Here is a 60948-nt window from a genome sequence, read left to right as displayed (position 1 = left end):
TTAAATAGGGGTAGACATACTTGCAGATGATTCATTCTTATGTTATAAATACACTATACTATACGGGGGTAAAATACTGATAGCGTTTGTATACTATTATTCTTCGTTGTCAATGTGCCGGGATTAATTTATTGCGTTTGCAGACATAGGAAATGTTTCAATGCAAAAAAAAAAAGAAATTGCCGATAGCAAATATCATATTATTATTGTTGTTGTTGAAGTTGTTGCTGTTTGTATATACAATCGTTATATCGCGTTGAATCCATGTACACGTATCGAATACATACTATATACAACTGGGCGATATTATATTATAAATACAAGCTTACAACCTACTATATGCGCGTTGGACGGAGGAAACGCCCTGCAACAACCCGCGCGTATTATGCGCGTTATATATTATATTATATTATATTATGCATACGTAATATTATTTACGGATCTGAGTGCAGTGCTCGAGGCGAGAACTGTATAATGTTATAAATAAAAAAAAAAAAAAAAACAAAAACAAAAAAATGAAAATAAAAATAAATATAATATACATAATATTAGTGTAGATTATAAATTATTACATAGGCCTCCTTCGTGGATGTACGCGTATACGGGACTGTGAACTCAACGGGTTTTGCATACCGACCGATTTGTATCGGAAATCACAATTATTATACAGAACAGATGATAGATACGAATCCGATTCGTGTCGCAGACCGTTCTAAATATGAAATGTTTTGCACGTTTACCAGACGCAATAATGCGTGCAGTGCGTTATATAAACGCATGTGCCCAACTGTTTTTATTATTATTATTAGTATTATCGTTGCATATTTTGTTAAAAAGTAATTTAGAAAAAGTTATTGAATTGTACCAACTACTTAGCGGGACACGCGCATATCGTATACCTTGTATTAGTTGTATTATGATATATTATGATATATTACAAGTGCGTACTATATGTATATAATAACATATTGATTGGATATCATAAACTTTAATTTTCTACGAATTGTGTTTTGTTTTATCATTATACTAAAAAAACGAAATAATATTATGCAGTACAAAAAATCTTATATTGCACATAATTTATCAATTTTCAATGCATGATAAGAATGTTTACACATTGGAAAATTTAATTAATTTACGTGCATATTGCGTATATACGAAATCTTTCAAATATTATATCACAAATAAATAATAATGCTTGTAATTGGGAAAATATTTTTTTAACATTTAGAACATTCTACTAGATATATTTTTTTTCGTTCAAATAAAAGAGAAAAATCTGGGGAAATCGTCCTGCTATATAAATTCTGTGAATTTCGAGAGTAGGTACCTAATTTGTTGTCATTAAACAGATTACTGTTGTAATAGATGTGATAAATTTTAATTTAATGATATATCATTGTATATCTAAAATGATTCTAATCTACCCACAACTACAAAAAAAAAAAAAACAATTTTGTCAAGAATTAGTTTTTCATTAGTTTTTATTTGCAAAATACACAAATACACATAATTGGAAAATCAATATATTCATTGCTTCACTAAAAATGTACAAAAAATAGTTACTAAATATATAAATGTTGAGTTTATTTGAGATTCCATTATCAAACTGATTTGTATTAATCAATAATTTGACAACTGTATTGAACGATTTTGAGTTTATTATGTAGGTATATAAATTTAATCAGATTCATGTATCTTATAGGTACTATATTATTATTTTTTTTATTTTGAGTTATGATTTATAGTTTTGTTCACAATTTACTTGCATCGAGTATTTGAGATAACGTTTATGTTAAAACATATAAAATTAATAATATCATAAGGCTTTGTGATTTATGCGGACTGTTTGTGATTTTATATTGTAAAACAATTTAATATCCTTTTTATTTCGATAATAAGTCACTTTGTAAACGGATTACGTACGTAAAGGATTTCTATTAAAGTATTTAATAGATGTGACTTATATTAGAGTTTTTAATGTTTCTTGATGTACAACACATAAAACTGTACAATTAACTAAAAAAAAAAATCACCAACGCAGCAGTGTGGACTTTTCAGTTTCCATGATTCGTTAACGAAATTTTACGCATAAAAACCCTTAAGAAGGAGAAAATCATATTCATCATACTTATCAATATTACCAGGAGGTATTCTGTACTAGAGAAATACATGTTTTTGTTTTTTTGTTGGTACGATTCGTTTATTATTAATTTGTATTTTTTAATACTTTTTGTTTAATAATATGTTTTGCGCAAACAATAATAATATAGTATATTACATATTACAGTGTTTGTGTTCGTAATTCATGGGATATAATTCACCGATTAGACTTACTGTATCTGCAGGTGGAGAGACTCCATTGTATAACTTTGCATTGTATAGTGTTATTGCACATTAATTAAAAAAACCACAATAATCGTGAAAATACATCTCACAGTTGTGTAATTTTCATAGCTGATTTCCCCGACTAGAAATAAATGTTTTTGAGATTAATTAAACAGCTGCGCGTTGAATGCGAATTCTTAGATTGGTATTCGTTACTTTGAATGCATTTTGATTAGAATGCTTAGATAAAAGTCTAAAAGAAAATGTGATAATCATGAAGCGTAATGTGGATTAACGTAATACATACTGTTAATTAATTAAAACGTTTTAAATATGATTTTACAAAAAACAAAAAAATCAACAATAATAATTAGTGATAGAGCTTTAAATATTATGTATCTTAAATACTTAATTTTTTATCTAGATAAACTCATTAAATGATGATGTATTCTGAGAAACTAAATCTAATTATTTAATTATGTTTCAAACTTTAATTATAATTTTATAAATAACCAATAAATTTTAGAATTGAAAAGCAACCTATTATTATTCATTTAATTTTTAAGTAAATAATTGAAATTAAAATAAATCATTTTGATACTAAAAAAAATTTAAATACTTGATGTTATAATATGAGTGATAACAAGAAGGGGGGAGGGTATTAAAGAGGTTTTATGCAATAATTGACACTACTTCAAAAATAGTTTATTTATATTGTACAAATACAGTTTTATTAGCTCTGAAAAACTATCATTCAAAAAACTTTTAGGATGCTTTCCAAAACTAAAAAAAAAAAAAAAATGTTTAAGTTCTTGTTCTATAGCAATATTTCACGTCAAATATACGAAGTATCAATAATCAATATTCAGTAAACCGAAAAATGTTTGCACTTGTCCAATATATTTTCTGTTGTTTGAACTGTTACACCATCAAAAGCTGTTTCGAAGCATTAAGGACAGCAAAAAAGCGTTGCCTTGTTTATAGTGTAGTGATATTTGTGAATATTTTTGGTTGATAATTGACAATGTACAGAAAAATGTCTCGCTTCATCACCATAAAATAAAATATAAAATTTATATATAATAACAGATCGACAAATTTGTCGGTTACGGAGAGTTTAACGAATGTCTAATGTATGTACCTATTATTCATTTTTTTTTTCCAGAATCGATTTACGATTAATGTATTCAAAACAATTGTCCTCTCCGCGTTTGTCCGTCGTTTGCCATGTCTGAAAGTTTTTCGTAGAAAGTAAATTATGTATCCTTCATTATTTGACCAATATACTTCATTTTATGTCTTTATCATCAGGTACCTTCTTTCAATTTATTATTCGATTATACGTCACCAAGTCCACGGATATCGTAATAAAATCTACCCATGTAAAGTCCATCAAACCGTATACACGGACGACGATTTAGTAACCCATAATCAATTGCAGTGACGAAATGTGTAATACCGCGGTTACTTGTAGGCCTATCTGATACCGAGCGTGCGCGGCAGACATACGGTCTGCGGCGAGAGGCCAGGTGAACCGGTGGCTTCACGGTGGGGGTCCGCCGTCGTGGTATCAAAGAGTTCGCCGCAATACTGCACGCAGTATTACCTGTGACGTTGCGCCCGTCGGACACGCGTGTTATATGGTTTTTTTTTTTTATTAATCTTATCTCCTCGTTACGACTACCCCGTCGGATGCATTTGATCTACGTTTAATCGGCCACTTCCGCCGCCGGCGGGTAATTTTTCCTGACAGTGCCGCGTATTGTAAAAATACAGGAAAACGAATAAATAATTTTTTTGTTTTGGATTTTTTGCAACGGTTTTGTTTAGTCGAGTTTTAATGGTACAGCAATTATTAATGATCCAGACTTGGCGGCCGACCGCGGGTTGTTGACGACCGCCGCCACCAATCCATATCATAACCGTGGGTGTGTATCACAGCTACATCAAATCGTATCACAGACTTATTGAGAATCGGCATCGCACAGGTAGGTTTTATTTTTTGCTCACAATTACGTGCATTTTGGGGGTACATAGTATGTAATATATAATATATTAGGTACTATATCATATAAACGCTCAATCAGAAATCCACCCTCGGCCATAGAACACACCTTCACATCAGTGGAGGACAGATTCCGGGTCTGCGCACAAATTGATATTATTTTTTTCATACTATCTTCCCGCAAGTTTTAAGTAATCGAATCAGGATGAATATAATTAAATATTATTTATACTAAAATCGAATCCTATGCACGTTTTTGTTACTTTGTTATTTAAAAGTTATTAAAAAAAAAAAAAAATATATCATGTTTTAAGAATATTATAATATTATAGACCGTATAGTGTTTTATTACATGTGTACGATATTTATTTTACCAATTTAAAATTGTATTGAGTTATTGGTTCTTCAATATTTTATAGTTTAAACGTATAAGTTAAAATAATAATAAAAAACAAATGTTTACTTTTCAAAAATATCGTTATCTTTATTTGGAGAAGATTGTATACTGTATACCTCCACACACCAAGGATTCAATGTGAGTTCTTTAAAAGACCTAAAACACACATTTTTATCTTTTTCAATGACAGTTTTAATTTAAGAATATTATTTAATTAGTAAAATAAAATGTTTTAACGTATTTTTAAACAAGTCTAATTTTGCTTATATAATTATAACATTTTCAAAATTATTGATTAGCGCCTAGAATAAAATTAGTATTTAAACTAGAAAGTATGAAAAAAAGTTACTAGGGAAAATAAAATTTTTATTTTGATTGAAATGTATTCTATACAAAGATATCAATTCATGATCAATCATTCATATAAAATTCAAACTTTTAATTTTGTGTAAAATTTGCACGTTTTTGTGCATGGTATTTTTATTAAATGAATCAATACAGTCCACATTAACCATAAGTATACTTCGATAAATATTGATACAGTTGTTATTTCCTGAGGGCTTTCGAATTATTTTCCACACGATAAAACGTGACGTTTTTTCGTCCGTTAATTTTAGTCGCGAACAAGTTACTGACCCCAAGAGAGTATATTATTAGGTTTTTTAAAGACACGAACGAATATTTATATGGATTAAGGTTCGAAAAATAGTTAGTAACAAATTATTTACACAAAAAAACATTAAATATGTGAATTTTTAAAATGTATAGTTTTAACTGAATACATTACAATATCTAAATATAATGTGTTATTCTTTGTACAACCACTAAACCTAATGTTTATTCGAATGTATTGTTTGTACATTATTTGAACAGTTTGAATACCTGGAACCTGGGTAATAATAATAATAATAATAATAAAAATATTATAATACTATTTTAATGTTACCATATTATATTTTATGAACAATATTTTTTTCTTAAAACACTAGTACACAGCAGTTAGATTTAAAAAAATTATAGATCTTACATAAATTAATGTTTTTAATACAATATGTTAAATAAAAAAATTAATTGATTTTTTTTAAATTGCCTTATTATGTGCACATTTAATGGACTACATATATTTTACGCAATAAAAAAACGTAGCTTCCTTACGAAAAATATAAACCCTTAGGTAGACAATTATACGTATCAATAATACGATCAAATATAACGAAACGATTTCAATAGCAATACGCACATTATTCTAGACAGTATAAGAAACATAAGTATAACTATTTATTTTATACCGAGAAGCTCATAAATCACAAGATAAACAATAATATAACATTTGGCGAGAAACGTGACACATACGAGTTGGGTGGGTCACTAAGCATGGCGCCTTCAAATAGTGAATGAATCGATGTTTGCGTTCTAAATTATGGTAACAAACGGATTTTGGTTAACAATAAACCTTTCGTTATAAAAACGGACGAGATTTAATCTTTTCTAATAGGTTTTGTGATTTTTTTTTAAGGATTTACCACTTTTAAGTCCGATACCGGCGCGATTTCAAAACAGTCACAGGATGACTGAACAAGACTATATGTTTTTTACTCACATACAACCAAAGACGTTTGTTTTTTTCGTTTTTGGAACTCTGCAGCGCGTATAGACTACCATATTATTATTATAATACATAATAATGGCATTTGGGTACGCAAAACGACCCGCAGTCCCTCGACTCAATCGAGACGTTTTCCGTCAAAGTCGGGTGACCGATGCTTTTCCCGTTCCCACGGTCAGGTCCGCATCGTGGGGGCGGTTACGACTACGATGTACCTGTACGGTCGACGCTGCAATTACTTAACGGCGGTGGCCATTTGCGTTTTACTTTATCGCATGTATATAATATTATATTGTCGCCAGAAGCCGCCTTGACGATCGTTATTATTGTTACCGGCAGTAGTACGGGTAGTGCGCAGCAATAGTAGTAATACTACAACTACCAAGTGGTATAATAGTTTTAACAATAATATTATTAGAGTAATAGTAATAATAATAATACGACAGAGTATATATAATAAAATTATAGTGTACGTACGGAGATGACGACGATGCGCGGGGTTACTCTGATGTGGTACTGTATGTACTTCATCATGAACTATGAAGCATATTCCGGCTGTTCGTTCGGGTCGTGTCTACCGTCTATTCAGAGGGGCGGCGGAATAGAGTAGAAAAAAAGATTATATAGGTACTGTCTGATAATAACGTAATAATAATAATAATAATAATAATAATAATAATAATAATAATAACACTGTCGTAACATGGCCAATATTACCGTGTGATAGACGGGGGAGGGTCAGTCGTTAGTAGAAAAAAACGTATAAAATAATAAAATAAATACGGGGTGCGGTCGAAATGGTAACGATCTGACACGCCGGGCGTGTGGTCTTCTTTGACTCTATCATTATATAAATACGGATATTATGATATAGCGGTACCCACGTGCATATATACTGATATATACAAATATCATATTTATAGATAGATATACTACATCTATTGTAAGATCAGTCAAATAATAATATAGAACTTAAAGATATAAGAAGTAAGAGCACTATTCATGTTTGTATTAATTTTTAAGTGTATTATGAATACATTATCATAAATTTATTTATTGCGATTTAATAACGTTCATAGTTCGTTTAAAAATTAAAATACCGTGAAAATCCTACATTCAAGCAAAGCTCAGATATCGTTAGTACCTCTGATATATTTAAGTTAACAAAAATTGGTTCTGTTCAATATAAATTTGCATGTTATATGTTTTTATTTAACTAGTACATAATAAAATAATTCGAATAAACGTGTAGACGTATGATTTCGTTGTATAAATCGTTAAGTATAAAATGCTTCGTTAATGTTGCACATTGGTGTAGAACTATAGTTGTGTACTAGTACTTGAGACGAAATTAAATAATATACACAATGATGTAAAGTAAGCGTATTTTGTTCCTTGAAATTTCAATAGAAGACACGTTAGCAGGTCTTCAACTCTCGAATGTAAAATACTGGATGAGTATAGTGTAGCAATTAGCAACTAGTGTGGTGGATTATTTGTAGCATACCCAATTATAAAAATATCACTTTGATAATTTAGATAATTTATGGTTAAAGAGTTCTTATTTTATAGTAATAAATTGAGGTATATTGAATAAAAAAATTATTAAATATGTGATGATTAGACAGAAGAGTTGGTTGGGAGAGATGAAAAGATTTATTGCGAAATACGTAACCATAAGATTATGACTAAATAAATATAAAGTTTTAGTCCTCCATATTTTTTTCATTGATATAATTTGTGACCAATGACTATACTCCGTCTTTAACAATCCAAATTATATTTTTTTCCATGGGTATTATGACAATAATTTAAAACAAATATGTTGTACAAAATGCTGACTAATACAACTTTACTATTAATGGGCAGTGGTCAGTGAGTCTTCATGACATTTTGTTTTTCTGCTTGATTACCGATCGAAATGTGTCACGTACAATAAGTAATTATTGAAATATTATGTTTACACTACACATAGGTAGTAACTGGTGAACAAGAATCGACCAACCAGAAGTGATATGCATAATACACGCAATTTATATTATTATTTTTTGATTTCCGTCGCCGTCTTTCTACAGCTGTGCGGATTTATTATAGTTTCAGTTTGTCGGACTGGACGGGAAATCTATGGGCGTGGCTGAAGGTCGGAATTGTAATATTGAAAAACCGTAGGTACCTATGGCTGTTATAGAGTTTTGCGTGTAATGTACATTATACATTATATTGTTACGTTAGCACCTAATTTCGTGCGAAATTGCAGGACGTGTGTTATATTATTATGGTTTTCGGGGTCTATCATGCTAAGTTTTTGTTACCACTGTGTGATACTTAATTCGAATCGGTGCGAAATTGCGTGCGTCGATCAACGATGTTGTTTTAATAATTTGATACAATAATTGTTAAATGGTATAGTAGTAGTGTGTAGAATTTTTTTTTTTTATATTACTGTTGAAAATTACGAGGCGCCGGAAGTGTATATACATATAATACGTTTTGACAAATAAAACTATAATTAAGATATACAGCGAGTAAAATCAAATGAGAAGTCGTATGTACCCGTGTCCAGCAATAAAGAAGCATCTTTAGAGGTCTATCAATTATTTTTGTATAATATTGTATAATGTTACGACCAATTGTTGTATTATTTCACGATTTCCGGATAATTCTGCCATTACGGTTTTTTATTTACTTGGAAAATATGTGATTTTCGCGTTTGGTTTTTTTCTTCGATTAATATGAAGGTCGCTGGACACACTAGCTATTGTGTATACGAAGTCTTCATTTCCGCAAAAAAAAAAAAAAACAATAAATAACACACTTTTTTGACATAATACCCATGTCCACTTCATTATGCAGTCTTAGATGTTTATTGTTTGACTTACTCATATGTATTTAATTATAATTGCATACGTCCTCGTTATTTTATTAATATTATAAAAAATGGTGGACACGCGATCGATTTATTTATTTGATTACCAAACAACGATACAATTTTACGTGATCTCTCTACTATGAACTATTATGTCCGCCGACAATTATATTATTATTATTCTTTCCATCAATGTCCGTAGGCACTTGTTTGACGACGACCTTGCCATCGTTGAGTCACTCGGACAACTATAACGATTATACTATATAGGTATATCATAATAAATTCACGCGTATAAAATTAGAACGAATTCGTAGAATTTGTTTTGTGATTCACAATAATATTATGTCTAAGCAACTGTTGTATACATTGAAGTTGAAACGTATAGACTCATCGATATTTCAATTTGACTTTTACGTGAACAGACGCATATTATTATACTGTTTATCTGCTCGTAGACGGTATAATAATAATACTTGTAGTTCAATACGAAAATCGTATATATTATTTTTTATTCTTGAGTAATAATAATAATAATAATAAAAATAAATAAATAAATGTTATCCGCGAACGATGAGTGCATAATTTTATTTTAAATCGGTTTTTTACTGGTATTACAAGAAGGCGTTGTCAGATGACGTCTTTTTGCTTTTCTCTTCCGTCCAGCAATATACCTTACATCAATAGAATAATAAAATATTATTTATGTTTATCGCACGATCACGCCCGAATTCAGTCGAAACGGGATGGCACGCGCGCATCTGAAAACGAGAATGAGGAATACAAATAAAAGAGCAATAATAAACTGAATTGTGTACATTTTTTTTTTTTTTGGTTCACCATACGGCTAAAAACAATATAACAACACAGAGCAGTGCGACTATGACGTTTTTATGCGTTTCTAAACTATTCTAAACAGGTGGCCTGTATATAATTTATAATCGTACCTACATACATAATATTATTATTATATACTGCAGTAGCTGGCGGTACATCTATATTATTATAATATACGACCAGCGCCGTGACGTTTTGTTTTCACTGCGGCACTGGTCACAATATCATAACTTTATGGTATATAATATATACGTGTTATACACACTTATATAACACAACAACAGGTGTGGTCCGGTTGACTGTGGTCACGGGCGACATACAAATGGGCAATAAGATATTAAATGTCGGACACGCGGCTGTACGCATCGCGTGATACTTCTGCAGAGATACGTCATCGACCGGTGACGTCAATCAAACGTAGTAGCTAAGTAACAATTTTTTTTTTTTAGTCCATCGTTGATTGTCCTGAATTCTATTTACCGGACGAATAAAGTTGGGGTTGGTTTGAGTTCTCGTAGTATGGGAGAGACATGAGACGGAACCTTTATAATGACGTGTGATCATGTCGGTACATATTTTATGTATACAATCGAATACGAATATACAAATATCATTTTTGTATTTCTATGTGACACAGAACTGGGGTTTGGGCTTAAAAATATTCATGATAAATATGCGATTCTATTAAAAAGTCTTGTCGAAAGGTTCGATATAGAAAAAAAAGTTGAAAACCATAATAATGTTATTATGTGATTTTGCACGTGTACGTCGTTTCCAACGTGTTTTCAGGACTTGTTACATTGACTGTAACGTGTTTGACTATCCTGCACCCTTTTTAACGGTCTGTACAGTGCATCTGTGTATCCATATTATATATGTTCGGTTCGATGATCGATTACTGTTCCACCACTGTATTGTCTTGAAAATGTACTCACACGTGAATAATACCATATGTACAATACACTAGTAGGTATATTTTTTCGGCTTAGTATATACGTTGACGAGTGAGGTACGATGCACCCAAAAATAATGGTGTACAACAGAATGGATACATTTGAAAAGTTGCCTAAAAATATCTGTTAGCTTGGGGGAAAAAATTGAAGTTACTAAGTTCCCATACTAACTTATTAAATGCGTTGCATATACGAGTGCAGATCAATAATTATTTATGCATTTACGTGAGATCGTATACTCTCACGTATAATATGTAAAGTGCATGGAATAAATTGATTAATTTTTTTCTCATATACGATCATGAACGGCGGTCGTATACCGAACATTGAGCAAGATATCTAAGATACATCGACATATTATTTTTCAGACGTTATTATATCATTATATTATACATCGATACTCGATATCACGCCTGTCTGGCGCTGGGGTGGTCGCTACACATGCATAATATTCATTTACCTAGTCACATATATCATGTATGATATATCCATCACGTATTCCTAGTATTATGTTACCGGCGTATCCTTTAAAGAGTAGGTATACGACGATGATGGTAATATTACTAATAAAATATATAATAATTATTATTTTTATTATTGTCTTTATTACCGTATCGGACTTTGTGAAACGTCGTATAGTTATACGGCAGCCGCGTACTAAATCCATGATAAAACGGCCACCATGTCGGGTCTACGAATAATTATAATAATATTACGTGCACATAGTATTATTATATTATGTAGATACCGACGACCTATGCTCGGGAAACGCGTTCTTGATCATTTTCCGATCGTCCGGACGATTAATTTACTATATAGGTATACGTATATAGGAGGTGCATCTGCTCGTATTGCGCTATCCTACACCAGGTAATTCGTTTATTACATTTTTTCGTCTAAAAAAAACAAAATAAAACCCAACGTCACGATCTCACGATTTTTGAGAGCTCCGGCCGGGAAGCGATACTGTTATTGATTATTATTATACGGTGTGATCCGACGAACCGGATTTTTTCCCGACCGCGACGGCTCCGACCATTCGACTTATGAAAATTCCGCGTTACCCTGTACATCGTTATTATACTTCGCGACGACGACGATGCGACGAAAGACTAAGGTATATTACAGTGTCGGTAATGAGCCGGAGGAGACGACGACCAGCATGATGTATACACAGTCCTGAAGTCCTGAAGTCGCCGCCGCACGTATATACTATAATGTTATATTATATATGAATGCGCGTATTGCAGGGCCGATGAACCGCGAGTTGGTTGAACTTTGATCTTTACCTCGGTATTGAAGCGGATCGTAGGGGGGATCTAAACCGCCGCAGTATTAATATTATTATAATATCGTCGTCGCATATAATACGATCGACGAGTGTATAATATAATATAATATATAATTATACGTATATGAAGTCACCATACTACGTATCATATAGTTATGTATGCACATATAGAAGATACCGCGTTGCGTATATTATATTATTATACTTATACGTTGTACACACACACACACACACACATAATATTTGAGCTGCACTATATTGTATCACGGAATGCTACGACGATGGCGACAGCTATTGCGCTCGGTCATACTATTTTATATATAAGGTACTCGATCGGGGCGACAGTGGTGACGGTGACCCGGGGGGGGGGGGGGGGGCGAAGAGATAAAAAAAAAATAAGGAGCACGTCGTAATAACATATTATACGTATCTCCTCCTTGGTGCACGGCGCGCAGCGGTCGAGCGGGAACATCGGGGCGTGTGTAAACTGAGATAAAATATCTGGTTAGATAATACGCTAAATCAACCAGTCCCGACCATGTTTGGTCATACCGAACTAGTCTCCTCCGGCCGCGTATTATACGCTCGCCGCAGTGTACTATAAAGGACAACCACTATAGGTACCTATAAGTATATATTTTTATGTGGGTTTTTGTTTGATATATTTTTTCGATCGCGCGCGTAGTACCAAATATGACCGTTTGGCTGACACACGACTGAAAACCTGTATGTTACTTAATTTCTTTATGTTTATGATTTTTTTTTTTTTTTTTTAATAGTGCATGGTGTTCATGTGCAATAAAAAACCATAAAGATAAATTCAAACAAAATGCATCACTCTGCCGTGAAATCCAATTATTCATACGTATCATAATATATACTACACTCGTTTACATGGTTGACACGATAATAATGTTTACTCTCGCGTCGCGTACTCGTATCCCGATTACCGCAGTGGTTAGCTTAAATAATAATATCGATTCGGATACTTATGCGTTGTTGTATTGATACGTCAAAATCTCCAAAGGCTTCGGTGCGGACGTGCCCATGTTATGTCAGTGCCAATTAAAGTTATTCCGCGCGAGGTTCGAGTGGTGGCCCACAACGTCAAACCCTCGACATTTAAATAATCAACTTTACTGTTATTAAACATTTTATAGGCCCTGAATATACTAGAAATAATATGATTATTCATGTATACGTTATTATATAGAGGTTAGTGATTATTTGATTCTTTTCTCTTTTTTAGTTTATGCTAATCAATTTTTTATTGTTATGCATTTAAATATACGACGAGAAATTAAGTGGTGAAGAGTTACCAAGTATCTGCAGTATGTCCTCAGTTCATATTTTGTATAATTAGTAAATTTGAGTTTATAATGATAAAAATACTATGCTATTGTATAGGTTAACTCAGCAGAGTGCTATATGGGTTATAAGTTATATATTATAGTAGTTGAGTTTTACACGTTAAGCCACATCTTACACTAATTATGTTTGATATATCTAATCAGATTAAACAGAAGTGTTTTTGAAGTTTACTAGCTTAACCTTTTCATTGATAGAGCTCAGACAGTCTAAACAAATTAACTATTAAAGATTCATTAAACTCGTATTCGTAATGTATTTGATAATATATATATATATTATACAATGAACATTTGTAGGATAAATAGAAATATTACGTATCAAGATAATTTGCAGTCATTTCTTAAAAAAATAATTCAATAATTAATGACTATAAAGAGTTATCTAATATTTGAAAAAGTCAATATTTTTGGAAATAATATAGTGTGCATATTTAAAAGTTTTGAATCGTATATTTGTTGCCTTATTGATAGTGCAATAATGGTCTCGCTTACTCACCAGTTCTTGGTAAATGGAATGACTCGAATATTACTGTGTTATGTACCAGCGCACCTATGTATAATATAGTCTATAGGTGTGTCTATACAGACGAGTCAAAATCGCACTTCGTATAATATAGACGACATTATATTCGTTAAATTGATCTTAGATGTACTCATCACGTATGATAAACTTGTAACAAACAATAAAAAAATAGTTTCAAATATTATAGTACATTATACTCGTCAAAATACGCTGCAAATGCATCTTTCGTAAAGTCTACTACGGTGCACCTGCTGTTTTATAAACGTTTAAGTTATGTATACATATTTTGTGATATAATATCGTATGATGATAATATATACGCATAAAGACTACGTAGAAGATTACGATTACTGTTTCAATATATTATTTTTACCATCAATCAGCATCATTGAGAGCTGCTCATCACCATCGCCATCGATTAGTATGCAGACTGCTCAGCAGTCGGCATCGCCGCACTCGAAATCCTCTGCACGACCTGCTCCTAAAAATACCTATATTTATTATCCATATGGTCTGTACGTGGAAGGTTTTATATTTTTAAATTGAAAATACACTGTCGTGTATACACCAAATAAACCACTCTGTATACGCATATATTATGCGCATGTTATTTTATGTAAGTCGATCGGTGTATTGTCGTCGGTGGCGCGCCAGGAGACGACCACGGGGGTCGTACCTATATACGGGCACGGCGAACGATACAAATGGATCTCATCTGTAGTCGGAGGATATCGCGGTGTACGGCGGCGCCCGAGTTAATCAGTCGGTTGTCATTATGCGTGGCATAAAATATGTAATTATTGCACGTTGCTGCTGGTGTAACGGTCGGGTCGGGTCGTGTTCGTGAAATGACTTGCGGGTCCGACGGAGATCGACGGCTGCAAGCGTGTTGTCAATTATTATTAAAAACGTAAATCACATTGTATTTAACACAACGACCGACCATATCGTCTTCCGGCAACGTATATCAAATACATCAAGTATAATATAGACGATAATAATTGCAGCTGTGTTAACGGCACGGTGTGACGCACAGGCGCGGTCGGGTTATTATAATAAATTAGCGTTATCACGTCGTATAATCTACGCGCGTGTACTGTATTAACGCGCTCGCATGTCTTATATAATATTATGATTTAATAAGCAAACTCTATTCATATACCTGTTGTCGGCGACGACTTCAAAAACGACACATTTCTCGACCTAAAAACTGGCGGCGTTCAATTAATTATACTTTACTGTTGTGGTTGTCATCTTTCGTGTAAAACGAGACTACGTAATATAATAATACTATAAAACTATATATTATATTACTGTTTCACAAAAATATCTAAAAAAAAAAACCAACCACAGAATTTTGAAAACACTGCAGACCAATCAACTGATCGCTCGATATTTTTTGCTACCCGCTGTATAATAGTTGGGTGTGGTTAAAAAAATATAGCAATTTTTTTTATAAATTTTTTTTGCCACCTTATAAAATGTTTACAATAACGCTATCGTTTTTACATTATCGGATCGATTTAATTGTATAGATAATATTTGATTGAGACTTAACGTAGACACCAGTAACCATGAAATTAAAGTATAAATGAGACTTAATTATGGTGGATATATATATATAATATAATTATACGACAACTGTTTCGGTCTCACTTCTATTTTGCTGGCGATTCAGCAGACTTTAAACGATTGTTTAATACATATTATTATGTAGTATTATAAGTATGATGCTGATATTTTATTGATACGTACGCCTACTATAATATAATCATCAAAAATAATCTAAACACAGTGGTAAACAATAATCGATATTATTTATATTTTTATTGTTATAACTCGCTATAAGTAAGTATAAGTATAAATAATACTCATAAGTTTTGTGACATTGGGGAAAAAAATGTTCAGAAGACTTTTTAATAACGAGGTAAAAATTAAATCACAAGTCAAGGTCGGTTAAATCGCTGTGCAGACTCAACAATATAATGCTGCATATTATACTGTAAATATAATATCTATATAGTTATATAGTTATTCCAGATCGTCGCGTGTAGCGTAAATAGCCACCGGTCTCATGGTCAACCCTTTTATGCGACGGCGCTAGTTGATTGTATAGACTATACCTATATATAAATATTTATATATGATTCTGGATTGTGTTCAGCTTTGACGAACAGATTGATTTTTTATTGGGCTTTTTTCTTCTTCGGGCGCAGTAATCCGTGCGAAATCTGTAGGAAGTCCGCAGTGATGTGTTGCGTATATACAAAACGCCAAGGATATAACTTACCTCGTCATCATCAACATCATCTTCGTCAGCCATTGTTCTGCCGCGATCAGGAGAAAATATCACATAGACACGTTTTTATAAAATAATAATAATAATAAAAATATAAAATATAGGAAGTGTTGGTGGTATAGTCATTGGTAGCTATATATATATAAATTACTATTGTTTGTATAATGTGTATGTAGTTGTTGCATTTTTAAACGCATGGCATGGAACAAGAGCAGAAGATTGAATTGAAAAAAAATAGTCTGTTCGGGTAAAAAAACAAAAATCTGATTACAATATTCAATCGCACTTGCCTAGGGTATAGGTAAATAATTATATTTATATTTTACGTATAATTGTAATAATATTAAATATGTTGTATGATTCATTGAACATACGAAACTCATTTAGTATGGCGTATAAATAAAAATTCGGCCACAATAAAAAAATCGAAATGGAAGACGTTTTTCTACTGACTATTCAATTATAAATTGTTAAAGTTCACAATTATTATTTAAATTGTATCTATAATTATTAATACATATATTTTTTTTTCGATGGATTAATTTTTATTGAATTAAATAGTAAATATGTATTTGTGTATGAAATCAAATTATCTATAAAAAACTAGAAGCTTTTCTAATAATATTATTTTTTTTATCATGTTTATTATTAATGTGGATAATGTTTAGTTGATGAATTGGTTTTTTAGAAATACTATTAGTTTAAAGTTTTCGACTTTGTAATTTCAGTCAATTGAGCTGTATGCATCATTCAATATTCAACGTATACTAATATGTTTGATAATAATATAAAAAAGAAAAGTGGCTAGTTTGTGTTAAATAAGTGTTAATAAACACCATCGAATACATGCCGAAAAAAACATAGGTATATTCGCGAGCACGCGCTACATATTTATGTACAATGAAGTGTTAAACGGACTTATGATATTATATAAGTACCAATATAATATTCTGTGAACGAACACCGTATAAGTCTTGGTAAGGGCTGGGAAGGTCGATTATTATTATTAATATTATCGATCTCATTAATCGACGGTCTATTGTTTCGGCACACAAAACCGAAATGAGAATATTATTATTGCGTTTCTCCGCCAACTCTTCCCCTTCTCTTCTGGCCGACCATAGGGGTGATTAGACGCTTGCGGCGACTAGTAGATACATTATAAGTGACACGGCTCATTGTGCTCGAGCGCGCGTGTATAATAATATTATTGTAATAATACGCTGTACTCACTCGTTATATACGACGAAGACGACTCGAGCCGTCGACCCATACGCCGCGTGCACGACCTGCGCCTGACACACGTGATTAGAAAGAAAAATTCTTTTATGTCCTTTTATAAGTACACTGAACAGCTCCAGGATGAACGAGTGTATGGTTTTTGTTTCGGGGTTCTTATTAGATTTCGCCGTCGCCGCACAACAACCTTTGATTGGAATACCGTAAACTACAACGGGCGCTCACAAGCGTTATTCCTCGCCGCGTGTGCCAGTTATTATTATTATTTTATTAAATTATTATCATACATTAGTCGGCCTGCAGGAGTACTTGGTGTCATTGTCGTAGTCAGACTTGAATAATAAAGGTTAGACGTTGAATGTTGATCCTATTTTATATCACACGACTCATTATTATGTTTTAGGTCTTGCAAATAATAGACAAATATTATACAATAATATATTATGGTGCCTATACTTTTTGAAATGCACGTTTTTGATTTGTACATAATAAGCGTCCCGCAGTTTTTGACGAGTTGGAATGCTGTCAATATCAGACGGATACAGTAATAATTTGGATTTAGAATACTCGGAATTATTCTGTAAACCGGCAAACTGTAGTAACATAATATAATAATATTAAATTGTATAATATGATATCTGCTTAATGAAACAAAGTGCCATCGTTGCCAGAACGTCAGTCTTTAGTTATCGGTACTATAAAAAAATATATACTCTGTACATGAAGTTTGCTCGATCGTCTTATAAGTATACGTATAGTTTCACTTTTTTTCAACAATGCATTTATTCAAAATATGATTTTTGGAATAATTTTTAAATATTCTTACTTACCATATTTTCCAATTCTTGAGATTAATTATTCTACTATATTTTAAGAACTGTTCTATAGAGACACAAATTTTCTGTTTTTTAAATTGAAACTATCAAATAAATAGTAATTTTTAACTCACTTTACTTTGTGTACCTACTAAGAATAATAGATCTACGATAACGGATTTTGTGATATGGTTATTTAAGCATTTTAATGATTAATAAAAACGATTCAAGTAGGTACTTATAAAACAGATACTAGATCTAATATTTCATTTATTATATATTTTTCTAAGATCATTTCTTAGATTTATTATTCTTAGCAAAAGTACTTTAATAATTCAGAAAAACTACATATTATAGGCAGTTAATACAGTCAAAAAAGTTATGGTTGTTGGTGGTTTTCTACGAATAGAATTCAATCATTTCGAGTAAATGTTCGATTTTCAGAGGGTCAACTACATTTTTTAAACGTTCACTTTTACCGAATGTGTGCCGTCGATTAGGAGCAATTCCTTGTAAGGACAAATCGTATTGTATTACTATACACTACTCGCAGATGGCGTCGCAACTAGTTGTCACATTAATAATTGGTCGACTGTTCAAAAATCCTCGAGATAAACGAATTTGCGCGAGTACACGAATTACGTATACCTATATTAAATAAACGTAAAAAAGTACACACAATGGAAAGACACCATGCGTTGCGATCGTATAAAAATAAACGCATTATTATGACTTAAAGTGTATTAAATTAAGGTGGTTAGTAATGTGTGTGTTACGAGATTGTTGTATATAGGTACAACCCGGTGTTCGGGTAATAATATCATTTAAAGTCGGTCAGAATAATTTATAGTAATGTGTTCTCGTTACCGTACACAAATTGGAGAGAGTGTACAGATTTTATCTCACATTTTTCATTAGGTATTGGATTTCGGTAAAATGGCTTTGGCTCTGTCGCTATAGGTTATAATTTATAATAGACAGTTTGCAGAGCTGCACGTATGTACCTATATAGTTGCGTAACTGGGCGAGAGAAGGAAAAACACAATTACATAAAAGGAAATCCACGAGTTTATTTGCAGTTCGATTTATTTTCCATCGGAAAGTAAAGAAAACATATTATGTATGTAATTCGTACAGACGAGTGTTTTATTGTCGTGAAACACGGCAGCGATGATTTTATATAAACATATACACGCATCACGGATCAGTACCTCGCGCGTTATTCAACTGCAGTTAGTATGTACGTGTATAATATATACAGATATACATTACATTAAACCTATACAGTGTAGACGATTAATGTTTTCACTGCTTTCTTAGTTGTGCCCATGAGGGAAATTTGCGGAAATCCGAAAATGTTTATTTCATCCTTTTATCTAACAACGAAGGCAGCGACGACGACACGACAGCAATGAGTACGCGCAAACAAACCAACACAAATTGTAGCTGTATAATATAAAATTGTTATTACATAAGACTATGTGTATGCTATTTTTTTATATTTGTCCTTTCGTCACTTGATCTGTTGCGACTACGAGTACAAAACGTGCTAATAAATTATCGCAGCGCCGTCGTCGATAGCGTTGATGTCTCAGGATTTATATCGATTGAAATCGGGGGGAAAAATAAAAACGATACATATAAACAAACGGGCACCAGACACGTCCAATTTGTATGCGTCTTGCACTCGGCTGCATGTTGCACGCACCCCCGACCGAAGCACCTGCAAGGTTGTTGTTATACACACACGCCCGGGTAAATATACGATGTTGTCCGAGAGACGTTGTATTATTATTATTATTATTATTATTATTATTTGTATTATTGCGTTGTACGTCGTAGGTACAGTATTGTCGTCTTCGTCCTCGTAAGTTATGCACCGTCTGATGCGATGGAATCTGAGAAAAATGGTACGTTATACATACACAGAATGAAATATAATAGGTACACCGAGCATGCGTTGTGAAGTTGGGAGAGATAAAAATATATAAAAAGAACGAAATAACAGTTTACGTCTGACATTACGACAGATTTAATATACAAGCACGTCACCATAATATTAAAATATATTATAGTAATTATAATATATTATTATGTGTGTCGTGTATCTAAGCGTTTCACGGAAACGTAGACCGTTGATTAGTGACGATTTAAACAAAATCCACCCTTGTTTTGTACTTTAAGATAAATTTAAAATTTACTTTTACCATTATTTAATTGATAATTAAAATAATAATTATTCAGTAAAATGCTACAGAGTTATTATAAGTTTAATAATTTTAGTGTGTATATATTACATAATATAGGTATAATAACATAAAAATTTAAAATTTAAAAATGAATAAAAATAGTGTGTTGTAACAATAAAATTAATATAAGGAATAAATGATGAGAAAAATAATGAATTTGTGCGCAATGTATTATGTATTACTCGTCGTCAATAAAAGTTGTCAGTGTCATTTGATAGGAGTTCGTTCCTATTTTGGCAACCGAGGTCATAATAGCATTTACATTTTTTGTTTTAATCCCTATAAAATGCAGTGCTAAGCTCTTTTATTTTAATGTAAAAATCTTGTTAATTAAGTTAAAAAAAAAAAAACAAAAAAAAACCATAAATACATTTTTCATACATATTTAAATATATAATTATAACATTCATAACTAGGGTTAAGATGTGTGTGACTGATACTTATTTTTTTTATTTTAGTTAAATACATTGTAAACCACACTGTTAAACTGTTGAGCACCTTTCGTAAGTAGTAGAAGTAATATTACATTTTTTGTTTTTAACCCTGAAGGTTACTTTTTTAAATTTTTTTTAAAAAAGGACATTTAAAAAAATACCTTTTTGATCGTTGGAGTCATAATTTACTCGAGCAATCAAAATTAAAGGTATAGATTTTATTAACAATCTATTTGTTTTGATTACATTTTTATATAACATATTAGTTATTATTGATTATAGTATGTTTTAAATTAATAATACATTTTTTAACATATGTTTGATTAATTTAAATTTTAAAAACATAATTTGATTTGATTAGAGCATATTTGCGGGAACTAGAATAAATATATTTAAGTTTAAATTTAAGTGGATTTTAGGTCATAAACTCATGATATATTATACTGGACGTTAACCATAAGTAATTGCAGTTTGGTTAGTATTATAGTTATTTGTCAGATAAATTATTAAAACATAAAAATAAAAAAGGCTCTGGAGGTTGATACCGTGATCTCTGCAACCTTGTAAATGCACTACTGCTACACCTGGCTTTTTTAAATGTCATTATTAAATATTATTACATTGATATAATATTAAATTGCTACAACTAAAATCTACAGTAGCAAATTAATAGTACAAGATACGATGCATAAAAAAGTTATTACGCTGGATAAGGTTATTTTATTTGTGCACTATGTGCTTTGTGAATTTTTTTAACACGCTTGTGCACTGACCCAACACTATTTTTTGTGTATTTACTTGCATAATGTTTCATACAAATTTTATCTTTCCGTCAATCACAAACAAACGCATATATTTAATATATCTTAATACGCCATATTATATACGTATCGTTTTATCTCTGGTATCTTCCTTCCTAGTTATATACTTTCGACACAGTAACGTATTTAATCTGTCGTATAATTATATAGTGTTTGCATTATGGTTTTTATTTTTCCAGCCAAAAAGATCTTTGAATTGATATGAACGTTCTGAAATTGGAGTTTCGGGACATGATTTGCATAGTCTGATAATTTAAAATGTAAAATATGTTAAGAATAACTATGATATGAAATTTTAAATTTTATTTATTTATACATATATTTCTATTTCGTGGATAGAACATTTTTTTCATCGATCCCGTATTGGCCGTATTATTTAAATTATTTAGATTCGCTATCCTACTAATTGTATATTATTTAGTTTTTTTTTTTTTTTTTTTGACAAGATGACAGCCCTTAATAATATATTTTTACACACGATATCATTATAGAGTGTACATGTTTCACAAAACGTTCATCAAGGACGAATTTGTGCATTTTTAAAATGAATAAGTTCTATATAGTTTTAGAATTACAGTGATCTTTGTATACAATCCATTTTAATTAATAACACAAAGGAAGGTCAATGATTATCAAACAGAACTGATTGTATATACACTATGCATCGAATCTTTATTAGTTCATACACCTATATAGATGTGTATTAACACGATTTACTATTATGTATAGATAAATCGGCCATCGGTGGTGTTCGGTGGCATTTAATAACGTGGAAGAATAATGAAGTTGCTGATTTGTAGATGAAATTACGGGTCGTTAAAAAAAAAAAAAATGTATACTTACCGAAGTAATCTTTAGTCATCAATTTCCTGTGAACTATTTCGTTTTAACTTTAAAATCTTTCGTTATATACATATAATTTAATGACGCATATAGTCGTCTAACGTTTGCCTATAGTCCAGTACATATAATAACCCGTTGGAATGTACCTATTTCACATCGTCTCATTACTTGTAGTAAACACCGTAGGTAGGCAATAGTCATACATAATAGGTTCGTTCTAATAGCCATTGTTACTCAACTACTTGTTTAGGAATCCTGATTTTACATCGCTAAGTTCAAACCTATGTGAATATCGTGTTAAAAGAGTTCATATTTATTTTGTTTATTGATAATTCGTATTCAAATAGTTTTCGATCGTCAATATAACTTTTCTTCAAGTAATCTCTTTCTTGGAAAAATCCATAATTATTATGTAGTTCATACATCTACCTGATGCAGAATAGAGAATTTAATTTAGATTCTCGTTTTTGTTAAACGAATCTAAATACGATTATATAGAATTTCTTAAACGCCAAAAATTGGATGTGTTTATTGTGCCGACATGAGTTTTGTCACCTAAACATTAAAATAAAAACCTATAAGGAAATCGTAAAAACATTTTTAATTCGACCGGGTCGTAATGCGTGGGCGTTCGTAATATTATTGAACGGTTTATTACCGTTGATTCGGGTGGGGTGAAGAAGACGAAAACTGAACTGCAACTGAATCATGATTACGATAATATGATAACATGCAACAAGGTTGATAATAAAAAAAAAAAAAAAAACATTACTATACGGTTGGTGAAAAATTTAAAGTAGAGAGTATATGAATGATCAAGCAAGCTGATGTGGTTACCGATTTGTACATGTATCGGTTTGCCTTGCTCCGAGTGTTATGTCGGTTTCTATATTGCAGACAATTCCTGTGCAAATCTCTCGAGATCTAAACGATTATAATAATTCAACAAAATAAAACAAATATTAAACATAATTTTATTTTCGTGCAAATTTACAAAGAACCAAAGTCGAAACGCGCACCTTCGTCGGCGTCTCCTGGGTTTGATGACCTCGTCGGTAACGCGATTTTACGGGCGTGGGCCGTCACCGGAGATCGGCAAGGATTTTTCGGCCTACGCTGCTGTTACACGCTGTTATATTCGTTTAATATAATGATAATGTGCATTTATACATCGAAATACCACACTACTCTTTTTTCACAATTATATATTATCTTGAGTGTCTTCGAGATGGTGTTTAGCATAAACGTTATTATAATTCTGTGTACTTATATTATTGCCCACGTACGATACTCACCGATGCCATTTGGTGGCGGGTATCCCCCACGTGCAGTAATAATATTATTATGACGGTTTTTGTTGGGTTTTGATTTTTTTTTTGTATAATTTTATTTATTTGCACGTGGGTCGTGACTGTTCTAATGATTATTGTTTTAATGTACGTGGCGAGGATCGAAACATATATTACATAGATATTATTTACCTGCAGGATAATGAAGGTACATACGGGCGAAACGGGTTTTTAATTTACTAAAAACCATGGACGATTGCCACTTGAAAATTGATCGCGTATATATATAAACATAATATTGCAAAAGTGTGTGTCGTACATTTATATTTCTAGTACCAATTGGAATCTATTCGTAAATTATATTAAAATATTATAATATGATTAGTGGTACGTGTACTGTATAATAAATAAGATTTCTATCCTATTTGGTAGGACATAAAGTGTACCTACACACAGCTTGAGAATAACACAGTATATTTTAATTACTGATAAGAGCAATACGTATGTCGTATAGTTTTATTTCAATTGATAATATCGTCATAAATTCATTGATGATTACTACTAAATAAATACATTTTTTTAGCATTATGATATTTTAGATATTTGAGATAAGTAGATAAATAAAGCTTTTAATGAATTAAAATAAATAATATGAAGTTCGTGTCTCGCTTCTGAGAATTTTGACATACAATATGTAGTTACATAATCCATAAACAAAAATTTTTAAATCAGTCTGCTATTAAAAATTAAAAAAGGGTATCTCGTATGTAAAATACAAACTTGTATTTATCTGAAAAAATCGTTTCTACTCAGGCATGATTGATAACTAGATTTTTCCCGTTGTTTTACATTTGCTGCACGCTCATAATTTATATGATGTGATAACTTGTTAATTTAATGCTGCGACGTTTACTTAGAATTGTGTTGATCTTTTAAAAAATATAACAAAATATTATTATCCAATGATTTTCTTTCAATAAATTTACATATTCCTGTGTATGGTCAGCTTTATTGCAGAATGTGATAAATGTCATTAATAAATAAGTTTTTACATATTTTAGTATTTTGTTATACGAACACTTTATGATTGACTCGTGTCTGTAGTATTTTTTTTCATGTATTATTGTAGAAGTGCTTACAATTTTATTATATAAACTCTATTATATTTTAAACTCGAACAATTTATAGTGAATTTCACTATAGAAATATGACGTTTTAGTTATTATTTATATTTCATACTAGACACAAACAATAAATAATAACTTGTGTATAAAGAAAATAGTTGGTAAAAAAAAAAATAAAAAAATACTAGCACGCTCGCAGAGTGTGCTTTTCTTTACACGTAAAGGCTTATCGACATTTAAAATCATTTTCAATGAAACACTTTGTTGCCGATTTCTCTATTTGTTTTTTTTTTTTTTACAATAGTTATAAACATGTCCTTTATATATATAACTTATTATGCAGAGAAACAATATTTCTATTTATATAATGTTTCTGATAATAATATATGCGGTTGTCAGTATTCAAAATGATGGATGGAGATTGTAATTTATGGAAAAACATTAGTTTTTTAGGCACGATTAAAAAAAAAAAAAAATAGAAAATGTCATTTGAAATTAAATGTTTAATATTGGTGGATTATGACGTAACATATAGAGGGACTATAGAAGAAAACATTAAAATCATAAATTTGGATCTACGTGGATGTTAGACATAATAAATATCACATTCATTTAACACATCACATTATATTTTATTAATTGGTACTCACGTTGTTGTCATAATGAAATATTGTTTTTGGAGTTTTGCTCAATATTATATTATTATTGTCTGTAATTGAGGTGAACGTTTTACGATTGTTGATAAATGTTGTACATGGATTTTTGTGTATTCTTACTATTATTTAATTATACAATTGTATCATTTGAGTTGAATTTTGTTATTCAAATGTCAAATAACAAAAATAGTAAGTATATTGGAATTTTATAAAAAGAAAAAAAATAAATAATACACGGTATAATAATATTTACTATTTAATATTAGCTAGGTTGGTACTAATGATATGTAGGTTTAACTATGCATTTATAATAATATAGTGTGAACGTTTCGGTGTTTAGCATATAATTGAATATCATATATTTTAGATATATATGCTGGTTTAGTTGTAATTTTTCAGATAAATTCCACGATGAAAAAACGCATATACATGTCGTATACTGTTATTAGATATTGGTTTCAGATTAATCGAAAAATATTTTTTAAAACGAATAAATAGTATATTATGATACTACAATAATATTATATTTTAAATATTATGATATCATATAGTCTACATGTTGAATTTTGATAAACTTTTTTTTTTTTATTTAAATAAATCGATGGCTTTTTTAATATTCTTACCACTGGCGTCGTCGATACATCATATCGTTTTATAAATTACAATATTACGATGTAGCCAATATGGGTACTTTAAATTGAGTTTTATTACATCAGGCATTAAATATTTCCAAGTAAAATAATTCTGCAAAATTGGTTTGATGTATATATCTTTCAACGTAGAAAAATGTGCACCATTATTTTAGAGTTTAAAACAATAACGTATGATAAATACTCACTCGTCTAGTTATGTGTAATATATTTATAATTCGTTTACTGCTATCATAATATTATACTGGTATATAGATACTACAACATTAATGGTCCATCGCCAATGTTCTTTTCATCACGTCTAGCATAATAATATCAAAATGTAAAACATAAAAATATTTGTAATATTATTATTATTATTATTATTATTATGGTAAAACGACGTGGTTTCGAAATAATACCATTGGGATCGAACAATAGCTATTAAATATCTGCATCATCCTGTTTGTATAACAACGATATTATTATAATAATTTACGTCTGTATCGTATCACTGTAACTCGTATAGAATATAATATCTACAGCAACAGGTATCCACCAAGGTGCACGTTCATATAATATTATAAACACTATCCGACTGTATATGTCTAATGCGTAAATATTATACATTTCTCGCGGGTATATCATATTATTAATATTGAGGAAGAACGGCGGCAGCGCCCGAGTTGCATAAGTAGGTCGCAGCAATTAGCAATAGAGGCGGCGGCGGCAACGTTGGTCGTAGGAAAAAAATAAAAAGTGAAAGTGAAACAAAAGGATGAAGATAATACAGACTTTACGAGTACACGGACGCGTATATCATGCATAGCATGTGTGTGTGTGTGTGTATGTAGGTTTTTACGATTTTTTTCATGACGCGTATGAATAGGTTTTATTATTATTATTTTTTTTAATTCTATTCGTCCTTGAACGGCTATTACAAATTTGCTTGTAATCTTTGCAAAACGAACCGTTTCCAATAAAAATAATGTCAGCCACACGAGCGTCATGTTAAACGATGATATAAATATATAATTAAAAGGTATTCAGGTATTATACATAGATCTACCAGTGTAAATATTATCGCACATTGAATTGCAGCAAAAAACTAAATAAATTCAAGTTTTTATTCTATAACGATTCAACATTTTGGAGTAGTTGATTTTTTTTTGTATTTCTATGAATAAATGTGTAATGAAAAATAGTGCCAACGAATGAATAGTTTACACGGAACAGCAAAATGTATTCGCACAGGTACACTGAAAGACAACCTGCATAATGCATAATTAATTTTTCAGATTATTATCATTGGGTACACGACTCGAATGGATTATAAAAGAGTTTTTCGATGATTCTTCTCTTAGTTGACTGCACTCATTATAACACCACTCATATTATGCAATATTATTACTAAAAATTCTCAGAATTAAATAACTGCTACAGTTTAACCCATTACATATCCGCGAGTAGAACTCTCGGCAGTCTTGACTCGTCGTTAAATATTTTGTTTTTCACTGTCACGTAACAATAATATTTAACATATTATGAACAGACGTACAGTCGCAGCAGTAAAATCCGATCAGTATACGTATGTTCAAGCTACCTACTCACATTTTTATAATAATATTATATTAAGTAATCGAATTTCCTCCAATGAGAGAATTCTTGATTCTAGGAAACAAGTATTTTTTCCCTCTCATTATAAAGTACCTATCACATTCACTTCTTATTGTTCTAAAATGCATTTTAACAACTACATCGCAAAGTCTAGCGTGTTTATCATCAGCAGTGTTTCGTAATAATAGGTAAACCTTAAACACGATATTGCATAATTTTTTTTTTTACTTTAAATTTTATTCATTTTTCATTATTATATATATATATATATATATATATTTATATATACAAATGAAACTTAACCCGCCGTTAGTCTATCCGCTTAAGGCAATGTTGACGCACGTGGGTAGTCGCATATTAATATAACATCGACGGTAGGTTCTCGTCAGAATATACGTTAGTAGGAGGTCGTCCTCGAACGAACTGAACAGATGGCCCGAGACGGTTGTCGTGCTTACGAAAACAACATCGTATTACACGTAGAGTGAACTTGTTGATATACACAGTATCGGCTGCTAAATTTAAGATCGTATATATTATTAGTTATTTTATACAGTCGGATACGCTTAAAAAGGTATTATATATTATGTTATTACAAATAGAAAATGATTTGTATTTCTATTAAGTACACCAACTTGCAGATTAATGAGCGTAAAATGTGGAAAATTAATTCCATCATCACGCGAAACGATTTAATCAATACTCGGTGTCCGTTTAGAGCATGATCAAAAGTCATAGATTAGTGCGTAAATAAAATATACAAGCCCCTCTTCCCACCATTCATGACCAAGCAATAGGTATATTATGCCATCCGTTTACAAGTTATTACGATATACGTTCGTCGTAGGTATATACGAAAGTACCTATACGGTGGCTGTATAGTGTTTACGTTATAATCATAATATAATATAATATTATTATGTAAGGCATGTCGGGTTCCAATGCGATATTACTACATAGCGAAAAACTTTGATAATTCCGATAATATTGCGGACCGCGGTTTTCGTAAGACCGTGCGTATCATATTATTATTATGAGGTTTTCACAAAAAAAAAACCAAAAATCGTAAATTACACCATACAAAAAATATGAAAGCCATATAAACGTGGAAAGCATACCAAGAGCATTTTTATATCACATAGTACATGTTTGTCATCGTCAATATTTTTTTTTCTTATAAATATTTTTAAAAATTATTTCTGGAAATTATAGCAACATTCACATTTTTTTTGTTTTTTGTTTTTGATTACCCAACTTTTCTATAACATTATTTTTTATTAAGTACTAAATCATAAGTCAGTTATATGTATACATTATTAAGTATTGGTTGGAGGTGAGGACAGAGTTGTGTGTTTATATGATAGGTACATGGTAGTTAGCTAGGCGGACAGATATTATGATCTATGTTAGAGACGGTGTGCCATGTGCAGTATAAAATTATTATAATAATCATGATAATTTTAACTCATTATATTAATAATCATACATGTAAACGTATTTGAGTTGTGCTATATATAGATATACTTTTAATACATATTTCATATCATAATTTGTAATGTATGGATAAGTGGTTTTGATTTTGCAAGAAATCAATAAATAATAATTAATGATTCAACCAATATATTGTATGTATAAGTAAAAGGTAGGTACACCTTTAATTTCGCCAAAAGGGTTCTCTATTAACATATGAAAATTATGATTATAACACTAATAAGAATAAATAGCGTACTTGTCTGGGTGTAAATTATTACACTCTTAGTGTATTAAAATAATCTATGACTGTATCGTATTATACATGCGTATATTATAAAATGTTTATCTCCAGTTAGTGATTATTTTATTGAATAGACGGACTCATAATACCAAATGCAAATTTCGCCGACCTCGTATTTAAGTTTTCTACGTCAGAACTGTATGAAATGTTACTTATAACTAAAATATAAGGAACATTGTGTGGTTATTATTATTATAATGTGCCTATAGTACATGGTAAAAGTTACGGGAACGCAATATTCATCGATCATCGTGGTCGATTAATATAAAGATTAAAAATATATTATATATTATTGATCTCTGTTCGCATATTATAACATTTTTTTTTTATCTCACTACGCCATTAATCGAAACCGTATTTGCCTTGATTTTTCGGTATCAATGCGTTTGTGTACCGCTCCAGTGTTTATACGATACAATGCGATCGCGTCTGCACGTCTTCTGTTAATGGTAATGTGTGATATTATTTTACATTTTGTATATGTCTCCGGTGATCATTGTTTTGGGTGCAGTGTTACGGTTTTTTATTTATTATTATTATTTTTTTTCGTACGATTTAAACTTGATATAATTTCCTTCCTCCTCCTTACCAACTATTCAAATAGCATCAATAATACCGTTATAACATAAAAACTCGTTTTAGCCGATTTTTTTTTCTTCTTATGTTCAATACCGGCAATATCGTACGTGCGAGATATTTTTCGAACAAATTGAAACATTTAAATCAAACGCACAAATACCAAGGCGTACAACTCGCGTGTTAAATGAAAATAATGCATATGTTTTTTATACTTGATAAGTGCTTCAATTACAGTTGGGAGTGGAAATATTCATTAGACCTAGTTTTTTTTTTTAGATAAAAAATAATTATGTTGGTAATTTCTTAGTTTTTCTCTGTATGAATTAAAAACAAAGAGTTATGAAATCGTTATTGTAATATTTAATACGATATTTATTCTCATCTTTCCGGAATTACGGAGTTAAACAATAAATGAATACCTGAAAAATGTATGTAGGTGTGGATCATATGCTTAATGTTTTTATTGTTATAATAATACGAAACATACAAATTAAAACATGAAATTGTATTTATAATTTATGGTTCGCTGACGCATCGCTTCGCCCAAACGTTCTTCTTCTTCTTTTTTCACCGTTTACTGATAAAATATTATTATCTATAACTTTAATTTAGGAATATTAATGCAGTTTTTATTGTTTGAAATACCGTAATAAAAATCATCTACTATCGTATCAGCTCGAATGTGAAGTGATAAATATTATTTTCAGTCAATAGGCGTAAACATTTTACAAATCGCACAATGAGTTTGTTAGATATGTAAACTTAAATAACTACACAATTCTTGATACATGATCAACTGTTTATGCTATAATATATTATGTAGTAATTTAAAGCGTGTTACGCATAAATGTATAATATCATAAATATTCTAACCATAATATCGTAATTAATTGATGCATAGAGAATAAACCTAGAGAAGATTATTATAATATGAATAGTAGCCACGTCTATCGAGAAAATTAATAACTTGTGTTTTCTATTATTAATGATGTATTTAATGTTTAATGTGTCTAGTGCCTTACCTATGAATTATACTATATATCATTATGTTAAATGTAAGTTGCCAAAAATCGAAAGTGGTTAAACTCGATTCCCTACGCTGATTGACATAACCACTTTCGCAGCGATCTGTGCAGTGTTGGCGTATACATAATCATACAGACTTCACGTCCAAAAAGCATGTGTAGGTACATGTGGATATTGGGCGGACAAAATGTTATAAATGCATTATTTTTGCTCACATGATTCATATGTTTTGAAGTATGTTCTTCCCTGATCGTGTTATGCGTATATAGGGTTGATGAGGGCCAGCGTGAGGACGTGAGCCAGGATAAATGATTCCTTAACAACAGATAAATAATAGTTGGATGGAAAAAAACCATTTATATAATATTATACATTATTACTATTATTATTATTGTCGCATTGGCACAAGCCGACTTTCTCACGGTCTACTGGTCGCGTTCATGTACTATCGTTGATGTCACGTATGTGTGTAACAAAGGCGAGTGGGGACATGACAGAGAAAGATTTTTTTTTTATACGACGCGAAGCGGCTATTTAAATTCTCAGTTAGGTTTTATTTTTTTTCAAATAATTTTTAGAGAAAAATGTAAAAAAAAAAATAATGAAACGCATGAGCGGACGGAATGCATCTCCGCATCATCAAGCATTCTATGTATATAATATAAACTACATACAAACGAGTATACCATCGGAACGGAATGTTTCGATAAAATAATAAGTATTAAATTAATAACCATCGAAGTTATATGTTTTATTCGCACCTAAATGTACAAGTGACGTCTTGAATATTATTTTACCGCCATTTATTGATATATAGTAAGTTCACAATTTTACTTGTAATGTATTTTATATACATATTTTTGCACGTGATATGAATATTTATTTATTTTTTCTATGAATGAAAAATAAAATTACAATTTTCTTACAATATATGAGCGGCAATTAAAATGATAATAGATTTTGAATAATTATAAAAAAAAAAAAAAAAAATACTAACGTATATAATTAATTCAAGCCGTACCTATGTGTCAAAATAGCGTTACCTGTAATATATTTCATCACGAAAATTTATTATCCTACACATTGCCGTATTTAGCTAAAATTTATTTTTGAAAGATATGTAAAATTATTCTTATATGTTTATATCCATGCGTTTATAATAGAGGTTCTCAACTAATAGTACACAGAAAGCTCTTAGGCGTACGGCTGATGCGAAGGAAAAGTATTAATTTTAAGTTTTCACAATCATTTAGTTTCTAATAAAAGTGTTTCAATTACTCATAACGGTATGTTTTAAGGAGTATTTTTTAAATGGTACGTTTGTTCGGGTGGTACAAATACCTATATAAGCGGCTGAGAACCATGGTTGGTCTAAATAATAATGCAATACGTCGTATTAAGGTGCTCAGTAACACAAACTTAAATACGAATTTAAATATAGTTATTTGTATAGCGATAATTGTCGTTAATCGTGATTCGTAATGATAAAATAGTAAATAATCTTATGTTTATATCTGGTTATTTTCATCTGCTTTATCTTGACCTGTAATTCTGCAAAATTTCAAAATACATTATACATTAACGAGTAATTACCATATCAGCAGCTACTGATTATAAAATCGTGAATAACTCGTTTTCGTTTAAAAAATAATACTATCTGGTGGCGTTAACAACTATAACAAGTGGTTGTTAAAGAGTAAAAAAACCACGTGCGTAACGCCCGAAAAGACTATTATAATACTCGTGTTATTAAAAAGCGCATAATATTATATACCTACTTCTCGCTCGTCGACGATGTCGATCTAAATACATAATATCATTATTATTATACACATATGTATATTATATACTATATACACGTATGGCGGCGCTGTACGCATTTCAAATTTATATCATTATTATTATTATATCGTATATTTTAACCGACCAGAACAAAAACATCGGTGGTCGCAGAGTTGCGGGAAAACACAACGTTCGGCGGCAAATCTCTATACGCCTACGGTTTTTGCATACACTCATACATACACACACATACACACACACATACAAATATACATATACTCATTTAAATACGTTAGATGAGGTGTGGCACAGATTCTCAATATAATGTCCGCGCAACGACAACAAGGTCGATAGACTTTTTACACGACACACACACACACACACAAGCACAATATTATTTTTTATAAGTATCACGGGTTCGCCGACTTCCTGGTGTCGAGACGACGGTGCAGCGGCATCTCGCGTTTATCATGCATCGATGTGTAGATACCTATATATTATTATACATTAATAATTGTAATACGCTCGACAGACGCGCACCTATATTATAAATCGTATTAAACGCGCTCGCGTTTATTATAATATTATTTATGCCCGCGCTGCAGGCGAAACATATTGTGTTATGTAAAAATAAGAAGCGCCGTTTTGCTCGGGTTCTCCCACAACGGCGCTAACGAACTTTCACCTACCCCGGTCCCCGCCACCGATAATTTTTGCCGTCACGCGCGTTTGTTGTGTTCTGTTTGTGGTGGTCCGTGACGATACCGCTGCTCCGTGTGTATGTGATAATAACCAACAATAGCAGTGCACTCTGTTATAATAATAATAATAACAATAATATTTATATCATTTTGAATACACATCTGATTATATAATGGCGCGTGTTTGTTTATGCCGATATGGTATGATTTACGAAAAACGGATTAAATAACGTGACAGTCTTTTAAAATATAGGTTTCAGCGGACTTTGGTCCTTTTGGTTTTTAGGGTATTTTCAACTATACATGTATTTCTTATTTTTTATTTCATCATTTTTCATATTTCTTCGAAAGTTTTCATATTATAGGTAACTTTTTGTAGTTTTTGTATTTTCTTAAATCTTAGATTTCAAAGAAAATGTTTATGGAAAATATTTGTACTATTTGTATTGAAGGTTTTTGTTGAGATTAGATTTAACGCGTGCTGATGCTCGTGTATACCGTATAGTATACATAATTTTATAGACGTATATGTACTTATCGAATATTATATTTATATATTATACCGTACAAATTCTATGAATAATTTTTTTTCAAATAATAATTTTAAAAACATTTTGTTATTTTTCTTTAGTTTGTAGTCTTGTATGTCATTAAAGTATTCTTTTTGTTGTTGTTATTTTTGGTACTATTTTAGGTCATCGACATACTGTCTCTAATTATATCCAATAGTCAGATATTAGGTAGCTTCAAGTCTCTAGTGTAACCGCAAAGACGACACCTTCACGAACGATGCTGCAGTAGCGGTTTTTTAGGAACGACGTCGAATGGCACGAAAGACAATAGCGACCGGAAAACACCGGGTTATCATTACATTAGATGATGGATGGAAGGGAGTGGACAGGGAGGGAAATCGCTACAAAACCGCAGTAGATATATATCGTACAAAGGTACGCGTGAATACTTCATAATACATATTATTATATATATAGGCCGATTATGCAAACGGTATAATATTATATAGCTAGTTCGGCTGCTGCAGCGGTTATGAGTACTTAAAGTCCTTCAACGAAACACAGCAACGATATCGTTATCATAATAATATCGTGAGCGCAAATCATTCCCATGTCGTATCGGGCTGTGGATAGCAATTAACAGTGTTTTCGCGTCTCGCATAATATTATGTATATACTCGTATTTTATAACATACGTTCGTATTCTACACGTCTTACTACGTAACTCGAATCCCACAGCAAGATAGTAATGGGTACCCAATTATATCTCACATTTGCAATATTATATTCATTTTATACGACGCATACATCGAGTAATATTTTGGATTCGAGTGACATCAAAGACAATGTCATGTTCATATGATATCAAGTTAAAGTTTTATTAAGGTACATCACGTTATTAAAACTGTTTTTTTTTCGAGAAGATTTTGATCTATGAAATTTATCAACCTTGTTATTGGAAGAACGATTAAGTTATGTTTATGATAATAATAATTGTATGTTTATAGTGTGAACATAACATGTGGCACGGAAGTACGGGCATCGTTCGTATATCGTATATAACGCAATCTCTGCAGATACATGAGGAGATTTTTTTTAATAGGTTTCCTTATAATAAGTCTGTTCGAATTTAAAAATTATAATTTAACTATTATTGAATGTGCTTATTTTTTAGTGCTGGGTCGGATTATCGTAAAATTAGGAACGAAGTTTGATATTCTGTATTTAGATCGACCGTGTAACAATAAAACAAATATTATATAACTGTCGAGATCGATCGATCAAAACGCGGTAAAAAATCATGAGGTCGATTCTGTTGAATAAAATATGTAAAAAAACAACGGAAAATACCTACCTACTTATAGGACGAGAAAAGAATGCGGTTTTTTCTTATTTTTGCCCCCCCCCTTCCACAACAAGTAGACGTTTCGTTCGTAATATGCAAGTCCGGAGGCGGCGCCGAGTTGACACTATTTATGGCGTGATTTTTCTCGGTACGCACCGCCGCCTCACAGTTGAGTAACTAAGTACATAATGTCATACCGTGCAGCCTATAATGTTTCGTCACAAAACGTTGTCAGAGAAGAATATAATTTTTCGGCGGGTGCGCGTTTTTGGGATGAGGTCATGTATAAATATATTATGTTATTATCGTCGAGCTCCGTCTATCGGCCTCAGTGTAAATATGGTGGACGACATTTGCATGACAATCACACATACACACACACACACAAGGGATATTATTATAATAATAGTTATCGCGCGCATAGTGTACACACACGCGCGGACGGAATGACTAATGAACTGTATAGTGCCCCGCTCAAAAATTGACTGCATTAAACCGAATGACTTGGCGACGTCATCGAAAGTCTTGTATCCCGTGGCTCCTAATGATCGGAGCCGAAATATTAATGTCTTCAGCTGTTTTGTTTTTCGTACAAGATACAGTAACACAACTACTAATACTAATTGTTCCGATGAGGTGATCTCGCGCTGGGTTATCCAGCGGTGATTGGAATTCGAACGATGTTATCGTTGACTTCAGTTCCGGTTTATAAAACGAAAAACTAAGGTTTTTTTAACGGTAATTTCGGTTAATACCGCCTGTGGTGGTATCTTAATTTATTATTTAACACTTGGAAAAAAATAAATATTATTAGGGGTATTTGAAATCATAATTTGATCGTTATAATATTATATTATGTCTATATTTATTTTTTATTATCTTTAGTGTAGTTGTATATCTATATAGAATGAAATCATGTGATTTATCAATCAATCTCGATTACTTAACGACGAGCAGTGGTCGAAGTAAACATAATATAGTGATTTTTAAAAGGTCTACTACACAATTTACAATACAGTATTATAGTGGCTATTAATTAAATTGGTAATATTATTATTATTTATAAGTGCTGCTCGCGCGTTACTACAGCGACGGGTATAGGTACAAAAATACTCCCCACTGGGACCATAACTATTTATATTGTTCGTAAAAATAATAACAAATCCATCTTATTATAATAATAATCGACGATTATCGTTTACAATTATTTATTGTATCGTTGAATAACGTCGAGCGTGGTACTACACCATCATTTGCCGCCACGATAACAGTATTATACTGCATTTATATTATGTCATATACCTATTAACTATTTAATTATATCTACACGATTTATTGTATACAGAATTCAGTAAAATATTGACGATCGTATGGCATAAATGGATCGATAATATAGGTACGTAAGGTCTCGATGGATTCATTTATGTACAAATAAAATGGAAAATATTGTAGCAAAACGGTGTCTTCATGATATCGTCATCATTCAAACAAGTGTAGGCCTTTTTTTTTTGAATCCAAAAAAACGTGTGCGTAGAAGTTAATCGGCAAAGGTTTAATAATTGGATATTATTATAATAATATCCGCCTGTGAAGTCACACCACACCCTTATAAGCTATTTGGTTTTTTTCAAACCTTCAATAATATTTCAGAATTTTAGCAACTTTTTTATTTGATCCAGTAAAATTTATTTTAAATTGCATTATTTTGCCGTATATCTTATCGTTTTTTTTTCTATTTGTGGACCCAACTTGTATGATATCACTCTGCGCACGTCGTTTATTGGATCGTTTAATTACCGATGATCGAATAAATCCCGTGTTTTTTTTTTTTTGTAACTACTTAAAAAATATTGTCTCATATATCTTGTCGTACAAACAAAATAAATTGATAGCGCAGACTATTTTTTTACACGGGTTCTTGAACAAAACGCATATAAAAATGCGTTTTTTTTTTTGATTAGTCATTTATAAAATAACAACTAAAAACTATATATTATAATGTAATAGGCAGAATATCGATGACCACAGACCCGCTTCTAACTGCAGATGCACTCTCGGTAATAATAGTATCTATATGTACACAGCTATGGGAGATTGGAAAAGAGTAACGATGAAAATATATTCTATACAGTTCACTGTACGTTGTTGTATCATTAATAATATTTAAAATATTTTTTTTTTCTGGTTACGACAATATTATAATGGTTCTAGTCTTTGTTGTTTATCCATTAATTTATCGAAAATTCCTATCTTCACATATTATATCAAAGAAAAAAAAAATAATAAAATAAAAAAAATAGAACTCAATTATAATTCGAAAGAATGCTTTCATGTCATAATAGTATACATGGGCGCATACGTTATAATATTATAATAAACTCATATATATAAGTTGTAATTTTATCATTATTATTATTATTATTATTATTTTTCGAAATCATAATTTTTTGATTAAGTAGGTACACTACATTATGTATATTATATTGCCTCAGTGACTCGTGAATGTCAAATGTATTTTATAGTCACGCATGTTATTTAGATGATGTTATACGTATGTAAGATCTATACTGAACATCTATAACATAACTTCAAATATAAACGGTAAATGTTACTATATTAATATTATAAGTATAGGTACTTATGAATCGTCCAACACAGCAGATAAATAACTTACATCGCATATTATAAAGAGATTCGTATAGTGGTACGATCAATTTTTGAAACAAATCTTTTTATCTTATTTTACTGTTTATCGCATGACACACGATTGATTTATCGAGAAAATTATTGTGTGACCGTATGTTTAAATGCATAATATTCGTTGAACAAATCGCGTTGTAAATATTGTATTCAAGAAAGCACTTCGAGGTTATTCGTTCGTATACAATCACATATAGTTGCAATATAGCAATAAATACGATGTATAAATTGTATGCGTTTGGAATTTAAATAAGAATGAATTGTAAATATAGAAACGATGTGCTGTATATTTTACATGCAGGTACGATGTCCGTACAGCAGTATTGTAATGTGTTAATTGCAGGTATAGGATATTTTTTATAGTGTTTAACAAAGAGAACTACACGTAATTGCAGCCGTGCTTAAAACTCGCGAAACGCTCAACCTCCGAGTGGTCGCGAGTAGGCAAACAGTTTTGGAGGGAAACGTCTAAAGTAGCTGTAGTAAAACGATTGGTATTTTAATACAACGTTATGTGAAATCGGATTTCGTAACGACTAAAGGTTCGTATAATATATTAAAATAATATACATAATTATGCGATTATTATTATATGATTCAACGCACCACGACGATCGAATTGATTTAATTTACGCGATAAAATAATATAATTACAACACGTGTAGCCTAAAACTCTGATAAATTAAAATAATATATCATGTATACTAGCTCGCATCGTATTGATCTCGCATAGAGAAAGATATATACAATTCCGACCGATGATCGATTACGCGAGCACACCCGCCGCGGGATGCACCTATCTGCACTGCGTTTACTGTAAACATGGCGCGTCGTAAGCGTAGGTCGCGGCCGGACGATCTTTGAACCGCCTGACTGTGCCGAGTGGCCGGCGGAGACCTTAACGCACGCCGCGATGCTGTAATATTGTCGTGTATAGGTATATAGTCGAATAAAATATCATAAATTATAATCATAAAAATATGTACAACAGAGCGTAGAGTATTTACAGTGTTCGTCCTCATTTGCCCGCCTTAAATAATGTATGTATATGTAAGGAATACGTATAGGTAATATTATAATATTAAGTACCTATACAAATATCTATCTATATGTTCTGTCTAATCGCTCAAACTGACATTAATATTTAAAAAAAATAAGTGGAATTGTTCTATTTATATAAATTATCGATTCTATAAAACCTGATTGTGTGTCTTAAATTTTCTACAAGCAGTGAGAGTACATTACTATTTAATCATCACCGCGCGAGTATATATTATATTGGACGCGAAAATAACTTGATCGATATTGTCATGTTTGTTAGTATTCATTAAATGTAATATAAACGTGTATGCTAGTAAAGGATTATAGGTACTCTAGCTCTAGCTCCACCAAGAGCTATCTAAAACGATTTTTGCGATTTTGCAGGACAATATTAAATTTAAAAAAATACATATACAGTGGTCGCCGCTTAATGAAATAACTTTGGTACGGGATGTCGGAATATAATTGATAACATAATCCGATTGATAATATTAAACAAAAGTTAAAAAAAAGTTATAAAAAATAATAAAATTTACGTTAAATACATAGTTAATAAAAATATAATTTTTTTATTTATTATTATTTATTTATAAATGAAGTACATATGTAGGTATAAATTGGAAATTAAATGTAAATAAATAAATAAGTAAAATATGTATGTATACCACTAACTTGAACAATATTTTTTTATCGATGTCTGTTTTTTTTTTACCGTTAAAATTTCATTGATAAAATGTTCGTATTTGTACTGTCTTAATGTTATACGAACGAAAGATAGATATAAATGTGATATCAATGTGTATACTGTATAGACATTTATATCTTTATTACAATTTTTATCTTTATTATGAGACATTCGACGAAAAATTTGATTGTATGTTACAAAATTATGATTTTATGAACTTCAACTAATAATATTATGCGGTGTATTGATTACAAAAACCGACATAATTTACACATATAAGTATAGATCCGGCCCGTACTTAACTTTTCAATAACAAAAAAACGATTGATAACATTAACCGTGATTATAATAAGCGGCGACCACTGTACTTATTTTTATAGCTGTATTATGCGACTACATATTATTCACAATTGTGTGTATATATATATATATATATATAATATACAACTGTTTATTAATATTAAGACCATGTTTATAAATTATATTTTATTGTTTGGCTCTACTCTTGTTGTACTCACTATAATATTATAATATGAAACATTTAAACAAAAATAAAAAAAAACCTAAAACATATTATAATTTACGCAAAAATGATTATTATTGCTATAATGAAATGTTGTTTAATGTTTACATTACACAAGTAAATATGTTTTATACGTAGGGCTGACTATTTCAATGTATAAAATACTCTAAGTACTGTAGTATAATTATGTTTTTTCATTAACTATTTTAATTAATATTATATTATACATATATATATATATTCAAAAAGTTAAAGTATTGAACAATTCCTACGCAGGACTTAATAGTTTATTAACTTTGATTAATTTTATAATATTACTTAATACAATTACGTAGGTATACTTCATTCATAAAAAAACTATTTACATTTTCAACCCACGGCTGTATTACCCCACGCAAAATATTATATTATTAGATATTAGTATTTATTAACTAGTATACAAGTGATAAATTATTAATATCTCGCTGCAGTTGATAGTTTTAGCTTAGCACCCGTTGCCTCGGGAGATCGCGCTTATCAACCCCTTCAGTCGCGGTAATTCAAAACTTCGTAAACTATTTTATATCGTCAAACAGCTGCAGAAGGCGTATGACGTTGTTAACGATTACGCTGCACTTGTCATTATATCATTCTCATGTATTTTTATAATTTCCCGCTTATATCCAACCGGAGGTGACTCTTATACAGTACCTACAGGATATTATCGAATATAGGTTTATATATATATACTAATATTTTATATAACCGTTGTGCAGTGGTTAGGTTAATTGACTCGTGACCGCGGAGGGAGTGCGGGAAACATTTTTCCGTAATTCTTCTTTTCGTTCTACGTCAATGTCGATCGTGCATCACAGTTAGAGCTGATATAATGCCTTCCCATGTAAAATGTGTAACCGAGACAAATCATTGTTTCCTCCCGTTTATTCGACTGTTGTTGTTTTGGGGTCAAAAGCCGCACGTTGCCGTTCAGAGATCTCACTGCAGGTGAAACATGATGATCGTCGTTTGATCGCGTCACTAAATATAATTTAAGATGTAATAGATGTACAGAGTGTCTATCCGTTTTATTTGTTCTTTTCATATTCCTACTTTATTATAGTACATAAAAATAGGTATATATATAGGTACCTACTTTCTCACTTATATGCATATATAATAATTATACATATACTTAACAGTTATTATAAAAGTATAACTGTATGTTGTAAAATCTGTTTGTTGCATAAACTTTAAAATTTTTAAAACTGAAATGAATACCGAATATGCAGAATAGAAATTAGTTATTCAGTTTTAAGTTAAGTATTTACATAAATAACTTAGTTCTAAGTATTATTACGAAAAAAAAAAAAAGTTAATGTTAATTATTTTTTTCTATAAATTGATATTTGCGTAAACAAATGTACAAATGTAAACTATGATAGTAATAATTGTTTTACGACAGATTAATTATAAAACAGTTGTCGATGATCACTGACGAGGTGAGACACTCTGTTTAACATGCAATACCGTCAATACCTATTATATAATTTTTTTTAAAACCGTATAATGAATATGCGTTTCGTTCGTACTCGCGTAGCACCGCCGGAAATTCGCATACCATCGAAACGGAAAAATCGACGATGCACGGCATACGTACATGCATATTTTATTTGTCGTCTTTTGGGACGCGTCTCTTGATGGAAAAAACTCAGCGCTATTACATAGTGTTGTAAACGATGTATAATATACTTTAATATACCTGCGCTACGTAACAAGAAAACCGTTTCATACAATTTACGAAATATAATCGTATTAAACACAGACGTCGTTGTACGAGTCCCGTGCAAAAGCTAAACATGTATATTATATTTATAAGTGAGTCACTATTTTATAATATTCCTACGTACTATAGTGAATTTACACGGTGAGTGCGATAATAATAACAGTAAGTACAACATGACGTTTTCCAATTGTTAGTCCAACAATAAGTGCTATATGTGCATATGAACTGTACATAGAATAATAGTATATTATTGGTTCTTTCTCACTCGTGACATCGGATTTCGATAAAATGCTTCGATATTCTCACTTGACGCTTGTTTCGCGTGTATAAAATATTATTGTAACTGTATGCGCCGACGTTTAAACTTGTGTTTCGTTTTGTCGGTACCTACACGCATAATGCTATTGTCATTATAATATATTAAATTTGTTTAGTCGTATAAAACACACGTCACGATGTCAACTTCGACGACGCACGCGAATCGATTAAATAATATACAACAACGTTATACTATTATAATTATTGCAACATTACATAATATGAGTTTATTTGCCAGTAGGAACGAGGAAAAGTACGGCGGTATTTTGTTATTATAATCCGAGTGTATTGGTAATATATAGGCATACCCACGAACAGTACGCGTATTGTATCCACAAGACCTGCAGCAGTTTCTACATAATAATATAATAATATATATCCGCACGTAATCGATTGTCCGTCGTAAATCAATCGAGGATCATACACATATTATGCCTCCAAGTTCATGTTCCAACTTACAGGAATAAAGTACAAACGACATTATATGCATATACCTGGGGAGGAAAACTGTTATAGTATATTATTATTGTTGTGTTGACTATTGTCGTATCGCGAACAATGGACATCATATATTTTATCATATAATGCTGATATAATAATATAACACCGCGATTTCCTAGAGCTAAAATCACATAATATATTATATTATACGTATAGTACACATGTGATGTAGCATTATTATAAATTTTAATCAGAGGAAACGCGAGTTTGTGTTTGTGACTTGAAATCTGGTAACTTCAGTCATAAAACGAGGACTATTATTGTTTCTGAAAAGTGATTTTATATCGGAACCCACTGTAAGCTCATTTTTTCCGGAATTTCGTTAGATTCCCGAGATCAATATTTTTTCAAAATCGCCTTCGTTTAATGTATCGATTCATAGAATTAATTTTAAATTACCATATAATACAATATATTATCCACGATCAAGTCAATTTTATAAAACTAACGTCGATTGCATTGTTTATATTGTTATTAAATATTAACTAACAAATAAAAATATCTCATTATTCATGTATGTACAAAAATATAATATTGTATATTTCGGAAATAATTTTCAAAGCCATCGATCGATCGTTTAATGTTTTGCATATACATAATCTATAGCGTATGATATGCATATCATAGGCTATATTATAAACACGGAGTTTACCGTAATAATACAACGTTACGGATCCACAAGGACGTTTTCAGGGTCACGTCATCTGCATACGTTTTGTGTATACAATTGCATATAATATGGTTATTATGTTGTATAATATTCAAAATTTTGACAGATTTTTAATCTTATTCATATAATTATTGTGTAGGTACATGTTTAAACGTATTATAAAATCGTCGCGTCCGAACATAATAGGCGTTTTATGCGATCAAGTTCTATTATGGACCACGGTGCAACGGTCGACCTCCTGGTCGGTTCCTATAGAAATTTATCCGAGTACGTGTGTAAAATATCAAATGGAACGCGGCTAATATGTGGTTTTTTCTATTGCATTCGTCTATTTTAATCTTTAAGTGAGAAAAAAAAAACTGAGTATCAATTTAATACATGAATATATGATTATATAGTAATATTAAATAGATCGCAATAGACGACATTTATTTTGTCATGATATTCATACCGTGAATATACTGAACAAACATGTAGTTGTAATTTTTATTTTTACTAACCAAATTTCAATCGGGGGTAAGAGTTGATGAAAAATATGGCGATTTTATTCGATAAATGATTGCTGTAATATACCAGTACCATAATAATAATATGAGGTTATAACCATAGAGAATGGATAGGATTTTAGCGTTTAGTTTTAAATAGCGATTGTTATCGGGTGAGAAAATAGTTTTATTTAAGAATCAGAATATGCGACTATCTAGTGACAAAAAATATATGCCTCATTACCCCACGCTCGGGGAGTGACTCGACTCGATTGACTGACCAACAGAATTAATTTACGGTCAAATATTGGAAATAATAAGTAACAACGATCTAAAGGTTTGGACGAAACCGAAACCGGACAAAACCAGCCGCGGACAATTATTGCGTAAGTGTGGTAAAATTGAATTAGAGAGTTCCATTTTATGGGCTGCAGGTCACGCTTCGATTTATGATAACTATTTACCCATATTATTATTATTCTTATAGCTGGAATTTATATATATATATTATGTTATGCAGATTTATTAGATAAGACAGTGCAAGATATTCAAATAGTTACAGCATCGATATCGCTGTACCATTTCGTTTTTGTTTGTACATTATAACAGCGTTCCATTATTATTATCGTTAGGTATATGAACACTTTTAAACTTTTATTGAACGATTATTGTTTTTATATAATGTTACTATTATATAGGTATTGGTTGCAATTAAACGTTTATGTAAAGCGCGTATACGATTCTACAAATTATATACTCGATTAATGTAATTTAAACAGCTGACGAAACAACGAATGTCGATGGCCACAAATCAAGTAGGTATATACTCGTTGTAGGACAGGATAGCGTGTAAATTGAATGTTTAACACGCTGTCAGCGCTTGTTATTCAGTTGTGTAATAGCGATACGAGAAGGTCACATCACACAACCGAATTCGATGTGAGTTCATTATTTCCTACACTCGCCCAGCTTTATTTTCTTTTCGTAATAATTATTTATTATTATACATATATGTCACAGACGCGAGCGAAATTCACTCCCGCTATAACACCTCAACAGAGCAGGTTGGGTCAGGCAGAGGTCTATTAGTATTTTTTTGGTTTTTAAAATGTTGCAGTTAAAAATCATGTCAATCGGTAACAGAAGTCTGCACGAAAATACAATGATTTCCACGTCCGGATTCGTCGTCGTTTTTAAGATGATGAGTCATTGTGAAGGGTTCTGGTAGACGGTTCGATTTGAAATTCTTATGCCATAATAGTTATGCTTTGATGACGTTATAGAAGATAGTATAATTCATAATAAGTCATTACATACATACTAACTGCCAATTAATAATTGTTGGGGTTTAGAGGGTTAGAATTCGCTAGGACCACGGAATTACTATATAATTATTACGTATTAAATTATTATCATATTACGTGATTGGTATTTTACATAAACCTATATAGTATGTATATATATATTATGCACAAGAGACGTTTGTTCAGCGATCGCAGTGCTAAACTACACGTCAAACAGAAATGATAACAATATAATATTATTGCCATCGTAATAATGCTGTATAGTAAAGTTACACGGACGACCGTTTAACTGCAACAGAAGCATTAGCGCGGTAGAATCGAAATTTAATACTAAACTAGGCAGGCCGGCGAGACCGTGGCAATGACAATAACAATTTATAGCCATAATGTAATAATATATGTGTGCAGAAGAATAGAACGTCGTAAAAAACACACACACACGCGCGCGCAATTTCTTTCCGACAATTATCATAACCATTATGAATCGTACGTGCGTATCCAACACGAATTAGTCGTGAACGATGTGCCCGACTCATTGTGTACGACGCGCGTCGTCGCGTGTGTTATTGGGCTGCGGATAGTTGAATTGTGCGGTCTCTAAGGCCGGGTGAGGAGCAGAGATCCTTGTACGTGGCGCTCTCGTCACATCTATCGCTGGCCGATATCATTTTACGAATTATTGTTATTGTTAATATGCGGTTTTTGACGACATTTTTTTGTTTTCAAAACCTGTTTTTTTAAGTAAGCAGATCATAATCATGCACTTTATTTCGCCGCAGTCAATCTCGAGTTTGCAGTGCAGCCGAGGAGATAAATTATTAAACCATCAATGTATTCGGTATACATTGATAATTGTAAAATTAATGTAATTTATTTTTTACATTACAGCCCGTTTCATATTATTGTTTTCACCTCTGGCCTTAACCGTCCTTAAGGTGTTACTTCTCCTACCTCACCACCCCACGAAATACCCGCAAATATAATAATATTATAAGGCCCGCCCTCAAACGAGATTATAATTATTTTTCAGTGACTAGACACATATACATGCTATGAGAAAATGCGTAGTCTGATGTATTATTGAATCAGTAATCCCGGTAGATTTTCACGAGCATAACGATGATGATAGGAAAAAAAAAATCGTACGATTTTTTTCCCATTATTTTCACGAACAATATAAATATATAACCACGCCGGTACAATACTGTCGTTAGAGGTGCGTGGCTGAGGTGTAAGAACTTTGGTGTTTAAATGTCATACTAGGAAATCGATATCGCTATGTGAATAATGCTCATCGTATAATCGTTATCCATTGTCTTATGTCGTAAATACATATTATACGTTTTTTACAGTTAATCGCTCGAAAACTCTTAAAATACTATAATTTTGTGTAATTCTATGTTTTAAAAACATTCTAGCAAAATCGCATTAACTACATAGCGTGTACATGAACAATAATTTACGTGATAATGACACTCGTATCTACACTCCTATTTTAAATAAAACTATAACTTAAGAATATTCCATTTTGATGGGTTAACGCCACTGCATTATTAATATAACGACTGCAGTGCACTGTATGCATTTGTGTACATTAGGTATGTTAATAATAAAAATACTAATATATCTACGGTTATTGGTTAGGTACTCAATGATTTGAAAATATTTGTAACAATAAGATCAAAAGTTTCAAATTAAATTTTTTAAGTACGTGCAAGTTATGTACCCGTGTAAAAATTAAAAATATGCACTTAAAAGACTATTTAAGTCTAATCGTTAGATAAAAAAGTTGTAAAATTTAGAAACATGTCCTTGAAATAAAAACATTTAAGTATGTAAAAAATGGCTTTAAAAACCTTTTTGAAATTTGTTTTGTAAAGTCATGAAATTAAGCTAATTTACAGCTTAATTTTGGTAATAAATCTAATTAGTTAAAAAAAAAAAAAAAAAAACGTGCAAAAGTAGTCATAATACTATAATTCACGGAGAGCTACTACAGTAGCATATTACACCCACTATGATAAAATATAATTATACAGTTCAACGTTCAACATATTTTCGGATTCATATTTGTGACCGTGACGTCCTTCTCGAAGGGGGGGGGTTGGTGGCGCTTCTGTAACAGACCTATATATACTGTTTCCTGCGAAATCATTTAACTGTCGACGATTGTGTGTAAGTCGTCGCGAGTACGCGTTTGTGTATGTATGTATTTTTGAGTGCAAGGATATACACGGGCGGAACAGTTTGCATGAAATCGTGTGTACATACAAACACGTATTCTTAACTGCGTTAGGTGGACGGGTGGGTCGTGGTTGGCGGGTGTACGCAGCATTGTGCAATATCGTGGCGGTATATGCTCTAGTGAATGGTAAAAACCATATACATGCATGTGGTATATTATAAAATAATCCGCCCTTGACAAGATAGACGTTTCACTTTCGACTTGTGCCGCTTACCGTGCTTATCACTGCGGTACGACGAATAACAGGCAGGCGCGTTCGCGCGAATAAAATAATCCTAATGCGCTAGGCGTATAAATAATATAATACTCAATGTCATCTTGTGAATTGAAGATTTGTATTTATTTATAAATATAATATCCAAATTAATATTAATCACAAATTAATTATGGAAAAAAACTCAACTCGTTATTGATTTTTGGTTTTTATGTATTTTTCCAGAACGGAAAATGACTAGAAACGGCGGTATGTCATTGCCACTGCGGTTGTTGATACTGTCATCGGCCTTGACGACGATAGCTGTAGCCCAATCGAACTATGATCAAGTCGAAAATAGCATCGAATTCCCAAGTCCAGATCGGGGCCTGCCCGAATCTACGGTGTTGGACGGCAAAGTCACCAAGCTGGACGAATTAGCCCCAGTTATATTTTTGAACAGGACCAAAGCGGCGCTAAATTGTGCAGCCGGATTTATGCAGGTTAGCCGTACACATCATCTACAGTATTACATTAATAAATAAAATACAAATAAATAATGATAATATAATTATTGTTTTGATTTGGTCGTGGGTTTTCATTGGACCGTGTTTTGTTTTCAGATCGAACTCAAATTTGAAGAACCATTTTACGGTAGAGCTTATGCAGACTTCGACCGGAGTAGTGCGTGCACTGTGACGGGAAAAGGTAACAACACAGCCAGAATCGACTTGCCGCTAAAAGGATGTGGTACAAGACAAGTACGTGGGATAAAAAACGATTATTAATTTTTTGTTCTATCTATGATTAAATAAATTAAATAAATGTTTTATTTTGTTTTTTATTCATTAAGGATCCACAAAGAGTTTTTACCAACAATATCGTAGTCAGGTTCCACCCCTTCCTAGAAATGGACGGTGACGAAGTGGTAACGATTGTGTGCAGATACCCACCGCCTATCGCTCCACCACCAGCTGGTATACCTAATAAAATGTAAGTGCATAAAATATGTGTCGAACGTGTTTTTTGTGTAAAAAATCCAGTACCCATTTAAAAAAATATTATTCATAATTTTTTTTTTAAATCGTAAATATCGAAACAAGTTCACCGCATTATATAAATTTAATATTATAGTACTGTCATTGAAAGTAGACAACGACTATATAATATTAAAGTTATACATTTATCAAGGTTGTATAATAATATCGCGTGAATAATGCAGGTAGTTAATATGACTGACTCGGCATTATTTATAATTAAATCATTGATCTTTAAAAATTAAAAATATATTGAAATGTAACGATAACTAATTTAGTGCCAGTACAATAATAATTTATGCACCGAATGTATTATCTCAAAGTAACAAAATAATCGAGTTAAATACTTATACTCACTGATAATAATTATAAAGAGAATTCGTTTTTGTTTTTGGTCCAAGGATTTATGTAAAAACGTAGCTACATAATTAAAGGTTGGGTGAAATGTATATGTTAAATGTATATATTTGAATGATATAAAATACATAAAGAAATGTGTTTAAATTCGGTATGTCTTCAAGGTTTTAAATGATAAATGTATTTAACGATCAATAATACCTTCTTCAATGTGGTAAAGGTTTATTTAAACAGTGTGTATACTTACAAAGACAAAAGTATCTAACTTGATTTTTTTTTCTTTCACAGCATTGATTTACCGTCAACGCCACTAGAACCACCTCTGAAAGGCTTCCAGATTTTGTTGATTGTGTGCGGTATATTATTTTTGTCACTGGTCTTGTTAGGCCTTGGTTGTTCGTACTACTGCCTACGCAACCAGCAGGTGCAAGTAGTCCGCCGGCACCCGTTATCGTCCGTCGGCTCGGATAAACTGTCCGACTCAAGCCTGTCCATGTTCGATGGACTGAAGATACCACGGGCTCGAGCTCCGACACTAGACAGCTCTTCGGGTTCGGAAATGGCTTTGGTAAGCGCCGGTGATACGCTGCCTAGTGACTACCCGTCCGAATCGCCCAGTTCCGGGCACTCGGAAGCAGAAGATGTGGACGGCCGCAGTTTGAGACAGTCACCAAGTTCCGGCGGATCCTACGAAAATCGGGCGTTCCAGCAAGAGTACTATGCAGAACGGTACCAACACTTGCCAGCACCGACTATCACACCACCACCACCGCCAGTCCAACCGAAGTTTGACGTTCAGCTCCGTGTGAAGCGGGCTCCACCGCCCACGCCAAGTCCTACGCCACCACCGTCCGAGTCTGAGGCAAGCGTGGCAGCCTTGGAGCGAAACTTGACCACCATTTTAGAAAAGGACGAGACTATGTCAATGACCACTTCAACAGCCGCGGCCGAGGAACGGTATCGTCCGGTGTACTCGACGGTTGTTCGCAAGGATAAGGATGAAACTGAATGGTACAGGACGGAGGAGAACGTGTCGGTTGCTAACTCAGATATAAGAAGATCACCTCCACCACCTCCACCAACGGCGCAACTGCTTACAACGACCGACAATCATCGGTATGCTACCACGTCCAAGTATACAACTGAGATGCAAGTGGACGTCGTCGAACCACCCGTGGTACCGACCAAACGACCAGAAATCACGTCTCACACGGTTGACGATGTGTTCCTAAAGACAATCACCGAAAAGAAAACGATCGAAGACATCGAACGGCATCGTCGAGAAGTGGTAGAGTATAAGCCGCGACCGGTGCCGCCGCCGGCCAGCTGGGATGTGACTATCAAGAATTACCCGAACCCGGATGCGTTATATCCTCAATCTGGCGAAGACACTGCCACAGACTGGGATAGTTACTCCGAGGCATCATCAGTAAGCGGTTATCCGCCGGTTGGTATTGACCGCCAGTCGAGGATTCAATCATACAACAGCAACGTGATGTCGAACGTCAATTCCGAAGAAAATCACATTAGGTACCTGAGCACCATGGACGTGCCAGTGCCCAAGCCGGACAACTGGGAATCGTTGATCCGAGTCTTGGAACCGGAACCTGAAATGGAACCCAACGCCAGGTATAGGGTTGAGCAGACACTGACGCTGGATGACAAACGTAAGTGGCGGCAGATCATCACTACCGAGTCGACTCTCCGGCAACTCATCACTGAGGCAACCGTTCGAGAAGATTTCGAGCGCATTCGCAGCGATCCTAAATACGAAAGGATATTCGAACCAGAAAAGTGGGACGTTATCATACGAGTGATTGCACCACCACAGCATTACGACCAGAAGGCTGCGGGTTCGTCCAACAGGTACACCAAGAAAAAGACCGAGTTTGAAGGAGCCAGAACCAGGAGGAACTCGCTTCCCACTGTCTATGAATATGATTCTGACGGCGGGTCCAGCGTGAGGACGTTGACGGCGGTCGACGACCACGGCCCTATGGGACCAGCCCGGTCAAGGAGGACGTCCAGATCAAGCTTCAAATCTGACATGGATGTTAGGTAAGAGATTAAGTGCATAGTTAGATATACATTAGTACATTACCACACGGAGTGATTATGGTTTTTGAAGATGTGTTTTATTTTGTGGAGGATTAATGTAGTTTAAAAACACATAGTTATTAATTAAAATGTTTAGTTTGGCTATATTTTTGAATATTTAAAGAAATAAAAATATCTATGCTTTTTTGTGGACTGTTCATAAAAATTCAGAATAGTCACCATACTATTGATCTATATTTTGATAATGTATGGAATAATAATCAGAAAAGTTTGAACTGACGAAATTTAAAATAGGAAAAAAATAATTTTTAAGTATACAACTACAAATGCGATGTGGTATGCAATCGTATTTATTTAAAGGCGGAGTAAAGTTTTCAAAAATTACATTCTATATATTATATCGGTGAGTGGTGGAGGAGACAGTGATAAAGATTGTGTGTGAGTGTGTGCTCCCGAGGTTTTTTTAATACGTATCATAAAATCGTGTAATGTCTGATTTGTTTTTATTTTTGCGTTCGCAGGTCGATGAGCGAAATGATGGTGGACTTCCGGCGACCGGAAATGCCGGACAACTACAGCGACGTGAGCTCGGCGTACAATTACAACTATCAGCAGAACCAGCACCAGTACCAGTTCCGCCGGGGCGGTTCGTCTTATTACGCTGATGATGACGGCGGCAGTCTAGTCCGGTCGCTTAGCCAACCGTCGCTGGCCAGGTCCGCGTCCGAATTCACCGAAAACAACTGGGGTCTCCGGATCCGGTCATACGAAGATGGCGACGACATAAGCAGCCCAGATCACACGCCCAGGTCTTCGTTCAGGTCAACTGGTGGCCCGCGACAGCAGCAACATCAGTCGTATTCCGCCGAAACTGAGTTTGACGGAACTCGCGCTACAGCTACAAGCACAAACGTATCTACTAGCCGGAGGATGTTCGGCGGTCGTACCGTGTCCGCGGCCGAATGGTTTCACGACTCGGACGAAAACGACGCCACTTACAGATAAACGAAAATCACCCTCTAGTGATCGCTAGCCACAGAAATATAATATAATGTATAATATTATTATATAATTTTGTATAGCGAAGAATTTTCCCTCAGCCGTACTAGCATATATATTAAACATAAATATATATACAGTATACACATATAAATACTAAATAATACGTACCTCATACGTTTGTCTCCCTCCAGACTTATATAGTGAAAATCGTTTTTCGGTTCTTTTACGATTTTCGTTTTGTACGGTTATTAATTTTATTTTTTTTTTATAATTATTTTTGTTATTATTTCGACGGGACACATTGTTTAATGTGTGTCCCAGCTGGTCAGGTGCAATAATTCGTGAACTACACGTCATATAATAAATTATGTCACCAAACATAAGTGAACTTCCCCTAATCTGCCCTCAACCCCTAAACCACCCATATGCAATTTATTTTATATATATGTACAATCATATTTTATAATATCGCCCTGCACACTATGACTCGCGCGACATTATTATTATGATTTTTATTACATCTATTAATTGTTTTTTTTAATTTTTACTAACTATATTATAATATAAATACATCATAATAATATGTACTCGTACGACAATATGTTAAACGTGTTACGAAACAGACTAAATATCGATGGCCGTTTCAACGTTGATTCGACAGGAGTTTATTAATATTATAATACAATTACAATTATTATTATTATTATTATTATTTTTTTTTTAACAAAGTTATATATATATATATATATATATATATATATATAATCAGGATACCACGCGATCCTCTATGTGCCAAACTAACTAATAATATAATATAAATATATTTAAGTCACTGAGGACTCGTACTCGTTACGCAAACTGTTATTCTACACACGTGCATCAGTCTTATACAGTGTTCAATCTATCGTGAACCGGGCTATTTTGCGATGTATAGGGAAATAATTTTTATAATAATTTTTTTCTTTTGTAAACTTTCTAATTTCTAGTATTTTAAGACATTACCTGGTTCACGATAACATATATTTAAATCTACGTTAGTACGTTTCGACGTTGACACATTTTTGTTTTTTTTTTTTAATTGTAGATACTTAACACTCAGCGATTTCCTCGCGATTAATCGTTTCGTGTTCCTAGCCATTTATAACAGACGAATATCGTGTTAAACTGATTTTATTCTCAAACAAAACTGTGATAATGTGGACGCAATTGTTAAACTGGCCCGTGTCCGTGTACATCTCTTTATTACGTCTTCATAACAGTAAATAATTATAATACACTATTAACCATTATACCTATAGTAACATTGTATTTTGTTTTACTTATTTATACTCTACGAAGATTTAAAATTTTTTTTTTGGTATCTACGTATCTGTTAATGTATAATGTAACGAGCACAATTAAATACAAAGTGTCTTAAAAGTCATATTATTATTACAGTTAATAACTTATTAACGATTAGCTTGTAAGTTTAATGAAATCTAAAAATGTCCAATAAGAATTTTCATTGTTCACTTGTACTAATTTTTTATTTTTTTTTTTAAGTGAAAACTGGAAAATCTTAATTGACAATAAGCAGTGCATAGACTATTAATTATTATACATTATTAATGATATTGTAATATTTATAATAATATGAAAAATAATAAATCAAAATATTTATCATTGTGAGGTGATCATCTTTATTAATTTTATTTTATCCTAAATGTTTAATACAAATTATTTGATTATTTATTTAATTCAAATATACCAATATGATACATATTATTATTTTACAAATTTACATTGGCGAAATTATATGATATTATAATTATGTATAATTTATAAAAATAAACATAATTATAATAAAATATTATCGTAATATAATATGTTTAACACCATATTATTATATTATGTTAACATATTATAATTATTAAATTATTACTATAACAATAATAAAATGCAGCTAAATCCATCACGATACAATTTAAATTTGTATCCTTTTTAATGGTATTTTCTGTTGCCCAATTGTTTATACTTCTCAAATGAATTATCTTGTCAACATTATTGTGGTAGTAGTAAAATCATACAAAAATACAAAATCGGTTTTATTGAACATATTTTGAGCTGCAAATATTTCAAAACTGTCATAAGCCTGGAGAAGTGTGGAATATTATAATATTATTAATAATAAAAATTTTTATTATTATTATTATGAATTATGATGTATCATATTTTTTACAGTTAATTTATAAAATGTATTTATTTCAACGTGGAACCAAATGGTGAATATAGGTTACATTAGGTAAATGTTCTCACGAATCACAACAACAATTGTTTTTTTATAGAACAACATGAAAGTAAGCAATTATATAATAAAAATAAATAAAACCATTCCAAATTAATTAAACGTTTATTAGGTAGTTGCTAAATAATTAGACTGACGAAGCTTTTGATATTGTGAGTTAATTAAATGACAGTTTGAACTATTGAATTTTAAAAATGCACTGTATTCAATAAACGTTAGCATGAAATTATATCATAAACACTAAATGGTCGATCGATCATAATTAACCTTTTGCAAAGCAACGCGTGGTTCTGTGTGCGGCGTGAGCCTATAACTAAGTGCAAGTATATTCTGTTTTATGCAATTTAAAAACAAATTGCTTATCTCGGTGCAAAAAAAAAAAAAAAATGCGTAACGAATTATGTACTTAAGCGTATTTTATTTTTAGCATATCTTCGTAAATCAGAATTATATTCTATCAGTAAAATTTAATATAGAATATTGTTTCTGAACCTTAAACCGTTGCTGCTTGTTCTTAAGTGGATATTGACTGCTCTTCTTTATGTGTTCGGAACAAATACTTCAAAACTCGTTCGATAAAGTATAATTTTTTCAGTGCTTTATAATAGTACAGTTACTATAAAAGTAACCGATTGCGGCACCAAAATGTGCCAAGCCCGAGGTTTATAAATTAACATTTTTATCAGTTAGGTATTTTGATATATTTATTAGCATCACATAATGATATAATATTATATGAAAAAGAAAAACGGTAAAAATACAATTGTCTTTTGAAAATTATACATTGGAAATTAATGCAATTATAAAATTATTATATCATATCGGGTCAAATTGAGAGTACTTACGAGTTAATTACATACTTAAAAATAATAATTATAAAATATCAATAATTATTCATTGATATAAAGAGTTGTATAAATACCTAAATATTACAGTAATAAGTCTGTTAAATAATTTTGTTTCGTAATATGGCTTATGTTCAAAATCGATTATAATTTTTATTGTTATATTGGCACACGTTATAAATTTTCTTTGACAGACTTAAATTTAATATTTTCATTTTTCGCTCCTTATATTATTTAATAGGTACGAAAAAAAACTACTTTGATTTAAATTTATTGCCTATTGTTAACGCCTCGTCATTTAAGTATGTATGTTTTGTCGTATAAAATGTTTTTTCCTGCGAGTCTACGGAAAAAAAAAACAATCGTTTCAAAACGGCCATAAAAATGTATGATTATCTTTTCAAATAGTATTACTTATTACTTTTTATACTTATAAATTATTGTTTTAAATACGATTTAATGATCAGTCATCTGTAAAAAGCAAAACTCTACAAATATTGTTTTTTAATTTAAAATTAATTGTCTTTAAAGTAAAAAAAAAGATAGGTAAACGGATACTGCTCTACTGTACATCAAGTGTCAAGTGGTTCACTATTATAGGTGTGTTAAATTTGAATTTTATGATACATCATTGTATTTAAAAAACAATTCTGAATGAAGAAGTCTATCAACCAAAAGCTATGTTTCTTGGTATTGCTATATCAAACTAATTTATTTTACTTTTAGTATTATAGGTAGTAGGTTGTTATAATTTTTTTCTTTAAAATATTCTATTTATTCTATTATTATTAATTATTATAGTAATATATATTCACACCAAATTATTTCAACTTTATAGAACTCAAAATTCAATACTGTAAATAGTAAATACCATAAAACACTAAAAATCGAATCATATTATCTATAAATAAATAATATTTTAAAATAAATCTAAAGTTTTGTTAAATTTAAATAAATAATATTCAAAATAGTTATATTTTGAAAATACAATAAAATTCTAAAAATTGTCTGAGGAGAAATATTATTTTACGGGTAAATTTGAATGGTCATAAACATATGAATTTGAAACATTTATAAAAATTGTTTTGAATTTTCAGTACAATTTTATTTTTATTTATAGGTTAAAAACTAAACAAAAAAATTGTGTTTATTTTTTAAATCTTTGATATAAAAACAAAAATTAATTTGCTAATTTTCGGAATTTTATGAATTTTTTCGAAATTTTAACATTATTTACTTATATCAAATATTTTTCATTGGTTTTTGATATTTTTTAATTATAAATTCAAGTTTTATTTTCAAGTTTTTCTATCAGTAAATTATTTTTAATTAACATTTATGTAAAAAAATAAAAGCTAAAAAAATTAAACATTTCTAACTAAAAAAAAGTCAAAATATTTTTAAAACTTAATCATAACTATAAAAAAATATAACAAATATTTGATGAAAATATCAAGTATCTACGGTTATTTGTTTTTGAATCATACAGAAAAAAAAAACAAAATTGATTTTGTCGAAAATAGGATTTGCGTAGAAATTCTTGTTTTCTCTAAATTTTTATTTATTTTTTTCGACTATAAAAATAAATTCGGGAAACTTTTGAGTTTGACCTTTCTAAATACAATTAAATTCAATTGTATTTTGTCAATAACTTATCGTATACTCAACCACAAAAAAAAAAAAACCCCATCCGTGATAAAACCGATATATTTATCGCTCTACTCAGAATAGAAAAACTATACATAGCTGACAATTGATTGATCAAAAACATATTAAAATTTTAAAGAGTACACTAAAGTCTGTGAATCTCTAAAATCATATCATATTATTTATGAGCTTGGCATACAATCTGAATGTTTACAAAGTAAGTATCGTCTAAACCTAAAATTTTTTCAATAAAAATATTACATTATAATAATTATATTGTATAGAAATATTAAAACTAAATCTTTAAGACTAAAATAATATATATGTGCATCGTATTTTATTTTTCAAAATTTAATGTGAACTCGTATTTATTATTAATATATAATACATACCGCTTACATCATTTAGTAAACTCATATTATTACACGATACAAATAGTTAACGTCACAAGTTATTTTTATAAAATCTCAGTAGAATACTTAAAATATAATAATATACATTTCATATGTTGTAAAATAATAATTTATCTTGTTCGTTAAAATTCATCTGCGACTTGATGTACGTATATATCAATATAACTTTTAGATATTAGTATTAAATATGCGCACAGTATAATTAATATTTTATTTTAAGACGATTCTATTAAAGATAAGCTCTTGAATTAGGAGTGTTGACTTTATGGAAATGCTTCTACGCATATTTTTATGTGTTCCTTTTAATTTATTATATTTTTAAGCTCTCTTTTTAATCAATATTCTTTTTCATACATAAGTGTTTATTTTTTTTTTTTATAAATGTTCTACAAACATTTTTTTTATGAATCCCATGAGATCATTTTTAAAAATTGTTATGATATCATACTTATTAGTTAAGTAAAAATATAATAAATAAAGTCATTAATTGAAATTCTTTAATTTGTGGCCCAATACGTTGCACATGTGTATATGTATAAAAATGATTTTATATGGATCATAATCTCTTATCTCAATCTTTACTTAATAACCAAGCTGATTGTGGTACTTGACTTTTTATAGTTTTTATTTTCATATCTCAAACTAAGTTTAAAATTATCATTCTAAAAACTATAGCATAATTGTAACTTTCCAAATTAACTTAGTATTTATATTCATGAAGTCTATAAAAAGGATAAGTATGACCCAAAATTCAAGTACGAAACACCTATTTAGCCTCAAACTGTTGTTACATTTTAGCTGGACAATAATACGTACTATATGTACTTTGCAAGCGAAACTTAGAGATGTGGCCCTCTGGCCGTCCTTAATCTGGTCTTGCCTAAATTTAGAAATAATAGATATTATTTTAGATCAGCCATAATAAAATTATAATTGATAGTGTTTTTCCGCCTGAATGGAGAAACATGTTTTCTTTTTTAATTACCTCTGTAACAGTACAATGAATAATGAATGCGTACGAGAATCGTTTGTTTTTGAGTTCACGGCGCTATTCATAGCGTCCAATTATTTTAAAATCTATATAGGTAGAAACACTAAAAACAATATAAACAAACTGTTCAATGATTATGTACTTTACAGATATGCTGAAAAATAAAGTAGTTTTAATAATAACAATAATAATAATAATAATAGTAATAATAATAATAAAAGATTCAATAAAAATACGAAATATTGAACAACAAAATCGGTCGGTTAATTGATTCGTTTCATCAATTTTATGTACATTTAGACCAATGCGAAGCAATAATCGCAATAATATTAATAATATGTCTTGATTTCATTTTTTTTTTTTTTTTAAGTTAAAGATTAAAATTTGCTATTTTATAAAACAATTTTTTTTTTTTTTTTTTTGATAGATAATTCAAATTATTTATATTCAAAAGCTATTCAACTGTATATTATTCTGAAAATCCAAATGAATCGTTATTATTACAGTTCATAATATTATAATTTAATTATTTATTAAATGTAATATTACAAAATAAACCCTATGTTGTGTGATGATTTTGTTCATTCATGATTTATTGCGGGAAGTATAGAATATGGATACAAATTCCGGAGTTATAATGGCTTGACGCTATAAATAATTACGATCGAAATTAACCTTTCATTGTTTTGCCTAACTGTTATAGTACGGGTCTTGTTTGAAAAACGAGCTATACATTAATGTTTAAACCTTTAAGTATCCTTCATTAAAAATCAAAATACACATTCTAACCACCAGGGACGAATAATTTATTATTAGTCGTGCAAAAATATAAAAAATAAAAACAATCGTTAAAAAATTATTTAGGTATTAATATTATTATTGTTTGTGGATTAGAAAATGTTAAAAAGATTATCTAATGGTTTTAGAGATATCGATCGAATAATATAGTTAAATGGCACTAATGTATACATGTGCAATTGGATACGAAACTATTTGATATATATATATATTATAAAGGTGAGGTAACTATTAATTTGATTCGTATACAATCTATACACATCGTATAATTGAAATTTTAAATTGTAAGAAATGAAATATACTTCTTATCAGTGTAACCGAATGGATTTACAGTTTGAATTGTTTTTAAAACAAAATCATTTATTTAATCCAATAGGAATTTTTTATTATTTTTTTTTATTATTTGTGTACATAATATACAGTTTTAATAAAAGGATAAGTAATGGACTTTAAAAATTTTAAGTAATTGAATTTGAAACCAAATACATAAAATAAATAACGTATGAAAAATAAATTACTTTTAACTTTTATAAGTGTTTACAGTATAGGAGTTGAATTCCATAATAATACATTATAATTTGGAATTAATACATAATATATACATTTATTAATATTGTAATTAAAATAATAATAATTTCTATCAATGTTAAGAATTAAGATGTAATTAAAGTATAATTAAATTAGGATTAGTAACACAAACAATAATTGTTACTACCTACTACAATCATTCAATAGATATTTTTTCAGGCGATTATACTAAATAGATATCACCCAATCTTAAATAATTTTCTCGATGAAGTATTAATAAATCATTATCATAAATGTAATGATTGTACAAAATGTATACAAAAGTTAATATAGACATATATTAATATATAATTTAATATCGCATTAAAATTAGGGTTTATTTTTCAATTGTATAATCTTATAGTAGTACATAATTTATTATTGACTCAACCGCGTAGTCCGATGGCAAGGATTTAGCATTTTACTGAATAATAATATAAAGTGGTATCGAGGAATAATATTGAATACTATATGATTTTCGCTAATATCACCGCGTTATTAAAGATGCAATCGTCTATTGGGAATATGCAAGACTGTAGTACATGCGGGATAAGCCGAGGATTTCTACTCGATTGCCAATATAATAATATACACAGCACAACCACGCTGGTC

The 60948-nt window shown here is 31.0% G+C and overlaps 1 protein-coding gene across 2 annotated transcripts; it reads left to right on the top strand.

Annotated features, from left to right (window-relative positions):
- Nucleotides 1-3942: 3942 nt before the first annotated feature.
- LOC112603518 lies at nucleotides 3943-54121 on the top strand. 2 transcript variants are annotated; one of them, XM_025352122.1, is made up of 7 exons: nucleotides 3943-4316; nucleotides 21237-21281; nucleotides 48584-48840; nucleotides 48961-49098; nucleotides 49191-49330; nucleotides 50020-51789; nucleotides 52311-54121. In XM_025352122.1, the coding sequence occupies exons 3-7, from the start codon at nucleotides 48592-48594 to the stop codon at nucleotides 52792-52794; spliced, it is 2781 nt and encodes a 926-aa protein (XP_025207907.1). In that variant the 5' UTR covers nucleotides 3943-4316; nucleotides 21237-21281; nucleotides 48584-48591; the 3' UTR covers nucleotides 52795-54121. The 2 variants fall into 2 exon arrangements, with proteins under 2 accessions (XP_025207907.1, XP_025207908.1); XM_025352123.1 differs by lacking the exon at nucleotides 21237-21281.
- Nucleotides 54122-60948: the final 6827 nt, after the last annotated feature.

This window comes from Melanaphis sacchari, unplaced genomic scaffold (genome assembly GCF_002803265.2).
Source record: "Melanaphis sacchari strain LSU unplaced genomic scaffold, SCAv2.0 Contig10_pilon_pilon, whole genome shotgun sequence".
Classification (NCBI taxonomy): domain Eukaryota; kingdom Metazoa; phylum Arthropoda; class Insecta; order Hemiptera; family Aphididae; genus Melanaphis; species Melanaphis sacchari.
This window is presented reverse-complemented; position numbering and strand designations above follow the sequence as displayed.

What these genes read in the sequence shown, in the direction of transcription:
- LOC112603518 (XM_025352123.1), top strand. Translation starts at nt 48,592, where the DNA reads ATGACTAGAAACGGCGGTATGTCATTGCCACTGCGGTTGTTGATACTG. An exon ending in GTGCAGCCGGATTTATGCAG is followed by an intron (nt 48,841 to 48,960) that starts GTTAGCCGTACA and finishes TTTTGTTTTCAG; the next exon opens with ATCGAACTCAAATTTGAAGA. An exon ending in AAGGATGTGGTACAAGACAA is followed by an intron (nt 49,099 to 49,190) that starts GTACGTGGGATA and finishes TTATTCATTAAG; the next exon opens with GATCCACAAAGAGTTTTTAC.